Here is a 69,428-nt window from a genome sequence, read left to right on the forward strand (position 1 = left end):
CTGGGACCAAATTTAAAGTGGTGGCCACACTGACTGATTGGAGCCAGGTTGTAAAAGATTTTTAATGCTCCCAAAAGGAATTTGTATTCTAACCTAAATATAATGGAGAACCATGGAAGGTTTTTGATCTGAGAGTTGAGATGGTCAGACCTGTGTATTAAGAATTTCATTTTGTCAGCTTTGTTTAGGATGGATTGGGAAAAAGAAAGATTCAAAGCAATAGAGGCTGCTATTAAATAATTCAGATGAAAGATAGTGGGAGCTTAGACGGGGGTACTTATGGTATGAATAGAGAGAAGGGAATGGATGCAAAAGATATAGCAGTAAAATTGCTAACATTTCACAGCTGATTGAATAAAGCTGAGTAAGAGTGAAGGGTCCATGTTGACTCCTATTTTGTGAACTTGGATGATGGGAAGAATTCTAGTGTCCATGAAAATAAGGAATTTAAGGGAAACCATAGATTTAGGGGTAAAGATAATTAGTTGTTTTGGATATATTAAATATGAAATGGCCATGTGACATCTGGTGGGACATCTAGCAGGTAAAGTTAGAGATAGAGAAGTGGAACTCAGAAGAGATATGAGAGCTGTATATCTAAGTTTGAGAATCCACTGTATAGAGATTATATTGAGATTATATATAGATATATATAGAGAGATTATATATATTCATCCAGAAATGAATCCAGAAATCAATACTCTGAGAGTCTATGAGTTCACTGAATGAGTAAAGAGAGACAAAAAAGGGGCGGTCCAAGAACAAAACTCTGGGATACACTCAAACAATGAGGTACGGATATAAATATTAAAACTTCTGATAGGAAAAACAATGTTAACTGGAACAGAGAGATAAGGGTCATGAAGAGATGCTTAGGAAGCCTGCCTAAAAAATACTTAGAACATAGGATGGGAGGAGTGCTGCCATCGATCTTAGGACACAGAAAATGATCATGATCCTTGTATCACATGGGCAGCAATGTCCCTATCCTGAACAAAACTTTCCCTATTTCCTCAGAAAAACCTAAGGCAGGAGGGAAGGAAGGAGGGGAGGAAGGAAGGAAGAAAGGAAACAAGCAAGCATTAAGTGCCTAATATATGCCAGGCACTTTAAAAATATCTCATTTGATCCTTACAACAACCATTATAGTTGAGGAAACCAAAGCAGAGAGAGTTTGCATAATTTACCCAGGGTCACACAGTTAAAGTGTCTGAGACTATATTTGGATTCAGATCTTCCTGCCTCCATGCTATGGAGTACTCTTACACCTATAGTTTTATCCCAGCTGTTGCTACTGATTAAAGGAAGGAGGAGTAAATTACTACACCTAGTCAACAAGGTTAGGAGCTCTCTCCTTTCTTCTTGCCCATGGGCCCTCCCACAGAATTGAGAATAGTCTTCAGGACTGTGCAGTAATCTCAGCCCCATGGAGTAAAAGTCAAACAATCTTTGGAAGCCTGGGACACCAGCTGGACTTTTCCAGTGGAGGGGTCTGATTCTTGAATATATACTTTGAGAAAAAAACAAAACAAAACTGAAGTCTTATTCCCTGGAGTGAACATACATGTCCCAATAGGAACATTTGGCTCTGTTTCTGTTTCTATTTCCAATTACTCATCTTAAGCTTTATAAATGCCAGATTTTTAAAAAAATTCAAATAGTTTCTAAGACATGGACCTCTGCTTCTCTCTCCTCTTGAGTTCCCTGATATTTGATAAGACATTCCTCTCCATTCCCATCATTGTGCAATCAGACTATGAAGCTGGGCCCAAACTGACACTTTTCCCAGGGGCATGAGCTATCCCTACAACCCAGCTATACAGTAACCACTTGGTTGTGGTGTTACTACATTGGGGAGAATGGGGATGTGGGGGTTAGAGCAGGCCACGTGACGTTGTCAGTAATACCTATGAAGACATTAACTTTCCCTCTCTGAGGGTACACATAGCTAGCTTTCTTGAACTAGAAATTCATTGTTACATCTTTTGAATCTTCCTTTATGTTCTGCTGTATACATAATGATTTTTTTCTTTTTCTACTTTTTTTTCTATTTCATATTTAAGTTTGAAATTAATAAATTGAAAAAATAAATACAAAAAAAACCCCAAATAAAAACCAGACTTCTTGGCAGGGGTTGCTAATTGAGCCCTCCTATTGCAGAGTTGGAGAGAATGGAGAGAACCAGGTAAAATTTTCTGAGGCAAAACAAGTCATCTCTTCCTTCTGTTGTGTTGCTCTATGGTATGTGTGTGCGTGTGTGTGTGTGTGTGTGTGTGTGTGTGTGTGTGTAGTGATCCAGGAAAGAGCCCCATGCAATAGGCTGCTGTATTATCAGCTGCCATCGATCTTAGGACACAGAAAATGATCATGATGCTTGTATCACATGGTCAGCAATGTCCCTATCCTGAACAAAACTTTCCCTATTTCCTCAGAAAAACCTAAGATCATGGAACTAAATATGGGAAAGTATATTTGGTCCAACCTCTTCTTTTTTTTATGGATGAGGAGACTGAAGTTTGAAGTAATTTGTCCAGGATCACACAGGTTAAAAAGTATATGGGACAGGATTTGAATTCAAATCCTCTTACTCAAGAATCTGTAATTTTTTTTAGCCCAGATCTATGATTTTTAACAATATAAGGAACTTCAGGGAAGAAAGGCTTTCTCCCAACACCGATCTGCTGCTGATTTATAGTCTTAGAGAGCTTCCTAGGACACTAAGATGCTGGTGATTTGCCTGGTGTCTGAGGCAGGCACATACATAGCCTTACCCACTGGCCTTCTTGTTTCCCAGTTTTTTCCATTGAATTGTGTACCAGAGGCTGGGAGACCCTGGCAATTAATTCCTGTTGTGTTCCTATGTCTTTCATTTGCCATTCCTCCTCCCTCCCCTGTTCTGTCAGGCTGACTCATTACAGTCATTAGTAAGGATAGGAAAGCTAATTTGCCCAGCCTGCCTCAGCAATGCTGTGAAGATTAAATGAGATAAATGAATATGAGTGTCTCCTATCCAAATGGAAAAAGTTGTCATCTCTGCTCTTGACTAATATCACTGCTGATTCCCTGTAAGACTTGGTCACTTTCGATGTGTTGACAGAGTCTGAAAGGAACCAAATCTGACCTTTTGGAGATATACTGTGTTAAGGGTATTATATCATGGGGCCTTTATTATGCAAGGATCTAAGACCATCTGCCTACTTTTCAGGGGCGGGGTGGGGGGTGGGGGGGAGGACCCTGCTAAAAACAGTGGTTCAGTAAATTATAGACTGCAAAAGCATTGGCAACTAGATGACACAACAGATAGAGAGCTGGACCTGGAGTTAGGGACAAGTTGCATTCAAATCTGACCTCAGATGCTCACTAGTTGGGTAAGCTGGACAAGTCGCTTCACCCTGCTTGCCTCAGTTTCCTTATGTGTAAGAACAGCTAAAGAAAGAAATTGGCAAACTACTTCAGTATCTTTACCAAGAAAATCCCAAATGGGGTCACAGGGAACACAGAACAATAACAATTAAAAAAGCATCGGAAGGGAAATTACTGACCATTAAGCTAACTGACTGCCTTATTATGCATTTGAACAATTTAACGCAGCAAAGTTCAAGGTTACAGAGTGAGTGAGCTCCTGGCCTTGACAAAGCTCCAGACTTCAATGTTTTTCATTAAATCACCCGAGCCTTCATGCCCTCTGCTCCGCTGCCCAGTCTCCCTGGCACAACAGAAGCCTGTCTGCTATGCAGCCTGTCTGCGTTCTATCCAAGAGCAGGGTCTTGGGAGGACAGAGGGATTTCACATATAGCATCTCAAATAACAGCGTTTCAGGAAAGGAGCATGAGTGCAAAAGCTGGGGCTCCTCTCCAAAATAACTACCATATGATGTAAGGAAAAAAGACCAATGTAGCAATCATTGGAAGTTCAGCTCCATATCTGCCACAGGTTAGCTTGTGAGATCTTAACCAAGTACCTATAAGTCTCAGTTTCCACTTCTGTAAAATGGTAAATTGACCTAGAAGAAGGGTTTTTAACCTTTTTTTTTTCCAACATGGACCCTGTTGGCCCTCTATGGGATCAGAATCATGTTTTTAAATGCATAAAATAAAATACATAGAATTACAAAGAAAACCAATTATAATGAAATAGTTATTTTAAAAATGCTTTTTTAATGTGCTCTTGGACCAGGTTAAGAACCTTTGGATTAAAATATCTCTAAGGCCCCTTCCAAATTGGCATTATAAAAAAGGAATCCTTTTTTGCCCTTTGCAAATTATAAAAACACCCAGCATTTCCTTGAAAAGGGACTCCCCTTTTTCATGCCCCCTCCCTTACCCCATCAATGTCAGTGCTCCTGCTGGGGGGGAGGGGAGGTTCAGAGGGGCACAATAGACACTGCCTGATTGACATCTCCAGTTGGTACGTCTGACACGTGAGCTGGGCACGAGTGTGCATTTGCAGGCTTATGTGCCTCAGTCTCAGGGCTGCAAGATGATTCAGCCAATAAAGCTGACAAATAGAGGCTTGGCAGGCTTGTAGTTGAATTTCCTACTGCAGTTAATTTCCCTCAGCTTCTAAGAAGTGACAGCAATTTATAACAAAACAGTTAATATGTAAAAAGAAAAAAAGACCAGCCTCTCAGAACAGGAAAGAAAAGAAGCAGAGCTGTTCTGGGTCTATATCATCCCCACAGCAATACTTCAGGGAATAATGAATAAATAGGAGGAAAGCCTTTTCGTTCCTAGAGCTTCCTGTCTCCCATCCATCAGAAGAGAGAGTCCATTCAGTTCTGAGTTTCCTGGTTCCCTGTCTTGCCAGAATTTGTTGGTGATGAGAGTGTGGGAGCTCCCCATTAAGGACCTTCCAGGGACTTCCAAAGCTGTGAAGATGTCATGAGGATATCCTTCATATGTGTTCTGGGTGGACATTTGAGTTGGACATTAAGACACTTTGCCCTTATCTTTGATAGATGGAAATGCTATGAATACAGATCTGCTTTGGGGAAGCCCCCAATGACAGGCTAAGTCATTGATAGAACCATATTGTATATAGCTGAAAAATCCTTTGAAAATAGGACCTTATATATGAATGTTATGGAATATTATTGTTCTGTAAGAAATAACCAGCAAGATGATTTTAGAGAGGCCTGGAGAGACTTATATGAACTGGTGCTAAATGAAGTGAGTAGAACCAAAAGATCATTGCTGTGCACAGCAACAAGAAGATTATACGATGATCAATTCTGATGGATGTGGAGGCCAGTTCCAATGATCTTGTGAAGTAGAGAGCCATGTACAGCCAAAGAGAGGGCTGTGGGAACTGAGTGTAGATCACAACATAACAGTCTCATTTTTTTTTCTGTTCATTTGCATTTTGTTTTCTTATTTGTTTTCTTTCCTTTTTGATCTGATCTTTCTTGTGTAGCAAGATAATTGTACAAAGATTTTTATCTATATTGGATTTAACATACATTTTCTTTCTTTTTCTTTTTTGCTGAGGCAATTGGGGTTAAGTGACTTGCCCAGGATCACACAGCTAGAAAAGTGTTAAGTGTCTGAGACCAGATTTGAACTCAGGTCTTCCTGACTTCAGGGCTGATACTCTATCCACTGTACCACCTACCTGCTCCTTAACATATATTTTAACCTGTATAACATATATTGGATTACTTGTCATCTAGAAGAGGGATGGGGGAAAGAAGGGGAAATTTTGGAACACAAGAATCAATGTTAAAAAATTATCCATGCATAGGTTTTAAAAATAAAAAGCTTTAATAATAATTTTCTAAAAAAAAGAAAACAGGACCTTATTTGACAGTGAAGAAACCAGGAGTCAGAGATGTAAAATGACTCTCGATTAAGGTCATATAACTAATTAATAGCAGACCCCAGGATCAAAACACAGCCAACCACTTTGCTTCAGGCCCCCAGCACTCCAATGGTTGTAATAGCCTCTTTAATTGTTTTTCCCTGTCTTTTCTCTCTTCAATCCATCCTCCACATAGCTGCCCAAATGATATTTCTCAAGCATAATTATAACCCTGTCATTCCTCTGCTCAAGAAGCTTCAGTGGCTCCCTATTGTTCCTAGGATAAAATACAAATTCCTCTGTTTTTTCATTTAAAGCTTTTTATAATCTTTATATCAATCTACCTTTCTAGACTATGTACTACTTCTTCTTACATAATATTATGTTCCAAACAAAGTAAATTACCTGCTGTAGCCAAACTAAGGTATTTTTTTCTCTTGATTCTAGCCTTTATATAAGCTGTTCCCCCCTCACACCTCCCCTTATCAGTTCCCCTAATGCTACCTGCTTTGTCTGGTTCTTTGTATCTTACTTTTTGTCACAGTCCCCTTGTCCTTTGTCTTCTTATCCAGACTTCTATCTAATATCCAACTGCTAGGAAGACTCTAACCATCTCTCTCTCTCTTTTTCTTCTTTTATTAAAGCTTTTTATTTTCAAAACATATACATGGATAATTTTTCAATATTAGCCCTTGCAAAACTTTGTCTTCCAATTTCCCTCCCTCTTCTCCCACCCTCTCTCCTAGATGGCAAGTAGTCCAATATATCTTAAATATGGTAGAAATATATGTTAAATCCAATATATGCATACATAAGTAATTATCTTGCTGCACAGGAAAAATCATATCAAAAAAGAAAAAATGAGAAAGGAAATAAAATGCAAGCAAACAACAACAAAAAGAGTAAAAATGCTATTCTGTGTACCACACTCAGTTCCCACAATCTTCTCTCTGGGATGGCTCTCTTCATCTCAAGATCATTGGAACGTAACCATATATCGCTGATATTTATTCTTTCCCTCACCTCCCCATACCAAGGATGACTTTAGTCTCTGGGTCTTGGATGTCTCCAAACTGGCCCAATACACTGGAACAGAATCCTTATACTGGTAAAAACTATCCAGAGAATCCAGGTCAGAATGGAATGCCATAGATAAGGACCCAAGATGTCCAGGGAACTAAGATGGAAGCCTATGGACATCAGAGCAAAATGACTTTCAAATTCTGACCTAATTACTCTTGATTCATCTTTAGATCTAGTCAAGTAAGTTTAATTTTGTCCTGCTAATTAAAACTCTGTCTCTGGAGTAGAGAAAATCAACTGCCTTTTAACAAGTTTAGTCTCTGTACATAAATACTTAAACTAAACACACAAAGACTTCTCCCCATGGAATGGGTGGATGAGACCAATTTGTTCCAATGGCCACAAAGGTGACTGAAGCAGATCTTGTGGGGATCTTAGAGCTTGATCAGACATCAAAGAAGCCAAGGCCATTCAATGTATACTGGGCCATTGCCAGCCATTCTGACTTTTGTCTTGGCACTGAACTGATATGACCCTGGAAGACAGAGCGAAGTTGATGACTTCATATGATCCTGCCTCGTGTCCAACGATCAAGACATCACCCATGACATCATGGTCATTGGTCCTCTTCAAAAACAAAGGACAAACAGCCAAAAGCTTTGTGTAAGTACATATTACTACAAGTGACCAGAGTTTTACTCTTCTCTATGTGTCTCTTCTGATCGTCTTGGGGAGAAATTAAATAGAATCAGGAGAAATTGCTACATGTAGACATATGCACATCTCTAAGATGGAAGAAGATATTAGAGATAGATTTCATCCATTTCATAATTTTCCAGAAGGTTGACCCTCACTCACATGGTATCCAAAATGGACTTATTTTGGATTGAATTCTATTCTATAATAATTATGTAATGGTCACTCTCCTGAGTATTCACATTTTAAATTAAAGTGAATTGAGATTAATTTTCTATTGATAATTTTTGGTAAATTTCTCTGGGTACTGTGGGACTGACTCATTGGAGTCATCTAGGGTTGTGATATTGCCTACGTTGGGAATCCTAGAAGTGGCTAAGAGGTTGCATTGTTTCCAGTGGTCAATGATGGTCAATCCTAGACTCTAGTGGTGAATTTGGATGAGCAATATAAAATGATGAGAGTTCTATCAACAATTCAAAATGTTAATAAATTTCATGAGACATTTCAGTATCCTCTCATTCCTCTTTCCATCAGACACAAGAATAACTGTCAGGTTAGAGTAGGAGAGAGCCCTGGCATTAAGTCCATATTCTTAGCACTTGCAAGAGCCTCCAAATGTCTTTTATTTGACTAAAGGTTCCTGCTAGAGTTTACTAGAGGAAAAAAATATGTTTTTTAAATTTACTTATTAATTTTCAACATTTATTTTTGTAAGGTTTTGATTTCTATTTTTTCTCGCTCTCTTCCCTCCCACCTCCCCAAGAAATAAACAATATGACAAAGATTATACATGTACAGTCATATTAAACATATTTCCATATTAGTTATGTTGTAAAAGAAGAAATAGAGCAAAAGAGAAAAGCCACACACAAAAAAACAAAAAAAAATTTTTAAAGTGAAAATACCTTTCTTTTTTGATATGACTTTGATATGCTTTGATATGACCACATAGCTAGAATATGAATAGCATTCTCTTTTTTTTTAATTTTTTAATAATTTTTTATTGATAGAACGCATGCCAGGGTAATTTTTTTACAGCATTATCCCTTGCTGAATAGCATTCTCAATCATGAGTCTTTTGGAATTGTCTTGGATGACTCACTGTATTGCTGAGAAGAGCTACTAAATCTGTCATTGCTGATCATCACACAATGTTACTATTACTGTTCACAATATTCTCCTGGTTCTGCTCACTTCCCTCAGAATCAGTTCATATGAGTCTTTCCAGGTTTTTCTGAAATCAGCCTGCTCATCACTACAGCACAATAATATTCCATTACATTCATATACCACAACTTGTTCAGCTATTCCCCAAATGATGGGCATCCCCTCAATTTCCAATTCTTTGCCACTACAAAGAGAGCTGTTATAAACATTTTTATACATATGGGTCCTTTTCCATGTTTTATGATCTCTTTAGGATATAGGCATAGTAGTGGTATTTGCTGGATCAAAGGGTGTGAATAGATTTATAGCCCTTTGGGCGTAGTTCCAAATTGCTCTCCAGAATGCTTGGATCAGTTCACAACTCCACCAACAAGGCATCAGTATTCCAATTTTCCCACATCCTCTCTAACACTAATCATTTTCCTTTTCTGTCATATTAGCCAATCTGATAGGTGTGAGGCAGTATCTCAGAGTTGTTTTAATTAGCATTTTTCTAATCAATAGTGATTTAGAGCACTTTATTTAGAAGAAAAATTAATAGATGCATCCTAGGTCTATATGATTGGAAGTTTATGTTAACAACTCCTTGTTGACCTTCAGGTCATTCCCCACATGGCCAACCTAACATACCTCACACTAGGTCCTACGACCCCCAAGAAATCTTCCTCGGTCCCAGCAGCCCATAGTGATCTCCTTTTCCCTCTGAACTCCTACAGCCCTTATCCACACTGCACAATTCAGCACTTAATTGGACACTGCCTTGGATTGTGCTGCGGTTTTTTTCACTAACGTTAGCTCCTTCTTTCTTAGATTGGAAACGCTTGATGGTCAGGAACTGTCTTCTCCAACACCCAACATCACAGAGCGTTTAATTCAGCACTATGCTTCAACAAATGTGCTCAATATTTCAATAAAAGGTGCTCAATAGATGACTGATGAGAACCAGTCACAACGTTGCTTTCCAAGCACAGCCGAGTCCCTGACCCCGTCTCACCACTCAATGTCTTACAGTTTCAGTCAAGATGGGTCGTTACTCAGTGATGGGTCTTCCCAGCAGGCAAAGGTAAAGCACTTTCCTAAAGTTAGAGCTGAAAGTGCCCTCAGAGGCCCCTAGTCCAACCTCCTCATCTTCCTAAAGGAGGAAACTGATGCCCGCAGACAGACAATAAGTGGCATCCCCTCCCCCCAAAAATGACTCGCGCAGGGGTGAGATTCCCATTCAGGTCCTCTGGCTGCCAAGCCCGATCTGCTTTTTGACGTGCCCTAGGACTCAGCCTCTCAGCTTTGTAGGCTAAATGGAGCCATGGGGGGAGAAGCAAAAGGGGCCGTCCCAGCCACAGCCCCGGCAGACGCAGGCCCGGCGGGAGGCTTCAGAGCGGCGCACGGGGGCTTTGGGTGTCTCTACAGAGGAACTAGCCGAAGAGAAAGCTTCCTTTACGGCTGCTGGGACCCCAGCTATACAGAGCGGGTAAGGTACCAGGGCAGAGCCTTCTCACACTCAAGCCTGCTGCTGACCGCTGAGTTCAGTCCCACGGACCCCTCTGCAATTCCAACCTGTCATGGCTTCGGGGAGGAGACTGCCGGGGCCCGGGCCCCGTCAGGCAGCCGGAGAAGAAAGGTTTGCAGCGAGCCGGGCCTGGGGAAACCGGCCTTCTCCCTCAGCAGCCTCCACGAGCCGTTGCCCACGCCGTACAGCAGGGTGGCCATGCGATTGACGGTGTAGATTGTATCCCCTCTGACCACGGCTGTGAAGAGCGCCCCCTTGCTATTGACGAACTGGCCGGGGAGGGCGGTCCACTGCCCCGTGGTCAGGTTCAGGCAGTCGATGGCGCAGTGAAGGAAGTCATCGGACGGCCCGTTGCGGACCACGTAGAGGCTGTCTCGGTGCGCCACCATGCAGTGACCGTAGCTCTGGGGCCTGGTCAGGGACGCCACCGGAAGCCACGCGTCGGCCCGGCTCCCATACTCATAGACGGCCGTGGTGTCCGCCGGCTGCCACAGACAGATGAAGAGGCGGCCCGAGGTCTGGGCGTGCGGGACCGCCGCGGCCGGCTGGGGGAGGTCCGCTATGAAGTTCCAGCAGCCAGAGGCAAAGTCATAGCGCTCCACGGACCTCAGCGGCACCCTCTGGAACTCCCCGCCAATGGCATAGAGGCTACCCTCGTAGCCCACCAGAGCCACATCGTAGCGAGCCTGGTGGGGGCTGGGGAACTCCTGCCAGGTCCCGCGGTCGGCGTCGTAGCAGAAGCCCGGCTCCACCACTTCCTTATTGGCCCCCCGAACCCCGCCCACAATGTAGAGCTTGTTCTCCAGCGTGGTGACGCCGGCCAGCAAGGTGCTGGCCTCCACGGGCAAGGACGACAGCGTCCTCCACACGTCCTCCTTCTCGTCCAGGTAGCACAGCGTCCGAGTCACATCCTCCAGGTACTGGGGAGTGGGCGTGTGGGTACCGACAGCCACAAAGCTGCTGGGTCTCAGGGCCTCCACATAGGCCCGCACTTCCGGGGACAGCTCGGCGGCCATCTCCGGGGGGCCGTCCCGAACGAAGAGGGCCGCCCTGTGAAAGACGTCCCACAGGCCGAAGACAAAGGCCGTCTCGCACAGCGTCACGCAGTTATCCGAGGTGAGGCTGTGGATGAGGTGGTGGGCCAGCGGCGGCGCTTGCAGGAAGGCCGCACACTCCACAGCCTGAAACAGCTCCTCCTCACCCCCCAGGGCCGGCCGCTGGCCCCCCAGCACCTGCAGCGTGGTCTGGAAGCCGCCTGCGCTCAGCGCTCCGAGGTGGATCTCACCTTGGGTGGCCTCTTGCATCCCTGACCGGAACAGGCCGCGGAAGAAGCCGCTGTTTTCCACCAACAAGGCCTTGTCGGCTGCAAAGGGCCGGCCCCCTACCCAAACTTGGACACTGCCTGGCAGGAGTGACTGCATCGTGGGAGCTGCGGAGATGAAGTCAGGGCCCCGGGATGAGGGCCAAGGAGAGCTTTCTCCCCCAAAGGCAGGGTCTCAATCTGAGTTAGTCACTTCTTACCCCTCTCCCAGGATTTCCAGGCTATGAAGTAACTTCCCTGAGGGAATATAAATAGCTTCTTGACTAAAGATAGCCCCTGCCCATGTGACCCCACAAACTCAGGAGGCAGAACAGGGGAACCTGGAGAACATGAGACAGCTCTTTCCGGTTGGTCACTCACAAATGGGGAAGATGGAAGCAAGCTCTCCCTCCTCAGACAATAGAGGAAGTCTGATCACAAGGCCCAGGTTGTTTTCTGGGAGAAGAGGATTCAGCCAAATAAAAAGTCCTACAATTTCCTCATCTGTCAATTTGAGGGGTTGAAGTTATTGTCAAATTCATAAAAAAATGGGGAGCCACTCACCCAATATAAGGACCTCTGCAGGGCCCATATTGATTTAGAAAAACCCTTATTGTATCTTTATTTATTTTATTAAACATTTCCCAATGATATTTTAATCTGGTAAAGGCCTCTCAGGAGTGTTATAGGTGACCTATAGCATGTTTGACAGCATTGAATTAGAAGACTTTTAAATTCCCTACCAGCTCTAAATCTAAATCTAAATCACATCCTTTGTAATGAAAAGACCACTAAGCTGGGAATGAAAAGACTTGGAAAGATGGGAGACTATGAGCGTGGAATGGTACCTAGACTGGCAGATTTGGGTCTGTGCCTTACTTGATTTTGCTTCACTTATTTTTTCTTTTTGTTACAAAGAAAGCTGGAGGAGAGACCCATGAGGAAAACTGAATTTGAAAACTGAATATAATATAAAACAAAAAACATCCATAAAAGAGATTGTTATTTGTTAATGAAGACAGGTTCAATAGCAGTTTTAAAATATAAATTGTAGATTTATATGATCTTGGACAACTCACCACCTCTTTGCATTTCAGGTTCTATACAAAAAAGGACAAAAAAACCCAACTCTTGAGGATTAAATGATTAAATTTAGATGTGAAGTTTCAAAAAAAAAAAAAAAGGTGATACCAAAGCAGCAAATCATTACTATCATTATGCACATTAATTCAGCCCTTACAGAGTGTTTTATATTCATTAGCTCATTTGATTATCAAAACAACTCTGTTTTGTGGGTGCCTTGATTATCCCCATTGCATAGATGAGGAACTTGAGATTCAGTGAAATGAACCCAGTAATTTCTCCCCAGGTTCTTAGTTTCCTCATCTGTAAAAAGGGGGAGGAGAAGAGTTGGATTAGATTGCCAGTAATCTCCTTTCCAGCTCTAGATCCATGATCCTAGAATTCAACTAAGCTCCTTCCGAGGCAGCATTTGAACTTTCCAAATTAAATCTATTACATTAGTTATCACTGCTGCGGGAGGAACAGGACCCAGCTCCAGTCATTCCTGCTCACTCCCTGTCTGACCTAGTGACCAAGACAGAAGCAAACTAGGGAGAGTTTCAGAGGAGGAACAGAATCCCAAGTTCTGCCTGGGAACCCCAAGTCAGCTACAATTCTTCACTGTACTAGTGATTCCAGTATATGAATGGGGGCAGCCACAGAGCTTCCCGATTACTCATCCCCTCTGCAAGCATAGGAGCAAGGAAGGGCAGCTGGAGCTGGGAGTGGGGATGAAGAGGAGGGCAAAGATCAGATGCATGAGCCTGGGAAGATGGATTCCCAGAGGAAGTGAGCCAGGAATAGAAGGATAATGGAGAGACCCTGGGGACGGAGAGAGAGAGGAGGAGAATTTAAAGAATGGCTGGAGGCCAGATTTGTCAGCCTTTAACCATTCCTCCAGCATCTCTATATTTTAGAAATTGTTGCATTTTGGGATACAGCTTCCTTATGCTGTAAGGACTCCAGTTCAGGATCATAGAGTGTTCATACTGGAAGCTCCAACATATTTTCTCTATTCCAAGTCAAGATTCTCAGTCTCTAACAATTAGGGAAGAGTGTGCTGCTGAGCATTTTCTGGATTAAAGGCAGGATTTAATTCCCCTGGGGATTTATAAATATGTGGTAAGGAGAGGACAATAATCTGGCATCTATAGGTTAGGGAAGAGTCAAACTCAAACCCCTCCCCATATCCTCAATCAGGCAATAAGCCTTTATTAAGCATCTACTGTATGTCAAGCATTGTGTTAAGCCCTAGGGACACAAAGAAAGGCAAAAATTAGTCCCTGATGTCTAGAAACTCACCCTCTGATAGGAATTTTTTCTGCATAAAGGCAGATAGCAGTGAATGGAGCTTGGAATTAGGGAAGACCTGAATTCAAATTGTGTCTCATATACTTACTAGCTATGTGTTCCTGGACAGATCATTTAACCTGTCTGCCTTGGTTTCCTTAATTGTAAAATGAAGATAATAATAGCATCCACCTATTGCTATAGTTCAAGGATTAAATGAGATAATATCTGTAAAGCACTTAGCATAGTGCTTCCTGACTATGCTATTAAGTGCCTATAGAGTAGTAAGCACTTAGTAAATGTGTATTTCTTTCCTTCCTCATGAAGAGCCACCCAATAGCCTTCTGCATCCTGAGCACTGAGTAGAACTATCCCATGTCATAGAAAGAATAGGTGGCTGTTTTCATAATGTGAATGATGAATGTTTAATGCTAAAACCTTATTAAGGAATGGGCTGAAATCCCATAAAGAAAACCTCTTTGTTTCCAGATTTGTTAATATAAGCATATGCATATTGTATCTGTACTTATTTATCTGCTAATGTTTAAAACAACTAAGATCTATTCAGTTGTATTACATTACCTTAAACATAATGGAGGAATGGGGAGCCTGCCTAGAGTCTAGAGAAAAAAATGGCAGCCATAGAATCTTAAATTTCCAGAATGACTCAAGAAAAAACTGCTCTGATTTTAATGGCCCATATTGATAAAGGCAATGAAATGTAACCTAGAATCAGAAGGAATAAGGTTTGAATCCTACTCCCAACATTCATTAACCATGTGACTATGGGCAAGGCTCAATTTCTCACCTATAAATAGAGATAATAATTTCTAGAGTATGAGCCTCACAGTGTTGTTGTGAACTTCAAAGGAGATGTATATAATGTAAAGTATACTATAGAAATATCAGTATTTATTATTATTAATTATTATTATTTAGAAATATGTCTAGAGGGAAAAGGGGAAATCATCAGGTTCTCTATCATAGGTTAACAAGGATCCTTTTGGAAAACTAGTTCTTTTAGCTTTAACTTAATGCTTTTGGGAACACTAGTTTTGGAGTTAGGAGACCTGAAATCAAATCTCCTCTCTGATTCTTACTAGCGTGTGACCTCAGACAAGTCATTTGATCTCTATTGTTGTCATTTCATTTTTCTAAATAAGGGAGCTGGATTAAATGCTTTCTGAAGTCCCTTCCAGTTCTAGGTCTATGAGCCTGAATGTGGTTTCCTGAGGGGCCTCTCCTTTAGGAAGAAGTAGCAATGGTATATAATCAGATTCATATATCCTATTAGTTTCATCCCCATTAAAATTATTAAATTATAAATCAATCTCTGGTAAACATAGGGAGTGTAAATTAAGGCACAATATCTGAGCACTTCTAGGTGAATTGATAAATATCTAATTTCTACACTTCCATAAGAGTCAGACCTTGATCTACTGTGATTCTGCGAAGGTCCCACCATCCATGAGGTTTCTAAGCAGTAAGTGAAGTAAGTAGTGTTGTTATGGGGACTTCTCTGGTAGTGGATAACATCTGAGTCATGTTGGGGAACCCCCAAAGCCTAGAGATTGAAGTTTAAGTCCCGAGTGGGCTTCCTCTTCCCTGTAGTCTACCACCCATCCCTCTTGAGGAGCCCCTCCCTTCCCTCACCTGGCATTTTGCCAAAGATTTGAATGGGGAAAGGGGAAAAGAGCCTCTGCAGGCCATAGGGGCCCCAAGCAGCTGGTTTGAATTTTCTCCATGTTATCGATACTAGAAATCCCTCTGGGAGCGGCTAACTTTCCAGCTCCTACACCCCCTCCTCCTTTCCTCCCTTCCTTAGACGCTAGGGGAGGAACAAAGGAGGATTTCCAGCCCAAGGCCCCAGGCTGATAAGGAAGACAAGGTCTCTGCTTCCATGTGTCAGTTCAACTTCTGGGGTTGGCAAGAATAGCATGGAGCCCCAGGACAGTCTCAGAGCCAGGAGGCAGCTGGTTTTTGCCTGGGCTGGTTCCCACACATTCTTCCCTGGTGTGTGTTTCAGACTGATCGTTCCAATTCCTGCAGTTCATGTTCCAGACCCAGAGACTCTAACCCACGTGTTCTTTTCCAATGACCTTGAGTCTCTGGTGCACTGACCTTTGCTGGCGAGGATAGGGGCTGTATGTGGAATAATGGAGAGCACTGGATTTGGAGTTAGAGGCCCTGAATTAGAATGGTGGTACAGCTACTTTCTGTCTTTATGATGTTGGACAAAGGTCTTCCCTTCTCTGAACCTCAGTTTGTCTTCTGTAAAATGAGATTTTAGCAATCAACCAACATTTATTAAGCATCTACTATGTGCCAGATGTTTTGCTAAATTCTAGGGCAAAGAAAAAGAGTCAAGAGAAAGTCCTTGCCCTCTAGGAACTTACAATCTAACAGAAGAGATAACAAATAAACAAATCATATATATGATAATTATGAAATAATCCATAAAGAGAAGGCACTAGAATTAAGAAGAATTGGGGAAGGTGGGATTTTAGATGAGACTTAAAGGAAGCCAGGGAAGACAGCAAAGGTAAGGAAAATGGGTATTCTAGGCATGGGAGACAGCCAGAGAATGTGTTTGCAGTGGAGAAGTGGAGTTTTTGGTGCATGAAAGAGCCAGTGTCATTGAATCAAACAGCACATCAAATTGAGGTGATTTACAAGGTTGGTGGCAATGTCAAAGAGGTATAGGAGAGGCACTGCAAAGGAGAAATCAACAAGTGTCAGCAGATTGAACATGGGATGAGAAATAATGAGGAATCCTGGATGACTCCTAGGTTATGAGCATGGAGGACTAGGAAGATGCTGTTGCTCTTTTTAGTAATTGGGACTTTGCCATATTTATCTGGATATCTCCTTCCCACTTAGGTCAAATGATGCATTAATAATGAATCTCTTGCCCTAAAAGGCAGGGGAAGGATTGGGTTTGAGTCAAAGAAGAGAACAGTGTGAATTGATAAATGATAGGAACCAATATGTGTGGTGGAAAGGAATGTGAAGAAAAGTCCAGCTAATTGTAACTAGGTCTTCTAGTCTCTTTGAGCATCATCTAATAGTCATCTCCTATTTCTCTTCTTGCTCCTCCTCCTTTCTTCTCTTCTCCTCTTTCTCCTCCTTCTCCTCTTTAGTCTCCTCCTCCTTCTCTTCCTCTTTTCCTCCTCCTCTTTCGTTTCCTGCACCTGTAATTCCTCCTCTTCTTCCTTCTTCCCTCTTCCTTTCTTCTTCCTCCTCTTCCTTCTGCTTCATTGTTCTTCTTTCTCCTACTTGTCTTCCTCTTCCTCCTCTTCCTCTTCCTACTCCCCCTTCTTCTTTCTTCTTCTCCTCTTCCTTCCCAACTCTCCTTCCTCCTCTTCCTCATGCCCCATGCCTTTCTAAGGCAACTAACTCTTTTTCTATTCTTTAACAAAAAGGAAGTGGGGCAAGGAAGTACAATGTAGTTTGCCCCAGACTCTCCACTCCCCAGTTTGGCAATGAGCAAGCATTGGACCTTGGGAATGGAGAGAATCCGGTGTGCTTGGTGACTACTAGTTCACATTCCTGCCTTTTGAAGAGGTTTTTGATTGGGAAATAGAATTTTAGCAGCTATTCTCAATGAGTCAGAGAACTCTTAAGGATAAAATCACTGGGCAGCTTAAGCTTCCTGGGTCTACTTCTCAGCATTGGCTCCTTCCTTACACACACACACACACAGAAAGACAGAGACAGAGACAGAGAGAACCCTGGGCAATTTTCTCAATTTGCACTACCCAAAGGTTAGCGTCCTCCCCATGCAGCTAGCTTTTAGAACTGGAATCAACTTTTAAAGATCTCCTAGTCCAGTTCTCAATAACTGATTCAAAGAACACGCAGGTAATAATAAGCATTTATATACCCTTTGAGTGCTTTACATATGTTATCTCATTTGAGGTTCCCAACACCCTGGGAGGAAGGTGCTATTAGTAGCTTCATTTTACATAGGCAGCCCACTGGAGTCCTGCTTTCACACCTTCTTCATTTTACAAATGGAGAAACTGACTGAGAGTTTAAATTACTTGTCTAAGGCCACTCAACTTATAAGTATATGAAGTTGAATTTAATCGGAGGTCTTCCTGAGGCCACTGTCCATTAGGCCACCTAGTTGGTTAAGTAATGGAATCAGGCAGATAATGAATAACAGAAGCAGGACTCAAGGCCAGATTACCAATATTTCAAATCAATGCACCATATTGCCTCTGGACTGGCATCCCTGCCCATGGAGAATTGGTTGAAAGACCAGATAGGATTTGATTCTCACTTCCCCTCCTCCTTCAACTCAAAGAGAAAATCCTTGGCTATTAGCTTTTTAAGCAAACCCAGCCAGACAGTGAAATATAAACACATTCTTCCCAACACCTTACAGTCTTAATAACAGAGATAATTTGCAATGATCTCCCAGAGACACAGATTCTATAAATATTCATGTAGCTCTGTCCAGGAAACTGGTTTTCTTTTTTGGATGAAAAAGAATTCTTTGGGAGAAATTCAGACACAGACCCCAACTATCCATCCCTTCTAATTCCTTTGCCTGTGTTCCCAAGATTAGTTTCCTCCAGAATGAAATGGGCCACTTAGGAGGATTCTCTAAGATCTCTTCCAGTTCTAACATGAGAACGAACCATTAGTTATAAGATTTTCCATTTGAAGGGAAAGGGTGTCTGCAGTGAGGCAACCCTGATTTTTATCTCTTTTTTTTCTAGCTTTCCTCTCACCCTTCCCATTCCTATTCTGTCTCTCACTCCAACCACCCCAACTTGGAACAATGCTGTCAGGCTAGTGTGATGGAACGAACCCTGGGATGGGGCGTCAGGAGAAATGTCAATCTTGATGATTTTGGACAAGTCATGTCATATCTCTGGCCCTCAATTTCCTCATCTGTGAAATGGGAACAATAACTTTCTTTAAGGTTTACCAAACTGGGCAACCCACCGTGACCTCCTCCCTCCCCAACACCCTACACGCTTTCTCCGGGAGATGCGTCCCCCTCGGTGGGGGGAGTCTGAAGTCCTTACAAGGAGTTTGGCCACAGCTCAGAGGATGGCTCCGCCTGCCCAGTCCTCCTCCTCTTTCCCCCGAGGGCCCCAGCCAGGCTGGAGAGGGACGGGGCAGGCAGCATTAAGCAGGAGCTGGAGCTGGACTCGGAGCCCAGAGCCCCGAGCCCGGGGCGGCTAAGTCCAGTGCCACGGTGGAAGCAAGGTGTGGGGAGGCGGTGAGGAAGATGAGATCTTCTCCTGCCGGAATGCGGGAGTGAATCTCAGCACCCGAGGTCCTGGCACGGTCCCCCGTGCTCCAACTATCCTTCTCGGGACGGGCGGCCACCCACCGCGGACGTACCCCCGGCGCCCCGGGCTCTGTTTCTTGTCCCAATAGCTGCCCGATTAAACAAACTGGGGGCTCGAGCAGGAGCCGCGGAGGGGGAACGAGCGCCTAGGGGGGTTGCCTTTACCTGTCTGCTGCAGGTACTGCTGGCAGACTCAGGTTCGTTGCACGGAGGAACTCGGTGTTAAGGGCATCCCCTCGTTGGCCGCTTTCCCCCTTCCCCCCTCTTCCAGGTGAGCCTGCCGCCCGCCGTCCATCCATTCCTAGGGAACCTCTGTCATTCTTCTCGAGGCGACATTCCGCCCCCAGGGGTCCTCGCCCAGCTGGACTTGTCATGTCGTCCGTGTTTGGCAAGCCCCGGTCTGGGAACCTTGGTCCTGAGCGCCTGGCACACAGTTCGATCCCAGAGGTTAACGTGGCCATCCTGGGCTGCAGAGGAGCCGGGAAGTCTGGTGAGTGGGCTGGGGGAAGAGAGCAACACTATGGAACGCCGACCTCTCGAGGGCTCCCTCAGGCAGCTCTAGATTGAAGGGTGTCCTTCATAGGCAGCCCGCTGGGGTTTCACACCTTTATCCCAGGGGGAAAATGATGGCTTTTCTCTTTCCTTCTCTTCCCTCCCCCTAAGGTTTGAAGAATGACACCTGGTGGTGACACCTAGGGAGGGGGAGCCGAGGTGCCCTCCAAGAGGCACAGGTTCAGTGACAGGATGGGAATAGGGTTGGGTGAGACAGATAGGACTTTTGGTGGAGGGTGTTGGACAATGGGAAAAGGCGAGTCATTTGGAGAGGCATCTTGGAGAGTCAGCCCATATATAGAGCTGCCCTCTAAGTTAGAAAGAACTGGGTTCAAGTCTTATCTCTGATTCATCTGACCATGTGACTCTGAACACATTATTTAGCCTTTCAGGGTTCTAGACCAGGACTTCTTAAACTTTCCTCACTCATGACCCCTTTTCACTGAGAAATTTTTAACCCATCCTGGGCATATAAGTATATAGGTGTACAAATCAAACACTCACTGATGATAAATCATAATTTCACAACCCCTACATCAGTTGCAACTCACAGTTTAAGGAGCTTCGCACTGGGCAAATCTCGGAATTACAGATAAACTGCTGCCCAGGATGGACCTTATCTGGGAGTTCCCTACAAAAAGGAAATCATAGGTCCAGTAACTCCCCCAACCCTTTGGGAGACACAGCCTGACTTCTATGGCAGGACTGACAAAGATGGTATGGACAGTTTTATTTTTGTCTTTGTATCATTATGACCTAGCACAGTGTCTGACATATGATAACTTAATAAAGTTTGTTAATTGATAATTTGAGGGGATAAGGAGGGATGTTGAGAGAGGAAGGGAAGTTATGGGAGTAAAATGCCTGGATTTTGAGAAATCCAAATCCCTCAATCCTGCAAAAGTACTCTCTTTCTTCCAAAGGACTTTCTGAACTAACACTTTGTTTTCCTTTCTTTAAAATGTATTTATCGGGGCAGCTAGCTGGTGCAGTGGATAGAGCTGATACCCTGAAGTTAGGAGGACCTCAGTTCAAATCTGATCTCAGACACTTAAAACTATATGACCTCAGGCAAGTCACTTAACCTCAAATTGCCTCAGCAAAAAAAAAAAAAAAAAAAAAAAAAAAGTGTATTTATCATATATTTTACTAAGTATTTTAGTTATCTAGGTTTATCTTATTTCCTTACAGGATTATAAATCTTTGGAAGGCAAGCATCCTATCTTATTTAAACTTTTTATCTTCCCAAGTTGTCAATCAATCAACAGGCATTTATTAAGTGATAAATATGTGCCAGGCACTATGTGATAATTTCTGAGAATACAAAGAAAAGCGAAAACACAGTCTTTGCCCTCAAAGAGTTGACATTTAATAAATGTACTCTGAAATGGGAAATGGAGTTAAACAGCTATGACAGTTGAAAATATTTGGCTTTAGGACTTCATTTATTGGTCTGTTTTTCCCTTACATCTTGGTTGGGGTCTTTCTTTGAGGTTTCTGTATGGTCACCCATCATTTTTAATGTTCCAAATGATTAGTTGATGATTTTTATTCAGGCCCAATTGAGTCCCTTTATTCCCCTGATGAGTGAGCAGGCCACAACTTTGAAACCAATGCCCTGGGATAGAAAAGAATTGGCATCTCGTTTTCTTGAAACTTGAAAAATAGAAAAGTAGTGATATATAGTGTATGGACCTTGGTGCAGATAATAATGATAATTCCTAATATTTATATAGCACTCACTATCTTCCAAACCCTGCTTTACAATTATGATCTCATTTTAGAATCACAGCAAAGGAGGTAGGTGCTCTATATCCCCATTTTACAGATAACAAAAGCATTGCAGACCAAGATTAAAAGACTTGCCCCAAAACATTCAATTAGTAAGTATCTGAGGTCACATTTACATTCAGGACTTTATGACTTCAGGCATGGCACTCTATCCACTGTGCCAACTGGATCAGATCTTTCCTCTGTTACCTTCTGACTGTGTGACTCTGGACAAGTTATTTAATTTCCCAGGGTTCTAGACAATTCTCTAAAACTAAGTAGCAGAAAAAGTGCTACCCTAAATTGATAATGGGAGTTTTTATACAATGAAATTATGGGTCAAATCACTATCTCTTTCCTGAAGCAAAGAATTATTCTCCCTCTCACTGAAAGTTTCCCCTAATTAAGAGAATGTCCTTTCTGTATTTTTGTAGAACTGCCTATTATGTCAAGGCAGAACATATACATTTAAAAAAAAAAATTAGGAAGAGATTGTTATCTTAGCATTGAAAGTCAAATTGTTAACTAAAGGCAGAACTTGATGTCTTCATTTATTTTGCCAACAGTTATATAAATGAAAGAATTTAAATTTTAAAATGTGAATTCCCTAGACAGTAGTTTGCAAAAATCACGGAGCCTTGGAATCTTGGGAAAGAGTTTTAAGAAGCACTTAGAAAAGCACTTTTAGTTAAGAAAATATGCTGCTTCTTTTTAGAGACCAGCTTAACATCTGACCTTGCATGACTAATTTCAGTACCCAGAACGAACCTCTGTTGATTTTGCTAACTGATAAATACACTTCACATGTTGAAAAATTCATTCCAAAATTTTATGTTCCAAAAATTTTATATTCAATGAAAACACTCCTACTGGGATTTTTGATAGTCTGGTATTTCTATTCCAGTAAACTTGGACCTGGGAAGGAGCATGGACTGGAATTTTAAAATTGGTCTATCTTGAATGCAGGCTGGGGTTTATCTCAGGAAAATAGAGGTTTTATAACTCTCCTGAGGGACTTTATATATCTCTAGCTTATATCTTTTCTTATTGGTCCCTTTGCAAATTTGAGCCAAATCCCCATTTGTATGATTTCCTCTTTGGATATTAAACTCTTTCTTTGTTATTATGTTTTTCTAAGCAAAGGAGTAGAGAGACTACAGCTTTTTGGCTTGTCCAGTTTTTACATAACTCCCTCTATATCCATCATTTATCCTTGATGTTTTAATCCTTTTTTTTTTTAATCCCCAAATATTACTAGAAGGACATGGGGTCTCTTTGTTGCCAGATTCCTCTGGTGTGGATTGAGTACCTTAATGGTACCAAATTCTCTTTCGTGGTTTTTCTTTTTTTCTTCCTGGAGAACTGGATTCTTCATCAATGGGGCAGGTGGTGAAGAGTGACTAAAGAATCAAAATGTTCCATGGTTTCTCTAAAATATTCATGTGCCAGCTTTCAGTGGAAAGAGCCTAAAATGGCAGGAGGAAATTGGGGGAAAAAAACATTACTATTTATTTGTTTATAAATTTTCTTGCCTCTTGCAGCTTTGACCGTGAAGTTTCTGACCAAGAGGTTTATCAGTGAATATGATCCCAATCTGGGTAAGATGCTCCTTGATTGCTTCTCTCTCCCTTTGTTACTCTTGACTATGGCTCCATCCCTGAGTCCATACAAGACTATCCCTAAAGTTATGATGGGGGAGGGAGGGTGAAGGGGAGAACTGTCAAGATAAAGTGGGTGTAGTGGAAAGAATACCAGTTCAGGGATCAAAGAACATCCATTCAAATCTTGGCTCTCCTGCTTATAAGGCCTTGGGGGATCAATCTATCAACAGTATTTAATGGACTGCTATGTGCCAGGCATTGGGCTAGGTGTGGGAGACACAAAAACAAAACATGAAGCAATCCTTGTGCTTAAGGATTTTTTATAAGCAAGGAAATCATGTGTCCACTGTCATTCTCAAACTTCTTGCCTTTGTCCTGAGAGAACTGGACTATATAATTTTTAAATTCCCTTCTAGCTCAAAATCTGAGACCCGTGACATAGGCTCAGGCTCTGGCTCTGACACTAACAATTTATGTGATTTGGGGCAAGTTATTTCACTACTCAAGTGAATCATAATTTTCTCATCTGTAATATGAAGGAATTGAAGAGATGGTATTTCCTGATATAAAATTTATCAACAAATTAATTTCCTAAAATTAAATTTTTTGAGGAAAGAATATAGTTCCTCACTGACAGTTTTGACACCTATGTTGCTTCTTCCTTGGCTGGGTCTGGCCCGCTTTAAAAACTGAAAAACTGCTTCAAAATACAAGACAATTTATACAGTAAGAAGTTGTTGTTTGTTTTGTTTTTTTTTAAGCAACTGTATGAGAGATATACAACCAAATGAGTGTAGTTTTGGAGAGGCTGATTGCGGTGGTTTAAAGACCACTAGATTTGATTCAAAACTATAGGTTTTTTAGGGTTGGAAGGACCTTTAGAGGTCAACTTGTCAAGAGCATCTCGTTTTACAGATGAGAAAATTGATGCTCAGAAATTCCAGCTATCACTTTATATCCCTGTTTGCTTTCACAGACAAACTCCTAGAGAAAAGTGTATCTCTAGATCCCCACCTTCTATTTCCTCACCTACTACTTGCTTGTAAACCCTTTACAATCTGACTTCCTGCCCAAAACTCCAAAGAAGCTATTTACATTATTTTAATTGTTAAATCTGTTGACCTTCTCCCACCTCCATCCTCATTCTTCCTCATCTTCCTCCCTTAGTTCCTATGACACTTCTCTGCTTCCCAGTCTCCTTTTGCTGGATCAGCTTCCATGTTCTGCCTCTTAACCATGGGCATCCTTCCTTGGGGGTTTCCTGGATCCTTTTCTCTCTCTACCTCTCCCCCTTTTGATCACCTTTCCAGCTCTCATGAATTTAATTATCTAAAGATAACAGATGACCACCAAACCTATATGCCCAGCCCTAATCTTTTTCCTGGATTCCAGTTCTACATTGCCAACTCTCTGCTAGATATCTTTACTAGATAGCCTATTGGCATCTCAAATTCAGCACGTTCAAAGTAGAGCTTATTATTTCCTTACTCTTCCCTAAATCTACCTTTCTTTCAAATGCTCCTTTTCTGTTGAGAACACTTCCTGTCACCCAGATTTACAATCTCAAAGTCAGTCTTAGCTTTTCATTGTCACTTTCCTCTCATATCTAATCAGCCTCCAAGTCTAGTCAATTCAATCTCAACTAGTTTTTTCATATTTTATCCCCTCTATCCATAAGGTCAGCACTACCTCAAGCACTCATCACCTCTCACTTGGACTATTTCAACAGCCTAGCTACTTTCTCTGCTTCCATCAGCTTTCCTTTCTTGAATCCATTCTTCACACGGCTGCTAAAATACTCTTCCTAAAGCACTTATCTGATTTGATAGCATCACTGCCCTGCCCAGGAATCTTCTGTGGCTTTCCATTGCCTTGAGGATAAAATGCAAATTCAGCTTGGCTTTTAAAACCCTTTATAATCTGATTCCAGTCTACCTTTCCAGATTTATTTTACAGTCATCTGCTCTGTCTTCTAAGCAAAGTGACTGATTGTAAACTCCTCACTGAATATCTTTGCATTAGCTTCCTTCAGGCATCCCCTTCATATCACTCATTCTTAGAATCCTTAGTTTCCTTCACGGGTCAATTCAGGAATTCTCTTCTCTCTCTCTTCCTCCTCTTTCTCCTCCTACCCTTCCTGTTTCTCCTCCTTTTCCTTTTCCTCTTCCTCCTCCTTGTCTAACTCTTCATGACTCTCTTTGGAGTTTTCTTGGCAAAGGAACTGAAATGACTTACCATTTCCTTCTCCAAATTTTTTCTTGACCCTCCTAATTGTAAGTGCTTTCCTTCCTTTTTATTACTTGTTTTAATTTATTTATTTAATTGTTGTATGGGTTGCTATCTCCCTAGAATGTAAACTCTTGAAGGTGGGACTATTTGTCATTTTGGTCTTCTTGGTTTCAAGACTACCACAGAGCTTCACAAATAATGAGTTTGTTGAAGTGCATGTGCCCAGCTATTTACTAGCTTAAGCCAGTTATTCAACATCTGAATCTCAATTTCCTCAATTGTAAAATGAGTAATATTAGACTGGCTGTTCCAAAGTTCTCGTACAATTCTAACATCCCACAATTATAGAAATATATCTCAGAGTATTATTGTTAAGATCTAATGAGATGATGAAGATGAAAACACTTTGTAGATATTATTTATAAGTTATAAGAACAAAGACTTAGAGTTATCTTCTCTAATGTTGTGCCCTTCTGAGATTCTTGTGTGTGGACTAGTAGATGCTGTTTAGAGATGAAAAAACTGAGACTCAGAAACTTGACTGAAGTTTCTGGTAGTAAATGGTAGAACTGAGATTTTAATCCAGGACCTCTGACTACTCCCATGCCCTTTCCATTTATTATCTTAATGGTGCCATCATCATTATTAACATTTTTTTGCTCCTCCAGTAAAATTTCCTTCCCAACTAGTTTACAAGCCACACAAGGAAATCAGTCACTTGACTTAATAGTCATCTCATGTATGACTATTTTAATTGGCCCAGAAATTCCCACCATAAAGTTCCTCTTTTGAGTTATTAAGACATTGTTCACAAATGAATATAGCAAAGGAAATATGGTTTGGTCAGTCCTGTTTGGATGAAGATTCTGTCTACCAGTTCTTCCTTCAAGTTATTAAGACATTGTTCATGCATTAATATAACACGGGAAATGTTAGTTCTGTTTGGGTGAAGATCCTATCCAGCAGTGGCAATATAAACCAATCTTTGAGGGTTATAACTTAGTAGATAAGACCTAAGGGATGCTGGGAGGCTTGTAGAGATGAAGTGGCTTGCTCATCAGCTAGTTGGTATTAGAGATAGGATATGAACACAGGGCTTCCTGCCTCCAAATCCAAGCACTCACTCTATCCACCTCTTGATGTATTTAAAGTGTGACTCAATTACCTGAGAAGGAGAGTGTGTTAGTTTATCAGTGGGGTTTAGCTGTAGTGCCAGTCTCATTGTGATGTTCCAGTGGTCCTACCAGAAAAATTGTGTTTAATTATTGATTGTTATTAATGGTAATCTAGAAAATAATAAAATATTTAGCAATGGGAGGTGATTTAGTGCTCATCTCCTAATCCTCTTATTTGATGAGAGAGGGAAATGAAGGCCCAAAGATGCTCATGATTAATCATCAGAGTGGGTCCTAGCGCGAATGGGGCATGGGAGAAGCCAGTGTCCTTAGCTCAATGGGGGAGAAGGAAAAAGTCCAAATGTGGGTTATTGCTTGGGGAGGGCAGACTAGAGTGGACTTCTGGGAAACAAAAGAGAGAACAGAGAGAAATGTGAGGAGTAAGGTGGATGCTGAAAAGGAAGGAGGGACTCCAAAAGGCACACTCTGCCTCCTTCGTGGTTTTTACCCCAAAATCACTATGTCAGGAATACCTCAGAGGGCCAGTCATAGAGAGTATTTTCCTTTCTGCTCATCATATCTAGGATCCCAGAAGGAGCTTGGTCTCAGAGTTACTTTTCAGCAGGGTTAAGGAAGAAGTGCACCCTGGAACACTGAATTTTCTAGTGTGACTATGCTATTGCTGCCAGGGGTGGACCCGAAGGTGCTGGTGAATGAGACCAGAGGGGGAGTGGGCAGGGACAGAGCCGGGCAAGGGAGGAAAGGTACCAGGACATGATGCGCTTGGCAGATGTCTCAGTTATGCTCTTCAAGCAAAAGTCGCCCTGTCCCAGCCTAATTACAGATCTGAGTTCCGCTTGGCCCTGTTTTGACTTGGGGATTTGAGCTTCACAATTAAGTCTGGAGTTCTGAATGGAGGGAGTGAGTCATTCCCATGTGGGAGGGAGCATTGACCTTGATCTTTGGCCCCCTGACTCTGGGACTTGCTCAGCCTGGGCATGCACTCCTGTGTCCCCTACGAGGTCAGCACCACACCACGGTGCTTCTGTCCAGTGTGCCAGCACCCAGAGGGGCCTCGGACAGTCTCGCCTTCCTTTGCTGCCCACTAGAATAGCAGGAGGCAGGGAGCTTCTCCAGGGTCTCTGCTTCTTATTCCTGGGCAGGAGAGTCTTTGGCTTTAAAAGACTCTTTTTTCTTTTTGGTTTGGACCTATAATGTCATCTGCAAAGGGATTTCCCCATGTGGAAACTCCCTCCATCTGTGCAGATCACTCCTGTTTTATAATCTTGTTTTTTTTTTTTTTAATTTTATAAACGTATAAATAAATAATTTTGCAAATTTTATAGGCTTGAAGACTTGCCTACATGAGAATCCCTGTGGGCCAAAGACTGACTTAATTTTAAAGTGTGGAATTATTTGTTTTATTGTATTTTTTATTATTTTGTTAAGTGTTTCTCAACTACATTTTAATCTGGTTCAGGCCTATTCTGGTGTTGTGCGCTGGATACATAGTTGCATGACACCTCTGATTCTACATACTTGAACAGAATTTACAACTATCTCATTGGGTCCCCATAAAATCCCTGAAAGGGAAGGAAGAAAGAGATTTTTATGCCCATTTTCCAGCTAAGGAAACTGATGATATGAGAACAGTAAAGTGACTTGCCTCAAATCACAGTCAGAATAAAAGTTTGGTCTTTTTTCACTGGGTCATCTCTGAAGATTCTTTTGGATAACTATCTGCCTTCTGTTTTCAAAAACTTGAGGGAGTTCCCTGCAGGAAAAAGAACATGAAAGTTTGAGAAGCAGTGTTTATGTTACTTTAAGAAACTTTGCTAATATATGATCTTTTTTTTTTTCAGAGGTAATTAAAGTTGTGGCTTGCCCAGAGTCACACAGCTAGTAAGTGTCTGAGGCTGGATTTGAATTTATAAACATAAATATCACATTTATATGTCAGATTATATATATACATATATACACACATGTGTGAGTATACATATATATATATACATATATATATATAAATGTCAATCACATTTTGGGCCAGCTAAGTGATGTAGTCATTAAGAGCACAAGGACTAGAGTCATAAAGACCTGAGTTCAAAGCTGGCTTCAGACACTTACTAACTTTGGGACTCTGGACAAATTACTTAACCCCATTTGCCTCACTTTCCCCATCTATAAAATGACAAACCACTCCAGTATCTTTGCCAAGAAAACTCTAACTGGAGTCATGAAGAGTCAGACACAACTGAACAATAACAACAAAAATATGATATAGTAACTGAAAAACAGAAATATTTGAGGGAGAAGATTGTCACTCAGATCACACTGGATAAGTGGGATTGGAATCTTCTGGAAAGAAGTAGTGAGATAGGAAGCATGCTGGACTGGCTGATCTGGGTTCATATATACCAATTCAGATGCATCTTAGCTATGTGGTGTTGGACTACTCTATTAACCTCTCTGTGCTCAAATTTCCTGATTTGTAAAAGGAATTGGGGATGGACTAGATGATCTATAAGATATCTTCCATCTTTAGATCTATGGTCAGATGCTGGATGCTAGTTCTAAGTTCATCCATGGATTTGTGGCTCTGTCTCTGTCTCTGTCTCTGTTTCTCTGTCTCTCTCTCTCTATGTATATGTCTGTCTCTATCTTTCTCTGTCTTTCTGTCTCTCTGTTTCTGTCTCTACTTCTCTCTGTCTCTTTCTCTCTCTGTATGTGTCTCTGTTTCTGTCTTTGTTTCTGTGTCTCTTTCTCTGTATGTTTCTGATTCTGTCTTTCTGTCTGTCTTTGTCTTTTTGTCTCTGTTTCTGATTCTGTCTTTGTGTGTGTATCTATGTCTCTCTGTCTTTGTCTTTCTATCTCTATCTCTATCTCTGCCTCTTTGACTGTCTCTGTGTGTCAGTCTGTCTCTGTCTCTCCCTTTCTCTCTGTCTGTCTCTCTGACTCTTGTCTTTCCGCCTCTATCTTTGTCTTTGTCTTCCTCTGTCTCTGAGCATGTTAGGAGGGATGGAGGAGTAAGTATCTCTGAGCAGGTTTGGCTCGGTGTCTTTGCTGAGACTGCTGGGGCACCTCGCCTGTTGGGGAGGTCCCAGAAGAGCTCATTGGACCATTTTGGCAGGGAAATAAAACAAACTGAATGAGATGTGAAAATCTAGGGACAGCTGTATTTGGACCAAATATAGTGAAGTATCTGGGGGAATTTTTTCCATTGAATTTCTTGTCAAATAATCACAGCTATTTATATAAGCCCCCAAAGCAGGCCATGGATGAGGATTGTTAATGATTTATGCTGGATGCTAGCAAAGCTTGTGTGTTTTCCAGGGCCTGACTCAGGCCCTCATCATGCAAGTCCAAACAGTGGCCTGAAGGATACTTTGCTTGGAGTCTCGGGGGCAGACAGAGGGTGGAATCATGAACACCTCCCCTTCACTCACATGGATGGAATCGCTCCCAGGAAGGACTTTGCTTGGTGACGATGAGTCCAGTGTCACATCAGACATGGAGTCTGGAGGCAATGTGAACGTTAGATTCTTTCAGGGTTGCTCTCCTGGATGGGAGCCTATCATTTTATTGTTGAAGGGAATGCTTAGTCCGGAAATTCCCTTTCTAACTGGCGCAGCTGTTAGGGCCTTCTGAAGAGCTGTAAGTATGTCAAAACACCTGTTTATGACTGCAAAGTGGTGATCATCACAACAGCAGATAGCATCCAGGCCCCAGCCACACAGGCCTGATGACTTAGAGTCCGTGTCCTGGATGGCACCCGAACCAACTCATAAATCTCAGCTCAACATATGACAGAAGGGGCAGCTAGTTAGAGCACCAGCCCTGAAGTCAGGAGGATCTGAGTTCAAATCTGGCCTCAGACACATAACGTGCCCTGGCTGTGTGACCCTGGGCAAGTCACTTAACCCTAATTGCTTCAGCAATATCTATATCTATATCTATATCTATCTATCTACCTACCTACCTATCTATCTATCTATATATTGATAGAAAGCAAAAAAAAGTTAAGTTTTCTACCTCTTACAATCCTTCCCACTCCCACCCACACTGACATGCCCTGATCCTTCTTTTTTCAGAAGACACCTATACCTCAGAGGAGACTGTGGACCAACAACCAATCCTGCTGAGGGTGATGGACACAGCAGATCAGGTAATGCTGAGGACCCTCCTGAAAGCTTGAATTGAGTGTGACTAAAAAGCCTAGGATATAATTCAGAGCTGGAAAGAACAGAGGAGTTGATTTAATTCAACCCTACCTATCATCTTACAGGTGAAGAAACTAGGCCCAGGGCAATCATTAGGCCTTTTCTGGACTGTCAGTAGAGAAAGGGACCTCACTGTCTCTCAAGGCAATAGGGTGACTTGCCCCAACTCACACAACTAATAAATGACAGAACCAGGATGTGATCCCACTTGGCCCTGGATGAGGAATGGGAGGGAGGAGGATTTATAAATTCACACCCAACATGAGGATTTTTTGAATTAGTAATAGTGGTGATCAGAGCACAAGATGTTGGTCCTTTTTAGCCTTCACATGGGTGATCCTTGAACAAAATATTTACTCTCCCTGAGCCTCAGTCGCCTTCCATAAAATGAGAACGGACATTTCCCTCTCCTTCTTTGTCTCTTGGGGATGCTGGGTTGACATCAATTACGGGCTTCAGTTTTCACCTTTGTAAAATGAGACGGGCTGGACTGCATAATCTCTAAGAATCTATTTCAGCTCTGACATTCTATGTTTGAATATTCTGGTCCTCTGAGAGCTAATCTTCTAAGTGCTAACATTTTATATTCTCAGTGCCTTCCCATCTCTACTAGACTATATTCAAAGGTCCCTTCTTTTCTAAAATGTTATGCCGTTTTAAATGGAATATTGGCTGAATGATTAGAAATCCCAAGGGTCATCCAAGGTAATAGTTACTGGGACAATGATGGTGACCTCACTAGATGATGATTTATAATAAATAATGATAATTATTTTAAAATATTAAAATTAAATTTAAATTAAAATATTAAAAATAATGATAATAAATAAAATAAATGGATATTTCAGTTTTTCTTAAATCTCTCACACACATTTCTATACCCATGTACATGTGATAATGGCCACACAAAGATAAACATATACATACTGATAGATGTACACGTGTCCAACAATTACTCCTGCTAGCAAAGGTTATTGGGTCTCCCTGAAGGGGATAATTAACCTGAAGAGGAGAAGACTCAAAAGGGATATATTAGCTTTCATAAAGTATTTGAAGAGCTGCCATGTAATGGCTAGGTTGTTCAATAGATGGAACAGGGGACTTGGAGTCATGAAGACTTGAACTCAAGTCTTACCTAAGACACTTAATGAGTTAAGTGACTTACCTTTGTGCCTCAGTTTCCTCATCTGTAAAATGAGAATAATAATACCACCCACCTCCTAGGGTTGCTTTAAAGATAAAATAAAAATATTTATAAGTGTGTTGCAAATCTTAAAGCACTTTATAAATGCTAGTTATCTTATTATAAAATAGGCATATTCTTTTTGACCTCAGAAGGCAGAACTAGAAGGAATGGATAGAAATTATCAAGAGGCAAATTAAAATTTAACTTAAAGGAAAAATTCCTAATCATTAGAGCTATGCAAAAGTGGAATGGGGTGCTTTGGAAGTAGTGGATGAAGGCTGGATGACCACTTGTTGGGTATGTTGTAGCATAGAATTCTTGGTCACATATGGGTTGGACTGATTGTCCTCTGAGGTCCCTCTCTGCTCAAGTTTCTGTGATTTTGCAGCCATACTTCTTTCTGTGCCTTTCAAAGGGAACTTGTGAGCAATTAGGAATCTTAAAAACACCTCTAAAACAAAGCCAAAGTTGCAAATTGTCTGTCCCAAGGAAAATTTCCAAGAAAGCAAACTTACAGACAAATGGGCCACCCAGGGCCGCCCATGGATGGTCAGGTCTGAGGATTGGTGACATTGGAGCCTTTGGCTGCTGGCCCTCAGGATCTGGTGTCTGCTCTTCTCTGAGAGGAGAAGGGACAATGGCCCCTTTCATACCACGCCAAATCCAGATTCAGATGTCCCTTTGAAAAGGACTCAGTTGGGAAACAATGTACAAAAGCCCAGAGGAAGGAGAGATAGGACGGGGCAACTCAGGTGAGGGCCAGGGACTTGGCCTGTTCTGGTCTCAGACTGAGGCCTGAGACCCCCACGTCTCACCTGCTTATTGCTTACCTCCAGGATGTTCCCAGAAACTGCAAGCGCTACCTGAACTGGGCCCAAGCCTTCCTGGTTGTCTACAGCATCGATGACAGGCGAAACTTTGAGGGTTGCAGCCAATACCTAGAGATCATCGCCCACCACGCAAAGGACACCCAGCATGACTACCCTGTGCTGCTCCTGGGGAACAAGCTGGACATGGCCCAGTACCGGTACCAACCCTTCCTGTCTCTCTTCAGCAGCCAGGGGGGAGGGCTGGGTAGCGGATCTGAGGGGCCGCAGACAGAGCTTTATTGCCTGGGAGATGGGGCAAAGAGGAGGACACTTTGGTTATGGTGTTCTGAGTCAGATCCAATATCAAGCTGTGAGACCCTGTTGGCCCCAGCTTCTTCATCTAGAGAAAGATCTAGAGAAGGAAATGGCAAACCACTCCAGTATCTTTGCCAAGGAAATCTCCAAATGGAGTTATAAAGAATTGAACTGAACAATGAACCACAATTTTGTTTTGTTTTGTTTTTTGCTGAGGCAATTAGGGTTAAGTGACGTGCCCAGGGTCACACAGCCAGGAAGTGTTAAGTGTCTGAGAGCAGATTTGAACTCAGATCCTCCTGACTTCAGGGCTAGTGCTCTATTCACTGAGTCACCTAGCTGCTTCACAATGAATAACAACTGCATTTTTAAATGCCAAAACCATTCTTAGCTTAAATATTTAGCTGTACCAAATCAGATGGCAAGCTGGATTTGGCCTAGGCCATACAGAGTGTCTCAATCTTTGAATTAGACAATCTCTAAAGACTCTTCCAGAAATAGAGCATATTACTCCCTAACCTGAGAAAAGGTCATCAGCAGAATGCCACAAAGCTCTTTTCTGAATATATTTAAATTTAGAGCTGAAAATATAGAAGTTATCTAATTTAAGCCACTTATTTTACAGATTAAGAAACTGAATCAGATAGAGTATATAATTTGCCCATAATCACACAAGTAGCAAGTGGCAAAGCTTCTCCTATTTTGATCTTTTCCTGTTCAATTTTATCAGTGACTTAAATGAGAATATAGAAGGCATACCCATCAAATTAAGCATTTTGTTGATTTTTATTTTATATTGACTTTATTTCTAAATATGTCCTTCCTTCTCTTTATCAATGAATCTTGTAACAAAGAAATTTTTTTAAGCAATTCAGCAAAATTAACATATCAATCAAGTGTGCCAATGTGTACAATGTTTCCCCATTTCTGCCAAGAAGGGAAGGCATGCCCATCAAATCTTCAGATGAAAAATTTTCTTTCAGACAGCACAGAGCTATGAAGGACTGCTAATAGAATGAATGTTGGAATCATGATTAATAGACTGATGTTCTTGAACAAAACCAATAATACAAAGTCCATTGGAGGAAATGTAAAATGTTAAATTTAGAACCAAAAAGTCAATCACCCAGGTTTGAGAAAGGGAGACTGGCTTGGTGCCATTCATTTATTCCATATCCTATCCCCCATTCCAAGCCTTGTTACTGAACAAGGATTAGTGCATCAGCCAACCTGATCTTCCTAGTATTGATTGAATGTGAAAAAGGTTTAAAGGTTTTAGTTAATTTCAAACTTAACATAACCAACATTAGGATGCAGTCACTAAAAAGAAAAAACAAACACCAAAAAACTAAGTCATAGGCTCCACTACCAGAGGCAGTGTGTTCTGATCATAGATGATGATAACAACAATAAAGATGATAATAGCATTTATATAAGCACATTCTATATGCCAGGCACTGTGCTAAGTACTTTACAAATTATCTTGTTTGATTCTCACAACAGTCTTGAAAAGTAAGTGCTATTATTATCCCTGTTTTATGCCCAGGCTCATCCAGTATCTGAATAAATATCTGAGGCCAGAACTGAGCTTAAAACTTCCTTACTCTAGGCTCTGTGCTCTATCCATTTTGCCACCTCACAGCATGTGATCTATTAGTCCTTTGGCACTATCCTCTGATCAGATCACATCTTAAGTATTGTGTTTAAGGTTGGATTCCACCTTTTTAGCAAGGACATTAAAAAGTAAGCCAGCAACCAGAGACCAATGGAAAAAGATCTGAAAATTATGTTCTGTGAAAAATGGTTGTTGGAACTAGCAATGTTTAGTCTGGACAAATGAAGTCTAAGAAAAGGAAGATATTGTAACTCTTTTGAAATATTTGAAAGGACTATCTCATATAGAAAACAGCTTTGGCAAAGGCAGAATAGGATAACATAAAAACAGATAGAATGTTGGTGGATTCAAATCCTGCCTCAGACATTTTTAAAACGAATGACCCAGGATAAGTCTCTGTGTTTCCTCACCCCAGCACATGTTTTACAGTGTTGTGCAGATCAGAAAAGGAGACATTGTTAACTATAGTGAAAAACTTAAAGGACCATGTAAATGACAGTTATTAATCCAGAATAAACTTTTGTTGTCTAGGGAAGCCAGAATTAGAACTGATTGGTAGGAATTTGGTGTGTGTATGTGTGTGTGTGTACGTGTGTGTATTTGTGTGAATTTTCCCTCAATAAAACAAAGATTTTTTTTTTAAAAAGAAGACAAGAAATAGTGAAGGAGGTGGGGTAGGAAATAGGGAAGAAAATTAAGGAAAAGAAAACAAGAAGGGAAAGAAAATGGAGAAAAAGAGAAAGAAAGGAAGGAAGAAAGGAAGGAAAGGAAGGAGGGAAGGAAGGAAGGAAGGAAGGAAGGAAGGAAAGAAGGAAGGAAGGAAGGTAGGAAGGAAGGAGGGAAGGAAGGGAAAGAAGGAGGGAAGGAAAGAAGGGAAGGAAGGAAAAATGGTAGAATTTTAAAGCAACTAGAATTTTCCTAAAAGAGGATGGTCTGCCACATAATATAGTAAACTTCCCATCCCTGGAGACATTTTTGAAAAGGCTAGATTACATAGCTGCTGTTCCAGGACATTATAGAGAGTACTAATTCCTACACTGGATGAGAATCTTGGGTTTGATTTCCAAAGTTCCTTCCCACTCTAGAGTTCTAGGATTATCTGAATTTCTTTTTTTTTTTTTCCCAGCTTTAATTTAATTTTATTTTATAATAACTTTATATTGACAGAATCCATGCCAGAGTAATTTTTTTTACAACATTATCCCTTGCACTCGCTTCTGTTCCGATTTTTCCCCTCCCTCCCTCCACCCCCTCCCCTAGATGGCAAGCAGTCCTATATATGTTAGATATGTTGCAATATATCCTAGATACAATATATGTTTGCAGAGCCGAACAGTTCTCTTGTTGCACAGGGAGAATTGGATTCAGAAGGTAAAAATAACCCGGGAAGAAAAACAAAAATGCAAATAGTTCACATTCGTTTCCCAGTGTTCTTTCTTTGAGTGTAGCTGCTTCTGTCCATCATTTATCAATTGAAACTCAGTTAGGTCTCTTTGTCAAAGAAATCCACTTCCATCAGAATACATCCTCATACAGTATCGTTGTTGTCGAAGTGTATAATGAGTCTGAATTTCTTTTAATCAATTCCTGATTCTAAGTTGTAACTGTTCTATTATCCATATGTGTGTGGGGTGGGAATTGGGAATGTGGGAGTGTGCTCTTGTAGGGAGGGAACCGCAGTACTTGGCCAACTGAGCTCAAGGGCCATTGTGCTCTCACATATAACAAGAGTCAACTTTGCTTTGCCTATGTGAGATACATAGATATCTACATTCAGTTTATTGGCCCCTCTCTCAGTAATGGATACACTGAGGTCATTTCACTCAGAGCTGGCCATTCTATTGATCTCTTCCTCTCTCTCTGATTTCTTTTGCTCCAGACATGTCAAATGCTCATTGAATGAAGGAGGGAATTTCCAGTGTAAGGGCACATTCTTGGCAGAGATTTCTACAGTCTAACAGTCATTCAGTCCACCTCCCTTCCCCCGTCCGACCCCAGATCTTGTTGCTGAACAAGGGTTAGTGGGTCAACTAGCCTGATCTCAAGCTCACAATCCCTTCTGCACCCAGAACTAGCTAAATTTGATGTTGAGTGATAAATGACATAAGATGTTTGAGTTGTTCTTTCTTATTCCTTCTCTTCTTCACAATCAGGTTTATATTATTCCACTGTTGTTCCTAATATTTTCCCAGGCCAGGACTTAAGGGCTGTGTAGGATGAGCATAAGGAAATCCTCAGTCATCATGCAGAGGAATTTTAACCTTGGAAACTTGGCCAAAAGAACTTTGGGACTAGTCTCTTAATGTTTTCTCTATGCTCACTTCTCTCTCATTTCTCATTCCATCTTCCCACCCTATTCCCATGACTCTCGTGGTTTTGCTTCCATGGAAAAAACAGGAAAGTTTGAGATCAGGACAGTATATTTTAGAAGGCGCAGAACCACTTCCTGTTCTTTGGGAGGAGACCCCTGGAGATGTTTTATCCTGCTTATTAGGAGCAAATGAGAGCCATGTACTGTTTCTTCGTAATCTCCTATTTTTCATCCTCCCTACTTGCTGATTGTGAGGATTCAGGTCATATTCATTGTTCAGTCTGAGTTGATTTATTTTTGTCATTACTTCATTATCTGCAATCAATCATTTCCATTCTCTCCCCCACACCCACCCCCTTTACTCTATCCCCAGGAATTGGATAGAGGGATAAATGAGGGAAAAGTTGGGAGAGACAGAATGGTGCAATGGGTAGAGTGCTGAACCTAGATTCAGGAATATTCACCTACCTGAGTTCAAATTTGACTTCAGACACTAACTGTGTCATCCCAACAAATCACTTCACCCTGTTTGCCTTAGTTTCCTCATCTGTAAAATGAGCTGGAGAAGGAAATGGCAAACCATTTCATTTCAGTATCTTTGCCAAGAAAACCCTAAATATAGTCATAAAGTTGACACAGCTCAAAAATAACTAAATAAAACAATTCATAGAGATTGCTGCTCTCTCTGCCTTCCTGTTCTATTTTTATTTTATTTTATGGATATCTCTTATTTTTAATATCTTTATTTCTAAATATATTATCCTCTTTTCCCTAATCAAAGAACCATCCCTTGTAACAACAATTAAAAAAAAGAAGATATAGAAGGAATAAAAAGAGGGCATTTAGCAAAACTAACCAATCCATCAGCTGGGTCTTAACAGTCTTTGCAGTATTCTACATCTCATTGCCCCATGTTGCTTCATTAAAGGGAGGGAGGTGCATTTTCTCATCTCTTCTTTGGGGACCAGCTTGGTCATGATTCCATATATTTGTGATCTGTATCATTCCTATATTATTCCTAAGGATCTTTTCCAGACTGTTGTGAGGTTGTATCTTTATTGTTCTTTTTCATTAACATTATTATAGTCATTGTGTGTATTGTTTTCCCGATTCAGCTTACTTCACTCTGAATCAGTTCATATAAGGCTTTCCACGCATCTGTGAATCTTTTCCTCTCCCATCACTCTCCGTTTCATTCCCATCCTTCACCATATATATAGTAGACACTGGTGGTTCATCTTCTTTGAATTCTAAGAACTATGTAGATAGTGTGTAGCGGAGAAGCATTAGATCGGTGGTCAGACATCCTATGTTAAAATACCAACAACCCCTGGGTAGTACACAAGGGACCTCCATCTGAGAGCACAGATTATCTCTTTTGTCCCACTTCTTCAACAGACTAGAGGATCATAGATTTAGAACCAGAAGGACCTTAGGTCCTGCAGTTCTTTTTACAGAGGAGGAAACTGTGGCCCAGGTAGATAAAACGATTTGCTTGAGCTCACACAGGTACCAAGCAGTGGAGCCAAGTGCCGGGCCCCCTATTCCAGCGCTTTTCCCTTCAGCACTGCTGCCTCCAGGATTCGTGTGCCCTCACTCCGGGGACTTAGAGCTCAACTTTTCCAGGCCAAAGGTAGAGTTCCGTCCTGGAGCTCTCCCTTAGAGTAGCGCCGGATCCCCTAGGTGTAGGTCCCCGGGCGGCCCGGGGTTTCCCGGCCGAGGAAGGGTGGCTCGCTCCTGATCATTCTCCCTCCCTCTGTTCCGCCCCCCAGGCAGGTCCCCAAGTCAGAGGGCGCGGCTCTGGCCGGCAAGTTTGGGTGTCTGTTCTACGAGGTCTCCGCCTGCCTAGATTTCGAAGCCGTGCAGCACGTGTTCCACGAAGCCATCCGGGAGGTCCGCAGGGAGCAGGAGAGAAGTGCGCCGGCGCGGCCCCTCTTCATTTCTGAGGAAAGGTCCATTTTTCATCAGGCCCCCCTCACTGCCAGGCACGGCTTGCCAAGCTGCACCTTCAACACCCTCTCAACTGTCAACTACAAGGAGATGCCCACTGTGGCCCAGGCCAAGCTAGTAACAGTCAAATCCTCCCGGGCCCAGAGCAAGCGCAAGGCGCCCACCCTGACGCTGCTGAAAGGCTTCAAGATCTTCTGAGGCCCTCGCCATCCACGCCCCGCTGCAGGGGGCACGTGGGAGAGGAAGGACGGGCCAGCGTTAGCAGGAGCAGCCCCGGGGCATCGGATAGAATTGTGTCCCGAGACTTTGGGGCAGGCGCTGCCCCGGACTGACTGGGTCCCGCTCCCGGCCCGGCCCAGCCCCCGGCTTACTTACTTCTGGAACGGGAGTTCCAGTTATTGGCACTGAGTAGTTGAGCTTGCCCCGGGCAGGTTTCCCCCCCCCCCCCCTCCCGTCAGGAGGGGATACTTGTGTGTGATTTTGTTCTGCAATCCATGGAGTTCCAGTTTCCACGGCAACCGAAGCAGCTGTGACCTTGGAGAGTAACAGCTGTGGGTGGGCGGAAGGCAAAGGCTCCGGGTCTCACAGACAGGACACCGAGAGAAACTTACGAAATCTCTGCCTTTGAAGCCGAGTTCAAAGGCTCTGTACCTCTTCTTCCTGCCTCCCTCCCTGACTTCGGGAGTCCCAGCGGCCAGATGTGGCTCCTCAGGCACAGCCAGGAGCCGCCACGCTTGCTACCAAGTAAAAGAGGAGTCTCTCGCTATGGCGGACAGGGAATCTCGCAGACCGTTCCTGGGAGCACAGAGACCCCTGGTGGCAGGACCGGGAACAGCTGTTGGGTTTGACCAGCCTGGGTTTGTGGGACAGTGACTTCCATCCCAGCACATCCCATTCCCATGAAGGTCCACAGGTCAACCACTACGGTTCCCGGCATCTCGCCAGTGGTGCCTGATTGAAAGACCCTTCCATTTTGGGTTAAAATAGACCTGCAAAGGATGACTTGAAGAAAAACCAAGCTCGTAAAGATAATTCAAAAACTCTGAAGAGTATGTGCGGAAGAAGGAACAGCCTTCGCTTTTGCTTAGATGGCAGTGGGAAGGTTTACATGCTGATTGCATAGGGGTGTACGAAGCTCTGGTCTTTTTTTCCCTCAACATCCATTAGTCACCTCACTCTGTAGACCCCAAAGGGGACCTTCCAACAGCCTTACTCAGGAGAGAGTCTTCTACTGAAGTCATACTAGCGAAAGGAAACCAAAAGTCTTAAGGGAATCAACACCTAGAGTTAAAAATAATGTCTGAATGATCTAGAGAGCAAACAACATACAAAGTACCATTCCCTAAAGTGGTTTGGGTTTAGAAATGCATTATGCCAAATCATAGCTGTGCTTGGACAGAACTCTGGTCCCTAAAACACTTTTTTTTTTTTTTGTCAACGAAACTATTATTTTTCCATAAGTTATTTGACCCCGCCTCTATAGCTTAAGGATAATATGAAAGAGACATCCTCAGGGTCAGGCCTCTCTGTATATACAGCTCTTTACAGTTTTGTTCACATCTGTGTACATTTAACCATTTGAATACATATGCAAGTTTTGTTGAACACTTCTGGAAACATTTTAATAAAGAATTCTTAGAGAAAAATAATAGCATTTTAAATGGTGATTTGTCCTTTAGTTTTCCTTAAGTACAAAACATTTGGCCCACAGTTACTGTTTATGTCTTTGGTTACTATGATGTGTTTGGCAGAACTTTGGTGGTTTTAATTTAACCCACCAAGCAGGCACCTGGTGTTGAAAATACTTCCCTGGTTTTCATTTTTCAGCTCCCCGTAATCTCACTAGACTCCAGATTCTGATGACTCTGGAGCAATGTCGACATGGGCTTTTTCTTTCCACTCAACTGTTGTCTGTTCTGCGTTTTGGTTTTGAGAGAGCAATGTTTCCTTTAAAACATTCAAGCCATTATCATCCTTCGATGACGAAGGGTCCTCCTTATTGTTTGTAGTCTCAGAAGAGGATTTGATTTTCATTTCTTGTTTTTCCTGGGAATTCATTTTCCGTTTTCTAAGAAGAGGGGAAAAAAAGATACAAGTAGCTGAGATCGAATACTCATCCCCAGACTTCAGACACCAAGGTTAGACGATGTTCGAGTTATCAGTTCTTAAGGCTTGGTGTCTGATATGTGCAGAGGCTCTGGGTTGGCTGTGTCAAATAAATGGCCTCAAGTATAAACTAAACATTTTGTATTCCAGCAGAGAAAATGGCAGATGGTATGTATGGAACCATTAGTGCTAGAACAAGATAGTCTTCCTTTGAAAGGTCTCTCACACCAACTCCTTCGTTTCAATTACTAATGCAAATACTATAGACCAGAACCACATTACTTGTCCAAATTATTATAATTACTGGAGCCTCTCCTCCCTCCTATATATAGCCAAGTTAATCTTTCTAATCTCATTTTATCCACATTGGTTCCCGCTTCAAAAACCTTCAATAGTTCTCCATTGTTTACAGAGGCAATGAGGCAGTGTGGTAGTTGGATATTGGACTGAGAGTCAAAAAGACCCGAGTTCAAATCCTCCCTTAAAGACTTAACCTCTTCTCCTCATCCCCATAGAAGGGCACTCTTCTTGTCACAATCTGGAGCTAGCCCTTCTCGCTAGTCATCTGTTATTAGTTCCAATATAAATAATATACTATAGACAAGCTTACTAAGTATTCCTCAACATAGGGGAAGATAGCAAGATTTTTCTGTTGGTTAGAAGATACATCTGGTTGGCACAATGGATACAGCTCTGGGCCTGGAGTGAAGAAGACCTGAATTTAAATCCTATCTCAGACTCTGAGCTGTTTGACCTTGGGCAGCTTAACCTTTGTCTGACTCAGTTTCTTCAACTGTAAAATGAAGATTAATAGCACTTACTTCCCAGACCTGTTATAAGGACCAAATGAGATAATAGTTATAAAGCACTTAGCGCAGTTCTAGACTCAGCTAGAAGCTGAGGGGCATTGCTTCCTGCTTCTGGGCTTTGCTTCTTCAGAGCCACTTAGCTGCTATTTTAGCACATAGTAAGTGCTAGATAAATGCTTATGGCCTTGCCTATTTCCTTGTTGAGTTTGCTGAGGATAGATTTGCATAATATAGGTAGGAATGTAGTCGAGGTGATTGGAAAATAATAATCTTGCCTTCTTAGCTTATCTTTTGCTTTGACTTAATTTCATTTTCCTACTAGACCAAAGAGGATTTGGAGAATGTCTGGCCCTAAATTAGATGTCTGGATCAGAAGTCTATAATTTCCTCCCAGACATGGAGTTTGAAAAGAAAAGAATTTACATTAAGACTTAACTACTTAACCCAACTTTCTTTCTTTTGCAACATGATCAATATGAAAATGATATTTATGACTTCACATGAATGACAATGAGAGGGGGAGGAAATGACAGAAGAAAATTTGGAACTGAAAATAAAATAACACAAAGACAGAAGGAAGAAAAGAGTGAAGGAAGGAAGGAAGGAAGCGGGGAAGGAGGGTGGGAAGGAAGGAAGGGAAAGATGGAGGAAAAAAAGAAGGAAAAAAGAAGGGAGGGAAGGAGGGAGAAAAGAAAGGAAGAAGAGGAGAAAAAGGAGGAAGGGAAAAAGGAAAGAAGGAAGAGAGGAAAGAAGGGAAGGAGGGGAAAAGGAAGAAAGGGAGAGAGGAAAGAAGGGAGGAAAAGAAGAGAGGGAAGGAAGAAAAGAAAGAGGAAAGGAGGAAGAGAAGAAAAGAAAGGAAAGAGGAGAGGGAGGGAGAGAAGAAAAAGGGAGAAATAGAAGGAGAGAGGGAGGAAAAGAGGGAAGGAGAAAAGGAGAAAAAGAAGGAAGGAGGGGGGAATTAAGGAAGAAGGGAAGAAGGAAAAGAGGGAGGGAGAGAGGCAGGGAGGGAGGGAAGAAAGAGAAAGAAGAAAAAAGGACTATAACTAGATTTTATTAGTTGGGTGTGGCTATAAGTAAAAGATCTTCAATCAGTCCTTATCAGGCAGAAGTTCTTGCCATCATATCCTGATGGATTAGAGTTAAGATGGCAATTGAATGGCCTTGAAGAGATGAAGCCTTGAAGCAGGAAGCAATGTTCAGCAGTTTCTAGCTGTGCCTAGAAACCATCACCGAATCAAGTAGCATTGCCCAGCTGGCATCCATCATATGACTGGAACCACTGGTCTTAACCTCTGTCTGTTTCTATATAAAATGGGGATGATAATAGTATTTGTCTCTCAAGGTTGTTGATGAGAATAAAATGAGATAGTATTTGTAAAGCACTTTGCAAACTTCATAATGCTATATAAATACCAGCTATTGTTACTGTTGTTAGTTTTACTGGAAAAGAACACGGTTCAAGTCTTGATCTGACTGAGCAATCTATAAGAACCCTAGAAACCAATGAATGGATCACTCATCAAGAATCTGGGCAACAACCCCAAGGCACAGAGCCAAAGGTTCAAGTTCCAACAGCTACCACAGAGCTAATATCCTAGAATGTCCACTGAGGTGAGGTGTTGTAAAATGGGGCGAGCATTTGTTAGAAAGTCCCTCCCTGGTAGGTGGAGCCTAACATTTATTCAACAAATATTTCTATTGCATGTAAGGTGTTGTAAGGAATATATTTTATATTAAATATAGAAATGTAGAATAAAGAGTTAGACATTATAACAATGAAACAAAGTAAAAAGTGAAAAAATAGTAAGAAAAACTCAGTTTTACAGAGGTTCAAAAGCAATATTGGTGTAATAATAATAATAATGTATCAGGATTATAATGATTAACCATCAAAGATAACAGAATTTTGTAAACCATGTCTCATTCCTAAGTAAATGTTTACTAAATGCTTATTGGATTGGATGTTCATTGATTGATGACTTTGTGGCAGATAATATTAATGATGATTAATAATATATTTACTAATAATAATATTATTAACAACAATTAATAATAACTGACATTTAAGTAGTCCTTGATGTTTTCCAAAGCATCTGATTATATTAATATTTCATCCTCATATCAATCCTGTTAGGTAAATACCTCTGGTATTAGCCCCATTTTACAGATCTAGAATTTGCCTACAATTTTGTAACTATTGAGTTCCAGAAGTGAGATTTGGAATCCAGCTCTCTTGTGGGGTGTTTGTTTTGGTTATTTTTTGTCTAGGATTCTTTTTAACATATCATTAGTTCTAAACACTATCTACTGAAAAAACTTATAACACATGATCAGAAATTTAATTAGGAAAAAAGACACTGACTGATTTATCCCATCTTTTCATTTTGCCCCCTCCACCTTCAACACTGAGCAAAGTTCCTTTCACATAATCAACTCTCAAAAAATATCTTTTGAATGAATGAGTTGGTTACTATATAACCTTACCATGACATCACTTGTCACTGGATTCTAGTGGTTATTAATGAAGCTATGGAGTGTTATGATTTTTAAAATTTTCCATGAGTTGTCATTGAATTCTATTTTGAATAAGTAATAGTATAATTTTGGAAATATTCCAGTTTTTCTCTTTAGTCTTTTCCTCTCTCCCTTCCTTATCTTACAGGGGTTGCAACAAGGGGAATTTGGGTGGCAGCATTTCATTTATCATAGGCTGAACTTTGAGAGGTCCTTGAGGGTAACATATTCCCAGTTCTAAACTATGGGCAGAAGCCAAGAGAAGTCAAACAGGGTCCAGAATAAAATTTTCCCAGGAAAAGCCACCTTATTCCTCTTTTTTAAAAAAAAAAAAACTTATTTATTTTAATACACATTGCTTTACAAATCATATTGGGAGAGAAAAATATCTTATTTCTATTAAAACAAAATTAGAACCACATTATTCAAAGATGACCAGAGAGCTTAAATAAATAACTTTCTAACCTGTTTGCCATGATACTTCTCCCTAGAAGGAAGACATTCAGGACTAATACTGCACATGAGAGGACGAGGACAGCAATATTCCATGGTGTAGCTGTAGAAAGAAAAGATACCAACAATTGTTACTCAATCTTTTAGTAGGATCTGGTGGTTATGATCCAACACAATGGTACTTCGTGTTTGTCAATCAGTCAGCCTCACTCTTATCTTCACTATGGGGCACTGGGCAGGGATGCTGAGCAAGGAAAGAACTATCTCCAATCTTAGGGAGCTCCTACTCTGATGGGAGACACAAAACCCTGTCCAGAATTTGAACTAGCATAAGCAGCTAGGGCTTTATCTAGGTGATGACATTGATGGGATGGAGTAAGGGAAGGAAGCTATGTTTCCTCCTCCTTATCCTTGATTTCTAACTCACATATTCCTTCCATATCCAAGTGCTCATTAAAATCTAATTTTCACCTGGAAACAAATTTCCTGCCATTTCCCCCACACACACTGGTTGCTTTTACTCACACCTGCTTTTACATAGGGTCAGGAAGGGCAACTGGTATACTTGCTTCCATTGCCACCTTCAAATCTTTCCTTTTCCACTATCATTCAGCAATCACATAACCTTTTTTAAAGTTTGTTCTGTCCTGTACAGTAATTTATCACCTATGGACCACTATCTTTTTTTTTTTTTTTATAAATTTTATTTTATTTAATAATAACTTCGCATTGACAGAATCCATGCCAGGATAATTTCTACACGACATTATCCCTTGCAATCACTTATGTTTCGTTTTTTCCCCTCCCCCAGGATGGCAAGCAGTCCTATATATGCTAAACATGTTGCAGTATATCCTAGATACAATACATATTTGCAGAACCGAACAGTTCTCTTGTTGCACAGGGAGAATTGGATTCAGAAGGTAAAAATAACTCGGGAAGAAAATCAAAAATGCAAATAGTTCACATTCATTTCCCAGTATTCCTTCTTTGGGTGTAGCTGTTTCTGTCCATCATTTCTCCAATGAAACTCAGTTAAGTCTCTTTGTCAGAGAAATCCACTTCCATCAGAATACATCCTCATACAATATCGTTGTCGAAGTGTATAATGATCTCCTGGTTCTGCTCATCTCACTTAGCATCAGTCCATGTAGTGGACCACTATCTTTCCCAATGACTTCAGTTGTTCCACCTTAACCCCTTTCCAACTTTGTCTTCCTCTTTACACTTACCTCCTAAGACTCAAGTCAACTTCAACTAAGCACAGGAGGGCCGTAACTCAGATTGCCCTGCTCCCAAATGAATGTACTTTCAGAATTCTTATCCAAGGCTCTCTTGTTTTTAGAAACGTCAGAGTTTTATGGAAATAAATAGGTTTATTTTTATAATGTCCCTCAGAGAGAGAGGAAAGTGGTATTGTCCCCTTTCCCTATGGCAACAAAATCATTAGTAGAAGTTTTCCTTTGATTTCTGCCCTCAGAGGAAATAATAAAGAGATGTTTTCATTGTGTTTATTTTATTTTTATTTATTCACATTTGGGAAAAAAAATGAGACTCAAATAAAACAAAAGAATATATATTCCTATTTGGCATTATATTGTTATTATATAAGCAGATTTATATTTCTCATTTATAATTCTGATTTGGTTTTTAAAATTCAGTATTTTTTTTCCAATTATTTTTGGTCTACTTTCCCCTGGCTTTTTATTGAATGTAATTTTCAATGCATCGTGGTCTGAAAAGGATGCATTCACTATTTCTGCCTTACTGCATTTGAGTTTGAGGTTTTTATGTCCTAATATATGGTCAATTTTTGTATAAGTTCCATGAACTGCTGAAAAGAAGGTGTATTCCTTTCTGTCCCCATTACATTTTCTCCAGAGATCTATCTTATCTAATTTTTCTAGTATTCTATTTATCTCTTTGACTTCTTTCTTGTTTATTTTGTGGTTTGATTTATCTAATTCTGAGAGTGCAAGGTTAAGATCTCCTACTATTATAGTTTTGCTGTCTATTTCTTCTTGCAGCTCTCTTAATTTCTCTTTTAAGAATTTAGATGCTACACCACTTGGTGCATATATGTTTAATTAAAATTCAGTATTTTTTATTTTGGTTCCAAATTCTCTCATTCCCACCTACCCCTCCCTCATTCACTGAGAAATCAAGAACAACAAAATCCATTACAAATATGTTTTTATCAAGCATTGCAAATTACTGTATTAACCACATTCCATAGATATATAATATATGCATATATATTCAAACACATACACACATATACTTTATATATGTGTGTATTGTTTGCATATATACATATGTATGCACATATATACATACCTCAATTTGTATCTGAATCTATAATTTCTCTGATAGTAAATAAGCTTATGTTTCATCATGAGTTGAATATAATAGTTTTTAAATGTTATTCTCTGAGCACATGATAGCTTGTGGTTTTCCAGTTATATAGGGCAAGATCTTTCAGAGTATCAGGAAAATCTCACTGGTAACTTTGAAAAGCTGAGCTCATCCCAATGGGGTTCCTCTCTGGCTGGCACTAGACTGCCTTTACCTTGGAACACTTTTTCTCTTCTCATGAACATTCCCTCTCTATTTTTTTCCATCTTCTATATTAGAATCTATTTGATCCCAGGTAGTTTGCAATTCCTCATATGTATACCCCCAATAAGACAGGCTTCCTGCTTCACTTTGTTTTGACATGGATCTATCTATTAATTTTCATCAATGGGTATGGGAAGTCCCTATCAGTACCATTGGGTATTTAAGAAATTGACATATATACTATGAATTTTTAAAAAAGAATTCTCAGGCAAACATTGCCCAAACATATGCAATATTGTACAATGACTAACTGTAGATAAATTAGTTATTCTTAGCAATACAATGATCAAAGAAAATTCCAAAGAACTCAAGGTGAAATATGCAATATATTTCCAGAGAAAGAACTAAAGAGTCTGAGTGGAGATTGAAGAATACTATTTTTCACTTTATATTTTTTCACATTTCTTTTTTCTTTTTGCCTATTTCTTTGACAACATGACTAATATGAAAATACACTTTACATGATTGCATATATAAAACCTATATTAAATTGTTTACTGTTTTAAGGAGGAAGGAGGTAAGAGAGAGAAGGAAAAAATTTGGAAGTAAAATTTTTTTTTAATGTTAAAAAGTAGTCTTTAAATGTAATTGGGGAGAAAATAAAAGACTATTTTAAAAAATAATTCTGATAGTAAAAGGGAGGTGCCTGAGAAGGCATACTTTAATTCTTCCATTGCCTCAATAAATCCCTTACTCACTGGATGATTCACTGAAAGTATATCTCTAGTAGGGGTTTTTAACCTTTTCTGCCATGGATATTCACAACCTGCTGAAGTTTATGGTTGGCCTCCTCAGAATACTGGTTTTAATTGCATAAGATAAATAGAATTACAAAGACAACCAATTATGATGAAATAGAGTCATCAAAATATTTTTTTAAAAACAAGTTCACTGGACATCAGGTTAGGAACCACCTGATCTAGGGAACTCTTTATTCCTTTATCTATGATAAATATTGTCTACTTTATCTTAAAGCTTTGATTTCTGATAAAATATCAATTGCCCAAGTGAGTACAATACTTCAGCTAACATCACTGATTAATTTATTAGTAATAATGAGCCTTATTTCCTTTTCTTTTCTTTCTCTGGAGATGTATAGCATTTTTTCATGTTGAGTACTTTGGAATTTTCTTTGATCCTTGAATTGCTAAAAATAGCTAATTTATTCACAGTTGGTCATTGTACAATATTGCATATGCACAATGTTTGCCTGAGAAACATTTTTTTAAAATTTGTAGCATATAATGTCAATTTCTTATTGGTTTAGGGGAGAGAACGTAAAGATAGTGAGTGAGAGGTATTTACTGTGTAGAAGTTAGGAAGAGGGGCAGAATAGAGAGACTAGGAATTGTTCTGGGCATTTTCTCTGGTTATATTCCAGCCTTGGAATGCTCTCCTAGGCTCTGACTATAGACTTTTCTGGCTTCCTTTAAATCACAACTAAAATCCTGCCTTATCTAGGAAGCCTTTCTCAACTCCTCATAATTCTATTATCTTCCCTCTGATAATTATTTCCTATTTATCCTACATATAGCTAGCTTTGTATATATTTGTTTGCATGTGTTTTCTCCCCTACTCCATTGTAAACTCTTTGAAGGAAGGAACTGTGTTTGGTAATTTTTTTTAATCTAACTAGCACATTTTGGTTTTGCTGATGAGTCATTCTGTCATGTCAACTTTTTGGGATCCTATTTGGAGTTTTCTTGGCAAAGATACTAGAGTGATTTGTTATTTCTTTTCTTTTCTTTCTTTTTTTTTCTTTTTTTCTTTTTTTAGTGTGTCCCCATTTTACAGATGAGGAACTGAGGCAAATAGGGATTAAGTGATTTTCACAGAGCCCCATACCAAGTTCATGCCAAAGACTGAGATCTTCCTGACTTCAGACCTGGTGCTTAATCTACCTGGCTTGCATCACCTAGCCACCTCAATCTGCCATGTAGTAGTGGACAGAAGGTCCCTGTCCCATTCTCGTAGCTGACTCCCACAGTTTGAGCATTCCAGAAAAGAGGGGTCGACATCAGAAATGGCAAAGCAACTTGATTCAAGATGTCCCCTGAATAATACAATCAAGTAGCACCCAGTTATGCTGAGTGATAAATGAGCCCAGGAGAAAGAAAAAAAAATAACTGGATTTTCACCAAGTGATCTCGATACATGGAAGAATAGGACTAACACATGGGGACCTCTTACCTTTTGATAAGAATGCCAGCAAATTTCAGGCACCAAATGTTGAGATTGATTCTCAGGCACCAAATGATAAGATTTAGGAAAACAATTGGTACCAAATGTTGGGATTCGGTCTTGTGAAAAATTCACAATGGCCATTCTCTTTGGCAAAAGATAGGTTTATTTATGAGAAAAGGCTACACACAAAATGAAGAGGTACAATAGAAACCAGAAATGGTAAATATGAAATGGATTTGGGAAAGCATATATTTAGTAAGGAAAGGGATTTTAACAAGTAATAATGGAAAAGACAACTTCCCTAGTGGAACTCATAATTAACCAGGAGAAACAAAATACTCCATGAAGTGGGAGTGTGCTCTTAGCCCACAGATGAACTCCATAGAGTTTAGCACACTAAAAGATTTAGCTATAAGAAGAAGAAAGACACCATAAGGCATGGGGAAGGAATAAGGAGAAAATCACCATAAGGCAGAGTGTTATGGCAGGCTATAACCCAAAAGGGATTCAGCAAAGATAATGGGGGCCACAGACAGATTTACGAGGGAAATTTCAACTTGGGGGTTTGACATAACTTGACTTTTTGATTGAACACAGTAAAGTGGGGTTACTCAAGAATTCCACAGGGGTGGGTTGAGCTGATCTCCATCAGTGTCCTTCCCTGCTTGCCTCAGGGAGTAATCTTATTAGTGTTTCAGGCTTTGTCTGCCAGCCCCACTGAATAACCCAGGACCTCATCAGGAGTAGCCATCTTGTATCTAAAAAACCCCGAGTCAAACGTGATCCATAAAATGGGAACTCTTAAAGGGAGACAATGGCAATTAACTAAGTGTTCCTTCATTAGTTACCAACTGGGCCCAAAGAAAAACAAAATTAGGTTTTTTCCACTGCCTTTCCCCCCTAATTGTTAGCCCCAGAAATCTTCTTTTCTGAGCATAAACTTTAATTATTGAATGGGTGTATCCTCAGTCAAACAGACTGTTTGTTGAAAGACCTTAGCTTAAAAAAGTCAAGTTCTCCCATTGCATCCAGAGCCATCTTCATTCATCCTGATCTATAACTGGCCACTGGATCCTGATGGCTCTGGAGGGGAAAGTGAGGCAGGTAACCTTGCACGACCCTCCCTTATTTAAAGCGAATCCACTTGCAAGTTGTAGCATCACCTCCTATGTCATGGTCTTCTTCAAGAATGAAGGACAAATAACAAACCAAGAACTTACAGTCATCCGTCCGGTAAAGCCACAGAAGTTCCTCCAGCTCTTCTTCTGACCACTCTGACCCCGGCAGGGCCCCAACATGCCCATCACTACCATCCATGTTGCTATGTTTCTGATGTGGATTCCCTTACAATGCCTCTGGCCTTCCTGTTGCCCAGTGAATCACTCAGGGCTGAGACTAAAGCCTGGAAGGTTTGCCTAGAAGACTTGGAGGCTGCTAGAGAGAGAAGATTGCTTTGCAAGTTGGTTCTTGAAGTTTTTTACTCTTCATCTAAATGTCAGAGGATGAGGCAGCTGGTTTTCTGGACCGGGAAACTGGAGAGGAAGCAACAAGGATAACAAAGAGGTAGATCTTATCCTGACTATTAAAACTCTTACTTGCTTTGATCCTGCTTCCTTTTCTAGTTCTTGCTTCTTTGCAGAGCTCTATCGAAACCAGTTTTAATATAAACTGCTCTTAGTAAAAGGATTCTAAAGCAATCCTGGCCCCAGAATGGACTATGTGATCAGAAAAAATAAATATTCAATATTGGGATTAGTTTAACTGATATCTGTTTCTCAATTCAATTAGCTAAATGGAGTAAATGGTGAATATGGAGTCAGAAGATCTGAATTTAAATCCTGCCACAGACAATTAGTAACTATATGACCATGGACAACTCACCTAATTTATTAATCTCAGTTTCTCTATCTATAAAATGGGGATATTAATGCTTTACAGGTTTGTGTAAGGGTCAAATGAGATAATGATAATGAGTTTTTTTCAATATGTATGTGTATAAATATAAAATAAGGTACATTAAAGAATGAAAATGCTCTAACAGCAAGGGACACAAAAGGTATGGGAAAATTTCATGGAGGTGATTCCAGATCTGAACCCTGAAGGCAAAATAATTCATGGTGGCTATGATTGGTTGGACCTGACCTTTACTGGAACTCCGGGAGAAGAAAGTCCCTTTACTTATGCTGATCACCAGTTCTTTGTAACTTCTAGTCTCAGAGCTGTATTGAGGCATTGAAAGAGTAAGTCACCACGTACCACACACCCAGTAAGTGTCAAAGTGAGTCTTCTTGAGTCAGAAAATAATATAAAAATATATACAAAATAATACAAAAAGTAACTAAGACACATTGAGTTTAGTGGGAAGGGAGTTAATATAGTAGCTTAGAGACAGATGTTTTCCAGATATACTGATAGTCTCCTGTTTTCAACAATTTATTTTTGCTAAATGAATGCTAGTAGGTTAAATTGTTTCTCCATAGCAGAAAGTGGCTCTGTGAATAGAGTTCTGGGCTTGGAGTCAGACAAACTTGAGATAAAAGTTGGCTCTAAATACTAGCTGTATGACCCTGGGCAAGTCCCTTAACCCTGCTTGCCTCAGTTGTCTCGTCTATAAAATGAGGTAGAGAAGGAAATGGCAAACCCCCTCCAGTATTTTTGCCAAGAAAATGTCAATTGGAGTTTTGAAGAGTTACACATGAGTGAAAATAACACCTAAAAGCTTACTCATGCTGTCAACACACAAATCAACACATTTTAAAAATTGTACAATCTTTAAAAGTCATTTCAAGTAATCCTCTAAATAGAATGATCGATAGTCTGGGAATCAGGGCATCTAAGGTTCTAAATCCTTTATCTCTCTGAGTCTCAGCAACCTCATCTGTAAAATGGAAAGACTGAACTAAATGTTTAAGGTCCTTTTCAACTTAAAAAATTAGGATTCTATGATCTCATTATTGGAATTTATGTTTAGCTTATCTTCACGGGCCCTTTTCAAGTTGCCTTTTCCAAAACAGCCCAGAAGCTGGGCAAAGAGATGAACCCATTGCCCAGAGATATTTTAAAACGTACCTGCAGAGTCCAAGTGTAACCAACAAATGTTTCTATGAAGGGCAGAGTTTGGCCAAAGAAGACTTTCCCTTTTCCCAGTCTAAAGTAGTGGGGCTGAATCTCCCTGACCTTGCTTATCTCCAGTCAAGCCTTCAGATTTTCTAATAACACCTTCTCCTACTTCCTTTCTCTCCTCCAGTCTTGCTGAGTGGAAAGTCTTGTCTCAGATATTCACATTCTTAGACACACTTCATCACCTTAGCCTAAGAACTCTGCTATCTAAGTTTAAACTCTGCCTTTAGAGAAGTTTATACAATTTCTAAATATGTATAATTATAGTTCCTGAGTCCCTAAGCCAGATGAAATGTCCAGCTGACTGAACTGAGGACTTTTCCATTGTTCTAATTAACTTGTGACTTCAAATATTTATTGCCACCTTCCCTCTTCCCCATTTACATTCTCTCTTGTGTATTTGTTGTTGTTCAGTCTTTTTTAGTTGTGTCCAATTCTTTGTGATTCCATTTGTAGTTTTCTTAGTAGAGATATTGGAATGAGTTGCCATTTCCTTCTCCAATTCATTTTGCAGATGAGGAAACTAAAACAAACAGGGTTAAATGATTTGCTCATGATCACACAGCTAAGAAGTATCTGAAGCTAGAGTTGAATTTAGGAAGATGAGACTTCCTGACTCCAGGCCTGGCACACTATCCACTGGGCCTCCTAGCTGCCCTCTCTCTGTATTTAAATAAAGACAATAAAAAATGATTGTATATTTTAAAGGAAAGCCAACTTTAAAGTACAAATGAATCAAGGAGAAACAGCTTACCAAAAGGAAACAGAGATTTAGTATTTAAAACTTCCTCTATTTCTTAGAGAAAGAGGGAGAAAAAGGAGATGGTTTACCAGTTGCTTGGGTTTCCTCAGTGGGGTTCCCATTCACTAAGCAAAATTTTGAGCCAAAATTTATCACAGTTCCTATTCAAAATGTCCTTTATCACCCGCAACTCAGCTGTCACAGCCATTCCCCAATTTGTCACAGACACTCCAATTTCTCTAGCCAGCAGAACCCCAGACCAGTCTAATTCGAACCAAATGATTTAATGCCTTCTGGAAAGTCTATGCTTTCTTTTTGAGATATTGTTCTACATTTTCCAAATCCTTAGCTAGGATTTGGACTCTGGACCCAGTCACAGGACAGACAATATGAACCCTTGTGACATAAACGATCTATTTAAAGCCTGATAGTATTTCATCTCACTTCTTATACATTTCCACTTACAAACACAGCAGACAGACAATCAAATTTAGCAATATTGATCGGTTACCAAATCCTGAACTTCAACAATTCAGCTGTAAGGGCGAATGACCTGAATGAAACTAGTGACTCATTCTCTCTTTGGGGAAAGAGAAAGGGAAAAAGAGTGGGGATTAGAGAGCTGGGATTTCCTCTTTCTTCCTACCAAGGAAAACAGTTTCTTCTCTTGGCCATAATAGGCAAACTCCATCTAAGCTGGATTGAGATAGTTACTCTGACTCTGAGGTCCACAGTATACTCTAGATCTAACTTTTCCTCATTTTTTCCCCCATTTCACACACACACACACACACACACTCAATCAATCAATCAAAAACCTGACCCATCAAAAACAAAAATCCAAATCTATCCACCAAAGACACTGGTGAGAGGAAACAGAAATCAAATGTACTGTTTGACTAAATTGACCATGTCTTTTTCTTAACCAGCCAATCAACAAAAGCCATAGCTAACAATTTTGGTACCTGGGGAAAGAAACAAAACAAAACACTCTCTCAGATCTGATTTGTAATTCATAATATGGAAATAGTACAAGAAATAATTAAGATGAATACAATTGTGTGGGAAGGAAAATCAATAACTATAGTGACTCACAGACAGGGGCAAGTCTGGTGGCTACCTATTTTAATTATTTTTGCTACGTAGATGCTATGGTCAGTTTTTTCTGCCTGAAAACTGTGCATGTGCTATCAATGTGTAAATGTGACAGATTTTTAGTATAATTTTTAAGAATATTTTGCACTCTCTAAAGGTCTATTCCGTAACAAAGTACCCTTCATGTATCTTAGATATAGTGCAGAAATCAATTGAACAATCAATTTAATCAAGAAGACAGATTCTCAAGTCTGTGTACACTCAATCTAAATATGCTTTCTCTAGGGAATGTCCTCCCTGATTCATCTCTGTGTTCAAAATGCTCCATTCTTACTTATAATCTCTAACTATGAACACTCTCCTTGTGACTATGCAACATCTTGAAGTTTAGATAGAGGAACATAACTTTTTTTAACAAGTTTTTTTTTTTTTTAAGTTTTATCCATGAGCAAAAAATCATCCTATTTGTAAATTTAAGGAAATTTAGGGAAGGGAAAAAAAGAAATCCTAAGAAAATTTCATCTATTGAACTGAATGTGGCTGCAATTGTGATTTGATTGGAATCAATGGTCTGCTCCCCTTTCAATACATTTAGCCCCCTACTTTTTAGCACATGTAAGAAAAGTAAAAGTCAAATTCCTTCATGTCATGCTGAAAAATGTGGTATATTAAAGATAAAAAAGAGCATGATAAAGTATGACATTTTAAAATATTTATCTCACAAGATATCAGCATGCCTATCTCATCTCAATCTGTGTGATATTTGTCATATTTGTCATTAGCAGATCTAGACAACCTATTTAAGAACAGAGACATAATCTTGTTGATCCCGGTCTTTATAGTCAAAACTATGTTTTTCCAGTAGCAATGTAAGGCTCTGAAAGTTGGATTATAAGAAAAGGCCAGCCACTTTCAAACTGTGATGCTGGAGAAAACATTTTAGAATCCCAAGGACAGTAAGGAGATCAAATCAATTCCTACTTAAAGAAATTAATTCAAGTTATTCACTGGAAGGTTAAATGCTAAAATTGAAACTTAAATACTTTGGATACATAATGAGAAGACAGGATTCACTGGGGAAAATAGTGATGTTGGGAAAGATTGAGGGTGAATGAAGATGAGGATGGCAGAAGATGGGAAGAAAAGAGACCGTCATGGAAGCAATGAACACAAGTTTGGATAGACTTCAGAAGATAGTGGAGGACAGAAGGACCTGCTGGGTTTCAGTCCACATGGTCACAAAGAGTCAGACATGACTGAATAACAACAAAATGAAACATACACTAGATTGATAACATGGTTAAGCATTCCTGAAATTTTAGGTGGAGGACCAATTTTTAGAGTATGGACTCGGGAAGAAAACATAAATGGTCCAAAGAATACTTACTTCTTTTCAACTTAGCCCTACAGGGACCTACACAATAAAAGATGAGAAGCAGCTTACTGCACACCCAATGAAGTGTGAGAAAGGAGTCACTGCAATTTGTCCAATTATCCATGTCCTAGCTGGGCCCTTTTATCTTCTTCTTTACTCCTATCACTGCTTTCTTAGTGAAGCAGACCAATATGGAAAATTTCTTCTCCCTTCTAGCTGAGCAGTGCTACCTCACTAGACATTAAGGATTTGTGATTTTCTGGATAGCAGAGAAGTCTGAGTCTGAGAAGAATTATGTGACTTCTTCAGAGTCCCATAGTTGGTCAGTGTCAGAGTCAGGACTTTAATTTCAGTCTTTGCAATGACAAATTCAGCACTATATTCTACCAAAGTGTCAAACAGGAGACAGGAAACTCTTCACACTCCAGGAATCTGGCCAAGCCAGATTAAAATGTTATTGAGAAATAGTGAGCAATAAACAAAAATGCAATAAAACCTAAGTAATGTTCACTTGTGATTTTATCAGTCAATATATGGCCCGCAGGAATCTTTATGTATTCTTTAGTGGCTCTATTTCTAGTTGAATTTGATACCCCTGCTGACTCTCACATGGCTAGAGGTCTCTGAAAAGTAAAATGTTTCACACAATCCATTTAAATGCTCCTTCTGAATAGTAATTGCTGTTGTTCAGTCTTGTCTGACTCTTCATGACCCCATTTGGGGTTCTCTTGGCAAAGATATCGCCATTCCCTTCTCCAGCTCATCTTACAAATGAGGAAACTGAGGCAAATAGGGGATTAAGGGATTTTTGTCCAGGATCCCACAGCTTGAGACGACATTTGAGCTCAGGAAGATGAGTCTTCCTGACTCCAAGCCTGGCACTCTACTCATTGCACCACCTAGCAGAAAGTCTGTATAATCAAAGCTAGGGTTTTTTAAGCAATGTAAGGCTGTGAGAGTTGGATTATAAGGAAAGCTGATCCACTTTCAGACTGTGATGCTGGAGAAGAGTTTTTAGAGCAGAAGATAATATTACTATCCCTGAATTTTAAAAGTATTTTGAGAATAAACATTTATAATAATTATAATTATATAAATATAATAAATAACTATATATAACTATATACTGTCTCTCTCTCTCTCTCTCTCTCTATATATATATATATACATATAAAACTATAATACCCACAGAAAGATGTCATGCCCTTACAGAATGATAAATTCAGAGATACAAGAGAACTGAGAATACTACTAATCTATTTTTGAGGTTATTATACAAATGAAAAACCAAGGCCTAAGTTGAAGGAACTTGCCTAAGATCACACAAATAAATGGCAGAAGTTAGGGTTTGAATCTAGGGCTTCTGACTCCAGGTTCAGACTTTTAGTTATTATTCCCACTGTCTCTCTTGACATCCCTGAACTCCCATGAAGTTAAAATTAACAAGGAACTCACCTAGAATGCCCTGATTCTAGGACAAACAACTGATTCTTTGAAGCAGCATAATTCTTCTTTCTTCACTTTCCACTGATCACCCTCCAACCACATATGCTGAGCAGTCCCTGAGGGAGGGAGGTGTACCTTTTAACTGAGAGTGATGACTACAGTCTTTTAAAGCCCCAACCCACAAGGGTAACTCTCTTAACAGTAACACACCCACTTCTAAAGTTTCCCTTGTACAACTTAGAGGTGATTGAACTCTGTAACAAGCTGACCTCTGAAATCTCTTTAAGGTAGATTCCTGTCACCAGATATGGTTACACAATCCCAAAGAATACCTGTTTCACTTATTTCCAATTAAGAATAAATGAAAAAAAGTTTGATCCCATAACCTGGTAAGCTTTTTTTTTTTTTTTTTAAACAGAGACAGAGAGAAATGGAGAAAGAAAAAGAGAGGAATACAAAGAGAGGAATACACAAAAAGAGACAGTCAAAAGCAGAGAGATAAAGACAGAGACCCAGAGACAGACAAACAGAAGAAAAAGAAAGGAGGAAGGAAAGAAGGAAGAGAAAGAAAAGGAGAGAGGGAGAAAGAGAGAGAGGGAGGGAAAGAGAAAAGGGGGAATGAAAGGGAGAGAGGGAAAAGGAAAGAGGGAAGGAGGGAATGAAAGGGAGAGAAGGAAGGGGAAAGAGGGAAGGAGAGAGAGTGAGGGAAGGAAGGACAGAGAGAGGAGGGAAGGAGGAAGGGAGAAAGAGAGGGAGAGAAGGGGGAGAGAGAGAAGAAGGAGAAGAAGAAAAAGGAAAAGAGAGGAATAGAGACATAGGAGAAGGAGGAAGAAAGGAGAGGGAAAGGGAAAGAGGGAGAGATAGAGACAAAGAGAGACAGAGACAGAGACACAGAGAGACACAAAGAGGTGAGAGATTCTAGTCGTGAATGACTCCAGTTTGACTTCATTTAGCCCTGCAACCGAAGATCTACTCTCTCCAAGTACTATTGTTAACAAAATTTTACTGTATTTATGCCTAAACTGTGAATAACGGGTGCCGTACAAAGCAGGCCTAGAGATAGATTTTTAGAAATCAAATAGCAATTTAATCAATTGATTTCAGAGTGAGGAATGTGATTTGTAAATCAAAAGGTTTCCTGGAAAGGAGACTTTCCTTCCTGCATAAAAAGCAGATTTTATACACATATCCTAAGTGGGAAGGGAGGGGGGAATATGTATTACAATACAATCATTTTCAGGGCCTGAGTGGCTTTCCCAAGACAAGCTCAGGAGTGCAGGACAATATGGGTATTCTCAAGTTCTGTGCAAACAGTTCTTAAATGATTATTTCAAATCCTGGGGGGTCATTATTTAGTGGGGGACATGACCAGAGTTCTGTGATGGGAACAGGTTCTGCAATTTTTTATTCACTTCATTTAACATACACAGGAGAATATTGTCAAGAATTAATTGAACATTTCAAGCTGTTGTGAGACTCAGACTCCTAAGTCAGAATCTGCTGGGGAAATTGTAGCTCTGAAAATTTTAAAGTAGTATATTCATTACACATATCATATCAATTTATATGAAAATCATAATTACTTTCCCATTATCAATATTTAACAATATAAAAAATTTAACATTAACAATATTTAATCAAAGAGTTTGCTTTATTAAAACTTCTGATTTGTCATCAAGGTTAAGATCACAAATACTTTATCTCTCATACATGTTTCTCCTTCAAAGCAAGAAAATGACTGAAATCTGTTGGAGAGGAATATATTTTAATTCAGCAAGCATTCACTAAGGGTCTGCTGTGTTTCCAATACCAGGTTAGGTAGTAAAGATGCCAAGACAGAAACATAAGCATCTGCCCTCAACTAACTTATCTTCTATTAGAAGAATATTGTTGTTTTATTTAGTTGGTTTTTCAGTTAAGTCCAATATTTTGTGATTCCATTTGGGTGTTTCCTTTTTCAGTTTATTTTAGAGATGAGGAAACTGAGGCAAACAGGGTTGAGTAACTTTCCTAGTGTCACAAAGAGCTTAGCTTTATGAGTGTCAGAGGCTAGATTTGAACTCAGTCCTTCCTGACTCCATGCCTGGTATTCTATTCACTACACCATTTAAGTGCCCCTGACTAGAGCAATAAAGTATAAGTAGTAGTAGTTCGTGTGCAAAGGAATCTGGGAAAAGGAGGGAATGCAATGGTTGTGAATTGTGGGAGAAAGACAGTGCAAACTCTTGGTATTTTAAAACTTTTCCTGATCTGGAACCAGTCTATTTTTCCACAATTATTTTACATTGATCTCCACATTTTACATGACCACAGTTCAGGAAAACTGACCTTTTTTGCTATTTCCTGAATTGAGGATTCTGTGTCCCATTTCAGGATGTATTCATGTAGCTCCTCCTCATTTCCTCACCCTTAGCTACCTTCTAAGGCCATCTTGGGTACCATTGCCCATCTATAATAGGACCACAGATTTAGAACTGGCAGCCACCCAGGCTAGTTATTTCATCTTACATTTAAGGAATCTGAGGTTTGTGGAGATTAATTTACTTATAGGCTTTTATCTCCTTACTCTGGACTATTGTAATAGCCTACAGGTTGGTCTTCTTGCCACAAGCCTCTCCCCAATCCAGTCCAGCCCCCACTCAACTGCCAAAGTGATTTTCCTAACATGAAGTTGTGACCATACTGACTAATATAAAGTATATTTAACATGATTGTCCATTTATGACCTGTAACAAATTGCTTTCTGTCTTGGGGGTAGGGAGGAAAAGGACAGAGAAAAATTTGGAACTCAAAACCTTACAAAAATGAATATTGAAATCATATTTGCATGTTTTGGGAGGGGGAATACTATTTTAAAAAATTCTGATCATGTCTCACTGAGCCACCTCCACCCCACCCCCAACTCAGTAAACTTCAGTGACTCCCTATTAACTCCAGAATCAAATGTAAGATCTTCAGGCTTGTAAAACTCATTATGACATTAACAATAATCACACATATCCCCTTTCTCCTCCATCTTTACAGTCTTCTTATACTTTACACTTTCCCATGCTCTCATGTATCCCATGTTCATTGCGTTTCTTGTTGGGTTTGTTTGTTTTTTAAATCAAGACATTCTATCTTTCCCCATGTCTATAATACTTTTCTTACTTACCTCTTCCTCTTGGCTTTTTTGGCTTCCTTCAAGTCTTAGCTTAAATCTCATCTTCTACTTTTCCAAACTTTCTTTAAGTTTAATGCTCAGGTGGGACGAAATGCTGGCCCTGGAGGCAGGAAGACCCAAGTTCCATTCCAGCCTCAGAAACTTATTAACTGTGTGATTCGAGGCAAATCATTTAACCCCGCTGCCAAACAAAAAAACAAATAAATAAATTATTCCAGTACGGCCCCTCTGTTGATATTTTCTTTCTTTATCCTGCATATAGTTTCTTTGAACATAGTTGTTTGCTTATTGTCTCCCCTTGCTTGGGAACTCCTAGAGATCAGGGACTGTCTTTTGCTTTTCTATGTATACTCAGTTTTTAGCACAGTGCCTAGAACATAGTAGGTACTTAATAAAAATGTGTTGAATGCAGCAATTCAAAGCAATTCTAAAAGACTTGGGATGGAAAATGTCATCTGCATCCAGAGAACTATGGAGACTGAATGTGGATCGAAGCATATAAGCTTCACCTTTTTATTATTTGTTTTCCTTTTCCTTTCTCATGTTTTTTCCCTTTTAATCAGATTTTTCTCACATAGTATGACAAATATGGAAATATGTTTAGAAGAATTGCACATGTTTAAACTATATCAGATTGCTTGCTGTCTTGAGGAAGAGGAGGAGGAGAGAGGAAAAATTTGAAACACGAGTTTTGCAAAGATGAATGTTGAAAACTATCTTTGCATGTATTTGGAGAAATAAAATACTATTTAAAAACATCATTTGGGATCTTGCTGGGCCTTTGTAGTCTATGCTGAATAACCTGCTCCCCACTGATCTTATTGTAGGTTGCTGTGGAGTACTGATTTATTGATTGTTACCTGGCCTTGTTCCTCTGGAGTCTGCCATGTGCAGCATCTATTTTGGCTAAAATCCCCAATTAAGGAATTGTTGTATTATTTTACCTGTATCTTTTTTAAAAAGCAGAGGATTCTCTCTCTCTCTTTTTTTTTTGTCCTCAAAATCTAGGGTTTAAGGTCTCCTGTCTCCTGGCAAAAAATTCTCTGTCCCAGATGCCAAAATGTTTAGGACAAATAGAGGGATTGTCTAAACTAGATAATGCTGTTAGGCGTGATCTTTTCTTTCCATGAGTCATCCTAATTTGGGGTTTGGTGTCCCAGGTCAGAGACTTTAATTTATGGTGAAATGGACAAAAGACTGGGCCCCATCCCTGGGTTATGAGAACTTAGAGTTTCTGAGAAGTGGTCACCTAAAAGATCATAAGGTCCTGGACTTTCCAAGAAGGGTCTGTCTGACAATGTTGGGCCAACATTGCAATGTATGTCCACATACCCGTTGTGTGCTCCCCCACGTCCTGTCATTTCCCCATTATAAATGAGAGATTGTAACCACAACGCTGAACCAAGGAGTGGCAAATGTGCTTCAAAGTCTGCCTCGTTGCAGGCTCGGAGCTGATCTCCACTAGCCTGTTTAATGGGTCAGTCGCTGGCCCGCCGGCTAATAAAGGATGCTTTAAATTGAATAATCTGGTCCAAGCTATCTTGTGTCAGTCCATTTCATTTGGAGTTCTCACTGAGATCACCTTTGGCTCACCTTCTGTCGGATCCTCACCTTCTGTCGGATCCACCGACACACTCTCTGCCTAGGGGTGGCCACCCAGATGGATGTTCCCTGGCCCCAGGCGAGTTTGAAATGGTATAGGTAGATTTTACAAAAGTCCAAAATTCTAATCTGGTCAATAGCATCCTGAAGGGCCCCTGCATTGCTTGACTATCCTGTAGGATGCTACTGACCAGTGTCTGTCTGGTCTGGTAAGTACTTCTGTATCTGTAGCACATGGCTCAGCTGGACGCAGTGTTAAGGCCCTTGCTGACCTCCACACATTAAGGCCCTTGCTGACCTCCACGGGATGCCGTGTGACAGTCCTGACTGGTTCCCTTCGGCGGTTCGTTGTCTCCCTTGTGTTGTGTGTCTGTCTCATTGGTCTGTGTTTTGCTTTAGTTCTCTCAGGTGTCATGGGCCAAGGAGCCTCTTGGACTCTATCCCTGACTCCCTTCCAAGTGAAACACACTAATCTGTTTGTGTTAGATGTTTGTTTAATGTTGTAACTGCAGTCTGTGTGATTTGTGTTCCGTGTGATGTCTGTTCTATGTTCTGTGTGATTTGTCTGTTTTGTTCATTTAAGAGCTCTGTAAACAACAGAACAGTGATTAAGAAATTTGGGAATTGATTATTTGAAAATTTGCTTGTGATTTTAAACTTTTTACCCTGTTGTACTAATTTGTAAGTAAATGGAACTTGGCCATTTTAAACTGACAGGAAAGTTTTCTCCTTAAAGCAGTTTTTAGAGCCTGCTAGAGTAGAGGGCAATAAAACCTTATTTGATTGAAACTCAGGCAGGAGAAAAACATTTGATTAGGAACTTTGGGATGATTCTGAAAATTATGGGAAATAATTTTGCTATTGCCTTTGCATGCTAGATTCGTTTATTTTGAGTAGAAGATCTTGGAATTTGTTTGAATATTGATATCTTTATTACTAAAGAGGAAGGGAAAGAGCAATAAAATTCAAGCTCTGCCTGTTCAGATAAGAGAGAGATGCTAATTGCTGTCAGACAACAATACTTAGGCAGAAAAAAAAACTTTTGCAAGGAAAAAAAAAACTGTATTTGATTTGATTCAGTTTAAATGTTAACATTGTAAAGTTATGTTTTATGGAGTTATCCATATTCACTATATTGTGAATCTTAAAAGTTTTGAAGAGAACTGGAAAGAAGAATGCAGGTGATTTATGAAGTATTGGTTTGTAGGAACAATGAAAGGTTTGCATGGTTTTAGAAAGTAAGAGAAAGGTTTTTGGCAGTAGAAAGAAGAGTGGGGGAAGGAGAAACAGGAAAGGATCCTTTGTCTTCAGAGGTAAAGATTCAATTCACACCCCTCACTGCTTTCTGCTAGGAAAGTTGTTGGAGATTGTTTAGGTATGTAGCAAGAAAGAAGGAGAAAATTGGGAAGCTGGTAGATTTGGGAAGAAACTTGATATTGGGAGAAAGTAGATAAACTGATGGGCTATATCTTGAGAAGGATTCCCATGTAAGAAATTGAGTGGGGAACCTGAGAGAATTTTTATCCAGGAGTGCAGGAGTGGGGGAAGGGTGGCCACATGGAATCCTCTCCTCCCCTCACCCCCATCAGTGTGTTCCAGCTGTTTTTTTTTTTTAAATCAAGTTACCGCGTTTCCCCGATAATAAGACACTGTTTTATTATTTTTTTGGACAGAAAAACACCAGAGGGCTTATTTTCAGGGGAGGGCTTATTTTAGTGAACATTGACAGCAATTTTAATAAACAGGTAAATGTGAACAAAAAAAAGTACCCTTATTCAATAATGATCATGTCATCTTCTTCAACAACATCGTCATAAGTGTCCATACTCTGAATTCTGTCCTGGATGTCTTGCCCGTCTATTTCCTTCAGAAGAAGTGGACCCAATCTGTCATGTCCAGCAATATAGCTCTCTTTAAATGAACATGTCTTGTCCAGGTAACCTGCTCGTAGTGCCTTGGCGACACAACTGTCAGTAATTTTATCCCATGACTTCTTCACCCAAGTCATGACTTCTTGCAGACAGGGCTTCACAAAGTTTCCACGCTGATTTCTTTCCATTCTATTTTCAATGTAGTCATTGACTTCCATGCACAAATGGTCCTTGAATGGCTTGTTTATTGCAATATCAAGGGTCTGGAGATAGACAGTCATTCCTGCAGGAATCATTACTTGATCTATTCTTCTCTCTGCAAGGAAGTTCTTCATTTCTTTAGCGCTGTGAGTGCTGGCTGAGTTCTTCTTTTATCCTCCATCATGCCCCCTGAGTTCTTCTTTTATCCTCCATCATGCCCCTTTTATCCTCCATCATGCCCCCTGAGTTCTTCTTTTATCCTCCATCATGCCCCTTTTATCCTCCATCATGCCCCCTGAGTTCTTCTTTTATCCTCCATCATGCCCCCTCACTCCCGCTTACATACCGGGTTTTTATGTTGTCCTGCCTCAGCTCTCCTTCACGGCACTGCTCTCAATGGCGCCAGCAAGCAAATCACTGGAGAAGAACAGGATGACGCGCTCACTGCTGCAGCTCTGATTGGATGCAGCTAAGCACAGCGTGCGTTTCACCCGGGAGAAGAAGGGATGGGGGTGAGGGACAGTGCATACAGAGGGTACTGTAATGTAGTGTGTAGCACAGGGGATCACCTTCACTACAGTTGCAATCTCAATAGGGCTTATTTTTGGGGGAGGGCTTATTTTAGAGGAATCTTACACAGTAAGGGGAGGGCTTATTTTTGGGATAGGTCTTATTATCGGGGAAACACGGTACCGCCAGTGCAGCAAACTATGATTTAAAGGGACGTGCTTACTTTTAGGTTAATTGACTGAATACTTGTTCCTTGATACATAATGGTTTTCTTGTTTGAGGAAGACGGTCATAAATGTAATGCAAACTTTGGTAGGATTATTTCTAAAAATTTAGTTACTATTTTTAAGAATCTTTCAGATTCTCTTATGTGGTATTTTGACATTCTGTATAAATTTTAAATTGATTGTATTGGGTCTTCTTGAGGTTATTTAAAGGGCCTCTGAAAATAATAGTTTTTTTCTTTGTCCTTTTGAAAATGTTTCTGTTAAGGACAATATGCAATTTGGGATATTTTTCTATGTATTGGGTATTTTAAAAGCAAACTGATTTGTATGTATAATGTTCATTTATGAAATATCTACTTGGATAATTGTTTAAGTTGTGAACTTATTAGGACAAATTTCTTACTATTATCACTATAAAGTTATGGTAAATATTTGTTTAAGATTTACCAGAAATTTGATTAATGGAACCTGTTATTGGAGGTAAAATTTCTTGGGCTTATAGTTAATTAGTTAATGCTTTTGGGGAGTTTTAAAGTTTTTAAAGTTTTAAAGATTTCATTTACTAATCTTGTTCTGCCTTCTCAGACCTCCTAGATTCATGCCTGGAATCAACTTGTTCTATATTTCTACTTACAGAAATCCTCCTGAGGTGAAACTATCTTCCAGCATTCAGTGCATTACTTCCTAGCTACAAGAAATGTTGTATAGGTCAAATATCTATGGATTGGGGGTAGGAAGGTGGAGAGATAGGTTATGATTGTATCTCTGAAGGAATATTCACAATTATCCAGATCTGTTTAAGTATCCAAGACTATTTGAGCATTTATGATAGTATATTGGTACATACCTATCTGGTCATTTCCACATTATGTAAAACTATCAACATGCTATTTCCAACAAAAAATTGAATTGATCAAGAGCATGTCTTATAAAACCATTATTCAAGTCCAATTCTATTTTGAAGATAAGGCAACCTAAGTTTTTTCTAGAATAAATATTCCTATATAAGACAACAGTTGAATGAAAGAATGAATAATTTAGGCAACTAGAGAATTTATTGGATAGAGCACCAGACCTGGAGTCAGGAGGGCCCAAGTTCAAATTCAGACTCAGATACTTATTAGCTTTGTGACCCTGAGCAAGTCATTTAACTCTGCTTCAGTTTCTTCTGTAAAATGAGCTGGAGAAGGAAATGGCAAAGCACTCCAGTACCTTTGCCAAAAAAAACTCTAGAGGGGATCATGAAGAGTTAGACAGAACTGAAACTACTGGAAAACATCTATTTATGTAATGAAGTACATGATATGAGGCTTTAACGGATCACTTTAAAAGTCAATTGCCAGGGGGAAGAAGAACCCTGGGAAATCTCATGCAATCTCTCTTCTGTATTCTGTTCTCATCACTGGACTTATAATAGTAGGCTCATGTACTATCTACAGGTGAATTAAGGTTAACTCTCTTTGGTCGTTATTTACATCTCCCATTTATTATTTTGGGCCATCTTAAAATGAAGTGGTTACAGGTGCTGTGGGAGAATCTATTTCTTGGAGACAGATCAATATTTTCCAAGCTAAATTAACCCCAGGTCTGTCTCTCAAACCAAATACTGAGTCAATTATTATTTTTATTCCAGACCAGTTTTATTATACACACACGCACGTGCACACACACACACATACACACTTCCAGCATTTCTCAAATGATCACACAGTCAAAGTTGGCTGACTAAAATTGTTTTTATGTATTAAGGAGGATTAATTAGGAGAATTGAAGGAGAAGCAAATCAAACACTCAGTCAAGGATGCAGTAGGAATAAATCAGCATAGCTAGGGATTTCTCTGACTACAGAATGCAAAAAGGGCTCCCTGCTTAGGACCTGGAGGGGAGAGTTTATCTATATTTTTCTCTTCTTGGAAGGAATAGAGGGAAACAGAAGGGGTAGAGATAATGTCTGTGATGGGTTGTCTCACCTAATGGATTATAGTTCAAGATACTGTAGCTGTTTCCATAGTTTTCACAGTCCTGCTAGATGTAGGTGCTTGGGAGGAAACAAGTCAGACTTGTTTCTCTTCCACAAGATGGAGGAGCACCCTCTTCTAAAATTCTATTCCTCTCAAATTTCCCACTTCTTATTTCCTTATCTTCATATGAATCAGGGTCAATCTTATATATACATGTACAACCTCTGAGGTATTTTCCAAACATCCCACTGCTGTGCCTCCTGGGATTGCCGTCTTGCAAGGATATTGCTTACATTTTGTATTTTCCACAATAGAGCGTAAACATTGGGATTGATTTTCAATTTGCCTTTTTACTATCCCCATTGCCATATTCAGAGTAGGTGGTAAATAAATGACTGTGAATTGGATTGGCTCATTTTAACTACACTTTTGTTGAGCCCAAAGGCTGCACCAAATTTAAGAGACATGAAAAAATTATAGTGAGGAGTGCTATCCCCTACATGGCATGGGATGACATTGTATGGCTCAAAGGGAGGCAGAAAAGACATCTCCAGCCTCTTCTCCTCTATTTCTTTTCCATGGGAGATTGTAATTTTTGCCAGGAAGAGAAGCAGGAGGTTGGATCCAGAAATGTGACCACTTTGCTCTTTTCAAAAATGTGAGATACCAGGTAGAATTATATGTAGGTGTTTTCTTAAATAATGGTTTAACTAGGAGATGTGGTTTTCAAGTTCAGGCTAACTGGCTGATCATTGTTCATTAATGAGGAAAGGAGGACCCCAAGTTCTATATCCAAGGCTTGACTCTCTTCCCACAAAATGCCCTTCCACAATTAAGACACAAATAGCAGATTGTGATGACCATGTTAGCACCCTGGATACCTTAGAATCAGCCGGAGTCAGGATAAGCAAAAGTCCTTGGTCTTTATTCTTGGTCTTTAGATGCAGGATTGAATAGGATGGAAGCAGAATCTCCACGACCTCCTTCTTCGTCTCCCACCCAAAAGTGACCCTGTCTAGTCTTACTCCACCCCCTAGTCCCACCTACAATTCTCTGTATACACCAGTTATCGAGCCAGCACAGGATAGTGGGACGGGCCATTTTCCAAGCATATGCCCATAGAGTATTGGTAATTAGCCTTAAGTGCTCAGTTGTCCAACCTCAGTGCATCAATTCTGAGTTTCAAAGCCCTTTACAGCAGATAGCAAAGAAATCCATTTATCCAAATCAATAGTAAAACAAAAATCAGAGAAAATATATTTGGGAGTATATAAGCCAGACAGTACAAAGTGAAGGAACTTTTCTCATTGGGAGCATGGTAACTCAGCTTAGTCAAGATAAGTAGAATCCTATCTCTCATCTAAAAGAAAATCCTCTGAAGTCTCTCACATAGTAAACTGGATGTAAGGATGTGATGGAAGCTGCCAACTCCTCTCACGTCAGCTTCTTCCTCAAAAAAGACTGGGCAGTAAGTGATGTTATTATCCCCATTTTACAGATGAGGAAATTAGACTGAGAAAGATTAAATTACACAGTAAGTTTCTGAAGGTGCAAACTCAGATCTTCCTAATGCTAAGTGCAGCTCTCTTTCTCCAGGGCTGTTGTAAGGATTAAATGAGATAATACATGTAAAGTGCTTTGCAAACCTCAAAATGCTACATAAATGTTAATTAAATCATTATCGCATTTTCTTATTATTATTAAATTTGCCTCTTTTCAATTTCTACCCATTGTTCTCTAAAGACATCATCTACAATATTCTCCATATGTGGAATGGATTTTCCTCAGCTTGTCTCTTACTTGCTTCTCTTCCGAGTCCAACTCAGGAGCCACCTCTTCTATGACTAGAATGAAAGTGATCTCTCCCTCTAAAAATCTGCCTTTTGTTGCCAAACCAAACAAGTTGATCTTCTGACTATTCTTGTGACTTTTAGTCTTTACTGCACAATTTGACCCTGAATTATATGTTAATTATTGCTTCATATGAGTCTGTGTTAGCCTTGTGTCCACAATTATATTGCAAACTTCTTAAGAATAGCAACTACTTAGAAAAAACTTGGAAATTGAAGGGATGGTCATCAATTGGGGAATGGCTAAACAAATTGTGGGATATGAATGTAAAGGAATATTATCATTCTGTAAGAAATGTTGAGAAAGCAGATTTTGGAAAATCTATGTCTAGAAAGACATGAATTGATGCTGAGTGAAGTAAGCAGAAGCAGGAGAACGTTGTACACAGTAACAGCAACATTGTATGATGAACAACTATGATAGACTGATTTGTCTTCCTGATCTATATCTTGCCACTGGACTCAGATGGCTCTGGAGGAGAAGGTGAAGCTGGTGACTTTGTGCAGTCCTCCCTCATTTAAATCAGTTGACATGTACATCATGGCATCATCTTCCTGATGTCATGGTCCTCTTCAAGAATGAAGGACAAATAACAATAACAAAACAATAGTGATAGACTTAATTCTTCTCAGCAATACAGTGATCTAAGACAATTCCCAAAGACTTATGATGAAAAATTTCATTCATATACAAAGAAAATACTATGAAGTCTGAAGGCACAAATCATACTATTTCTACTTTTTAAATCTATTTT

At 40.1% G+C, this 69,428-nt stretch overlaps 3 protein-coding genes across 3 annotated transcripts; 1 reads left to right on the forward strand and 2 right to left on the reverse strand.

Moving 5' to 3' along the window:
* Positions 1-8,487: 8,487 nt before the first annotated feature.
* Positions 8,488-11,875, reverse strand: KBTBD13 (kelch repeat and BTB domain containing 13). The gene has a single exon (XM_051980851.1). It carries the CDS (start codon positions 11,611-11,613, stop codon positions 10,243-10,245), a length of 1,371 nt encoding a protein of 456 aa, XP_051836811.1. The 5' UTR covers positions 11,614-11,875; the 3' UTR covers positions 8,488-10,242.
* Positions 11,876-17,716: 5,841 nt separating this feature from the next.
* On the forward strand, positions 17,717-40,474 carry RASL12 (RAS like family 12). Its single transcript, XM_051980865.1, has 5 exons — positions 17,717-19,642; positions 23,016-23,072; positions 30,511-30,584; positions 32,662-32,852; positions 38,648-40,474. The coding sequence occupies exons 1-5, from the start codon at positions 19,525-19,527 to the stop codon at positions 39,021-39,023; spliced, it is 816 nt and encodes a 271-aa protein (XP_051836825.1). The 5' UTR covers positions 17,717-19,524; the 3' UTR covers positions 39,024-40,474.
* On the reverse strand, positions 40,421-57,852 carry SLC51B (solute carrier family 51 subunit beta). The gene is made up of 4 exons (XM_051980866.1): positions 57,298-57,852; positions 50,731-51,042; positions 44,720-44,810; positions 40,421-40,893 (listed from the first exon to the last, which is right to left on the reverse strand). Exons 2-4 carry the CDS (start codon positions 50,825-50,827, stop codon positions 40,668-40,670), a joined length of 414 nt encoding a protein of 137 aa, XP_051836826.1. The 5' UTR covers positions 50,828-51,042; positions 57,298-57,852; the 3' UTR covers positions 40,421-40,667.
* Between the last annotated feature and the right edge of the window lie 11,576 nt (positions 57,853-69,428).

This window comes from Antechinus flavipes, chromosome 2, assembly GCF_016432865.1.
Source record: "Antechinus flavipes isolate AdamAnt ecotype Samford, QLD, Australia chromosome 2, AdamAnt_v2, whole genome shotgun sequence".
Classification (NCBI taxonomy): Eukaryota; Metazoa; Chordata; class Mammalia; order Dasyuromorphia; family Dasyuridae; genus Antechinus; species Antechinus flavipes.

Coding starts and splice junctions, on each gene's coding strand:
- RASL12 (XM_051980865.1), top strand. CDS start 19,525: ATGTCGTCCGTGTTTGGCAAGCCCCGGTCTGGGAACCTTGGTCCTGAG. Junction 23,073..30,510: donor TGAATATGATCCCAATCTGG/GTAAGATGCTCC, acceptor TTCTTTTTTCAG/AAGACACCTATACCTCAGAG. Junction 30,585..32,661: donor TGATGGACACAGCAGATCAG/GTAATGCTGAGG, acceptor GCTTACCTCCAG/GATGTTCCCAGAAACTGCAA.
- SLC51B (XM_051980866.1), bottom strand. CDS start 50,827: ATGGATGGTAGTGATGGGCATGTTGGGGCCCTGCCGGGGTCAGAGTGG. Junction 44,811..50,730: donor GCTTTACCGGACGGATGACT/GTAAGTTCTTGG, acceptor TTCTTTCTACAG/CTACACCATGGAATATTGCT. Junction 40,894..44,719: donor AGAAGTATCATGGCAAACAG/GTTAGAAAGTTA, acceptor CCCTCTTCTTAG/AAAACGGAAAATGAATTCCC.
- KBTBD13 (XM_051980851.1), bottom strand. CDS start 11,613: ATGCAGTCACTCCTGCCAGGCAGTGTCCAAGTTTGGGTAGGGGGCCGG.